Source organism: Chiloscyllium plagiosum, unplaced genomic scaffold (assembly GCF_037043375.1).
Source record: "Chiloscyllium plagiosum isolate Xiang-an unplaced genomic scaffold, Cpla_swu_hap1 HiC_scaffold_25, whole genome shotgun sequence".
In the NCBI taxonomy this organism is placed as follows: domain Eukaryota; kingdom Metazoa; phylum Chordata; class Chondrichthyes; order Orectolobiformes; family Hemiscylliidae; genus Chiloscyllium; species Chiloscyllium plagiosum.
The window spans coordinates 7,619,843-7,680,790 of NW_028270163.1; the positions used below are offsets into that span (position 1 = coordinate 7,619,843).

General features: G+C 43.2%; 1 long non-coding RNA gene across 1 annotated transcript; it reads right to left on the reverse strand.

The window, feature by feature from the left end:
* Nucleotides 1-22,138: 22,138 nt before the first annotated feature.
* LOC148145275 (uncharacterized) lies at nt 22,139-57,712 on the reverse strand. Its single transcript, XR_015761448.1, has 3 exons — nt 57,620-57,712; nt 57,463-57,522; nt 22,139-22,700 (listed from the first exon to the last, which is right to left on the reverse strand). It is a non-coding gene; the product is annotated as an uncharacterized LOC148145275 (long non-coding RNA).
* Between the last annotated feature and the right edge of the window lie 3,236 nt (nt 57,713-60,948).

Here is a 60,948-nt window from a genome sequence, read left to right on the forward strand (position 1 = left end):
ATATGTTTTTACATTGATTTTAGGAGGTGTGTTGATGTTTTTTCATCGATTTGATGGAAGGATTTTGATGTCTCGAAGCTTCTCCTGGTCAGGGTTTACTGCGGTGATGTGTACCTCTTTATTATTTGGAATATTTGATCAACTGGAATACTACTGGCTCCCATAGCTGCTGGTTAATTAAAAAGTTTGCTGTACTTCCTCTGATAGTGGCCCAACCATTACCCTGGATTAGGATATATTTTGGGTGTCTCGCTGCCAGATTCCCACTTTTCATAACCATTGGATATCTCAAAGCACGTTAAAACCGATGAAGATTTATTTTTGAAACATAATCACTGCTGTGACAATAAAGCTAATTCTTATTCAAATTCTAAAATATAGGAGCCACAATTCTACAGCACTGTGGTCATATGCAGACATAGTGGCCCAAAGCTGTTGGTCAGGGCCAGAAAAAGATGTCCACATATCGTCCCAGGACATCTTCAGCTGGGCATCTGGTGCAGGATCCATTGCAACGTAGAAGTGTCCAGCAAACCGCAGAGCCAATATCAGAATGGATCATTGCAGTAATGGCAATAGCTGCCATATTCCAGTCAGAAAAATGTTTAAATGCCCTAGATCCAATGAAGAGTCATTGGATTCGAAACATTACCTCTATTTCTCTCTTCACAGGTGCCCCCTGACCTGCTGAGTTTCTCCAGCATTCTTGTCCAAGCTTTGAACACTTCGACCAGTTTATGTTTAAAAACACTTTATCCAAGCGCTCTTGTGGGTGGGTGAGGTGGACCCAGGGACACGGAATTCGGTTTGAGGTTAAACTCGATTTTATCAACAAAATATTCCTTATTAAAATCACCATTTGAGCATTTCCCAAATTCCCACAATATTTACGCTCCATCTGGCATTATCCGTCTGAGAAAGGATGTTACCCGCAATGACCCAAACGTTTAACTCACTTGGCGGCAGAAAACTACCTCAACCATAAGTTGGTCATGGTTGGCATCCCAAGACATACATCAGCCTTAGTGAACAGAAAGTGTTTATTGTCAGTTGATAGCTGAGTAGTATCTATTATCCAGAAAGCAAGTTCCATAAAGTGGGAATAAAATAAAGAATTAATTGTAAGCAATTGTTTGTGCAAATAGCCTTTAATTAATACATCTAAATACATCTAATTGTACTTAAGTCTGTTAGAAGACTCTTTAATTTCTTCTAGACTGATAATGTACAAAGTTATGGGTTTTGCACTTTCCCGTTTTCAGTTATGTCATTACTGTGTAATTTAATACTTTAATGTTACAGAATAGCCATTAATTAAGCTGCTCTCCTTTGCCTATTGGAAGGTTACTGCAGTTCAACTTTAAAGCCTTGTTAAAATTACACGTTATTATCCATGTGATTTATGAAATGTAAGCATTAATCAATTTGTCAGACAGTTTCCCTGGGAACCACTAATTTGATAGGAAATCTCAAAATGTGACACAGTGCATTTTTGGTGCCCTGTATGATCAGAGTTCAGTATGATCAGTATGATTATGGTGGCTCAGTGGTCAGCACTGCTGCCTCACAGCACTAGGGACCTGGGTCAATTCCAGCCTCAGGCGACTGTGTGTGTAGAGTTTGCATGTTCTCCCAGTATCTGCATGGGTTTCCTCTCACAGTCCAAAGATGTACAGGTTACATGAATTGGTCATGCTAAGTTGCCCATAGTGTTTAGGGATATGCAGATTAGGAGCATATAAATATAGGATAATAGGGTATGGAAATGGGTCTGGGTGGGTTACTCTTCAAAGGGTCAGTGTGGACTTGTTGGGCTGAAGGGCCTATTTCCACACTATAGGGATTCTATGATTCTAGTTGATTTTCATACTACAATGGTATCACTTCTTGCTCAGGATGAAAAATGTGGGCTGAAGCACTATTCTTGAGCTTGAACATGTAATCCAGGCTGACACTCCAGTACAGGATCAAAAGAGTGTTAAACTTTCAGAAATGCTGACTTCTCAGATTAACTGATAAACCATTGGGAAATCTGCCCTCTGAAGTGAATGACAGTGGTAATGTTGCTGGATTAATAGTTCTGAAACAGAGGCTAATGCACTGGGTCATGGGTTCAAATCCTACCACAGCAGCTGGTGCAATTTAAATGCAATGAATAAAACTTCAAAGGAGAACAGGGAAGTTCTGATGGTGATAAAAGTAAAGCTCTGCAGGTGCTGGAAATCTGAAACAAATACAGTGAATGCTGGGTTAAGAGGCAAAATTGGACATTCTAAATTGACCCACAGCCAGAGAAATCAGGCCTGACTGAAAATTGGCCAGATTAAATTAAACAGCAGCTGGAAGCTATTCTCTGCAAAGAACGATGGACATCAATATCAAAGCAGTTACAAAGGTTCAAGGGCAACAGTTAAAACCAGCCTGAAGGCTGTATATTGTAGAAATGTCAATCAGACTTTCTGGCACCTTGACTGCCTGAGAATGTACTTTACACCTCCCGCATGGCAACAGTGAAGGGTGTTGGTGCGACCCCATTGGATGATTTGAACCCAGCTCATGATCCCATTGGCCAAAGGCCACAAACCATTCTCAGATGAGAAGGTTGTCTTAAAGAAGATGTAGCTTATTTCATGGTAGCAATCAGGTAGAAGTTACATCTGCACTTTTACTGAGACTGTGAGGAACTCTGTGCATAGAAGATCTTAAGATTTTCCCCACTCAAACTGGTATCATATCACATTGGGCAGGGCTTAAATGCAGGGTCCAACTTAATGGCAGCACTTTAACAGCTGGAGTTGTCCAGGTGAGCAACCTGCTTTTAACCAAAAAATGAAATCAACTGGTCTTTGATTTCCTTTGCTCTATATGTGTACAGTCTGCACTCAAGTTAATTTTCCACACAGCAACAGTGATGACATTCTCAAAATAATCAGAATGAACATGTGAGGAAGCACTTTGAAATGTCCTCAGCAGGCAATTCTGGTCTTTAACTATCCCAGAAATTAAATACTCTGAGCTGACTATGCAGTGACATGGTTGACTAACTCTTCTGACAAGTTCTCATCACAACAAGCTCTGTTCTAGATGAGATTAAGGGATTTACTTCTGATTTCATTTCCAACACTTCACGCTGCCTTGGGTTGTAAGCCTTAGGGGTAATCTTGAAAGTATGAAAACCTATCATAGCCACCACTGTGTATAGCTGATACATTGAGACTAACACAATCAGAAAATTCAGTCATTAATTAAACTCAAAAAGAACTAATGAAATCACTTTGAGAGAACCCGCAGATGTTGTGATTAGTAACTTGCAAGGGAAAAATATTCACTTTTGTAACCTCTGTTTGGTGTAACTATGATTGATTAAGGACAACAGAACCAACAGCAGCAGCTGCAAAAGAATTTGAAGCTTGGGAGAGTTGATAGGTCGAGAGTGTGATGCTGGAAAAGCACAGCAAGCTAGGCAGCATCTGAGGAGCAAGAGAATTGATGTTTCGGGCATAAGCCCTTCATCAGGAATGAGGCTTGTGGGCCGGGGCTGAGTGATAAAAGGAAGGGAGTGGGGTTTGGGGGGTGGTAGCTCAGAAAACGATTGGTGGATGAAGGTGAGGGAGAAGGTGATAGGTCAGAGGGGGCAGTGATGGACGGGTCCAGAGGGCGGTGCCAAGTTGGAGGCTTGGGACTGGGATAATGTGGGGAGAGGGGAAATGAGGAAGCTGTTGAAATCCACATTTATCCCGTCTGTGGCAGAGTCCCAAAGCGGAACATGAGGCGTTCCTCCTCCAGGCATCAGGTGGTAACAGTTTGGCGGTGAAGGGGGCCCAGGACCAGCATGTCCTTAATGGAGTTGGAGAGGGAGTTGAAGCGTTAACACTTCAAGGACATGCAGGTCCTGGGTCTCCTCCACTGCCAAACTGTTACCAGCTGATGCCTGGAGGAGGAACGCCTCATGTTCCGCTTTGGGACCCTGCCGCCGCACGGGATAAATGTGGATTTCAACAGCTTCCTCATTTCCCCTCCACCACCCACATTATCCCAGCCCCAAGCCTCCAACTCAGAACCACCCTCCAGACCTGTCCATCACCCACACTCCTTCCCCCCCATCCCCTCAACCTATCACCTTTTCCCTCACCTTCATCCACTTATCGCTTTCTAGCTACCTTCCCCCAAACCCCACCCTCCTCCCATTTATCTCTCAGCCCCGACCCACAAGCCTCATTCCTGATGAAGGGCTTATGCCCGAAACGTCGATTCTCCTGCTCCTCGGGTGCTGCCTGACCTGCTGTGCTTTTCCAGCACCACACTCTCAACTGATCTCCAGCATCTGCAGTCCTCACTTTCTCCTAGAGTTAATAGGTGACAACTGAATGTCAAAGATAAAAATTGCCAATTGCAAAATAATAGTTGGAAAAGCAGTGTTTGAGTTAGTTGGTGAGATTATTGTTATGTACGTTGCTGTGACAGCTGACTGAACTGAAAGCTGGCTTGATTCATGCACTGGCATTAACAGTAATAGTCATGACAAGGGCATAGTGAAATATGCCTGACCGGAATAAGGTGAGGTTAAGATGTGAGGAGAAAGTGAGGTCTGCAGATGCTGGAGATCAAAGTTGAAACTTTATTGCTGGAACAGCACAGCAGGTCAGGCAGCATCCAGGGAACAGGAGATTCGACGTTTCGGGCACAGGCCCTGAAGAAGGGCCTGTGCCCGAAACGTCGAATCTCCTGTTCCCTGGATGCTGCCTGACCTGCTGTGCTGTTCCAGTAATAAAGTTTCAACTAAGATGTGAGGACCACACTGCTGGTTAACCAGAAACAACATTCAGAATGAATCAAAACAGGGAAAATGCTTTCAGTTACATAGTGCCTTACACATCCTCAGGATGGTACATAAGTGCTTTGCAATATGAATTGCTCTTTAGGCATAGTCACTGATGTAACATAGGAAACTGGATAGACATGCAGCATATTCCCACCAATAGCAATGCTGTAATAATCAGATAATCTGTTGGCCTGGTTTTGGTTGATAGAAAAATATTGGTCAGGACACTATGGAGACTCCCCTGCTCTTCATCGAGAGAGTGTTGATACCACGCAGTGAGTGCCATGTGGTCAAGGGTCTTCAGTGGAGCATGAATTTCTGATTCGGTTACACCTAGACACTGGGTGACGTTTCCCAACTTGTTATGGTTCTAGATGGCAATACCACAAACTGCTAAGCTCTCAGGTGAAGAGGGATGAATCAGCTCCTTTCTTTATTCACCCATCCCCTTGGATGGTTGCAACAAGGTTAATTCAGAAAGAATTCCTCTCCATTGTGGAATCAATTTAATCAGACTTTTTTTGAATTAAGAAAACATAAGCAAAAAAAGGGAGAAGATAAACTTTGAGGGCAAACTTGTGAAAATAAAAAACAAAACAGACAGCAAGAGCTTCTTTAAATATAGCAAAAGGAAGAGAGAAGCCTAAACGGAACATAGACACTTTGGAGAACAAGACAGGGAAATCATTATGAGAAACCAGGAAATGGTAGAGAAATTAAATAAATACTTCGTGTCAGACTTCATGGTAGAATAGCGGCACAATGGCTCAGTGGTTAGCACTGCTGCCTTACAGCGCCAGGGACCTGGGTTCGATTCCAGCCTCGGGCGACTGTCTGTGTGGAGTTTGCACATTCTCCCCATGTCTGCATCAGTTTCCTTCCACAATTCAAACATGTACTGGTCAGGTGAATTGGCCATGCTAAATTGCCCATTGTGATAGGTGCATTAGTCGGGGTAAATTTACAGTATGGGAATGGGTCTGGGTGGGTTACTCTTTGGAGGGTTGGTGTGGACTTCCTGGGCTGAAGGGTCTGTTTCCACACTGTAGGGAATCTAATACATTAATAGATTCCTAAAATTACCCACTAATCAAGGGCAAAAAAAAGAGGAAATCAATATAAGAATTATCACTACAGAAAAAATACTAGGGAGAGTAATGGAACTAAAGTCTGATCAGTCCTCTGGACCTGATGGGATGCATCCTAGGATATTAAAAGAAATAGCCAAGCAGGGATAGAGAATGCACTGGTAGTAATCTTTCAGGAATCCTTAGAATCTGGAAAAGTCCCAGACAATTGGAAAAGGCAATGTGACATCATTATTCAAAAAGGGAAAGAGACAAAAACAGGTAACTACAGGCCAGTTATTGGGAAAATGTTACAATCTACCACAAAAGATGTAACAGCAGAGCATTTGGAAATACATAAGTTGATCAAGCAGAAACAGCACAGGTTCACAAAGGGGAAAACATGCTTGACAGATTTATTGGAATTCTTGGAGAAAGTAACAAGCAGGATAGATAAAGGGGAAGCACTGGATAGAGTAAAAGAAAATAACAAAAAAACTGCTGGTGCTGGTGCTGGAGATCTGAAACAGAAACAGAAATTGCTGGAGAAACTCAGCAGGTCTGGTAGCATCTGTGGGAAGAAAGCAGAGTTAACATTTCGAGACTGGCGAATTTTTATCAGAATTGCTAGTTGCTCGGAAAAAGTGGTATTTATGCTGAAGCTGAACTGGGGGAGGAGAGGGGGAAGGGGTGAGGTGAGCGGGTGAGGAGAGAGGGAGAGACTTTAAAGGGGCAGGAAAACAGGGAGATTATGGAGAGCAGGCCAGGATAGAAGAAAGGCTGAATAAGTGATAATAAGAGCTAAGAGTGAGACGATAAGGTTAGCTGTGCTGAATGCAACCCATATAATGTGATAATGGGCCTATGAGGAGACAGTAATGTGGTGTACAGGTCATTCTGCTATAACATGACCGCTGTGTTCCTCCACAAACTTGCACTACAGAAAATTGTGCCATGGAAAATCGCTATAGAAAATCGTGCTGTAGAAGATCACTAACAGAAAATCTCTATACCTCATTGATTGGAAAGGTTGCATTTTCCAAACAATGGTCACAATTCATCAATCACGTTAAAGCCAATTCGTGCTAATGAAATGGGCGTTATAGCAGAGTGACCTATATTTGGATTTTCAGGTTTTTAATTGAGTACTGCAAGTTGTGCTACACAATAAGATAAGAGCCCAAGATGTTGGAGATGGTATATTAGCATGGATAGGGGGTTGGCTAAATTACATAAGACACAAAGTTGGGTAAGGGGGTACTTTCAGGATGGCAACCTGTAAGCAGTGAAATGTCACAGGGATTAGTAAAGGGGCCACCATTACTTACAATATATCTTAATGACTTGGATGTGAAAAATGAAGGTTCTATATAGCTAAGTTTGCTATATAGTAAACAACACAAAAGTCGGTGGGAAGGCAAGTGGTGAGGAGAACACAAAGAGTCGGTCGAGAAATAGCAACAGGTTAAGTGAATGAAAAAATTTGGCAAATTGAGTATGATATGGGAAAATGTGAGTTGATGCACTTTGGCAGGAAGAATAGAGGAATAGAATATTATTTAAATGGAGAAAGATTGCAGAAACCTACAGAACAGAGGAATTTAGAGTACTCATGCTCAAATCATAACAAGCTAGCATTCAAGTTTAATCGGTAATAGAGAAGGCAAATGGAGTGTTGGCATTTATTTCAATGGGAATGGAATATAAAAGTAGGGAGGTTTTGATAAAGTGAGACAAGGCACTAGTTAGAATCATAGAATCCCTACAGTATGGAAACAGACCATTTGGCCCAACAAGTCCATACTGACCTTCCGAAGAGTAACCCGCCCAGAATCATTCTCCTATCCTATTTCTCTACATTTACCCCGAGTAATGCACCTAGTCTACACATCCCTGAACACTATGGACAATTTAGCTTGGCCAAATCACCTCATCTGCACATCTTTGGATTGAGGAAGGAAACATACACAGACACAGGGAGAATGTGTAAACTCTACACATTGAACCAGAGGCAACAGTGGTAACTACTGAGCCATCGTGCCACAGACGGCAATTAGACCATAGCTGGAATACAGTGAGCTGTTTTGAGCCCTTTATCTAAGGAAAGATACACTGGCTTTTGGAGGCAGTCCAGAGAAGCTTGGCTCGGCTGATACCAGGTAGGGAGGGGTCGTCTTATGAGGAGAGGTTGAGTACGTTAGGCCTGTACTCATTGCTGTTTAGAATGAGAGAAGACCTTATTTAAGCATACAAGATTCTTAGGGGACTTGACAAGGTGGGTGTGGACAGGTTGTTTCCCCTTGTGGGAGAATCTATGACCAGTCAGCATAACCTCAGAATAAGGGCTGTCCAGTTATGACACAGGGAGTGAGGAGGAGCTGGAGGTTTTGATGTTTTAAAGTGGAAACATCCCCAGATCCATGGGAGTTGTATCCCAAGCCTCTGTGGGAGACAAGGGAGGCAATTTCACAAGCTCTGATCCACATTTTTAATTCCTATCTGGCCTCAGGAGGACTGAAGGACAGCCGTTGCAAATTCACCACTCAAGAATAAATCAGAGATTTACAGACCATCGAGGCTCACATGCATGATAGAGAAGCTACTAGTGAAACTTTTAAAGGACAGAATTAATCTCCACTTGGAGAGGCAAGGGATAGTCAGGCTTTGTCAGAGGTTGTGATTTTACTGAAGTTTTTTGAGGTGGTTGTCAGGTGTGTAGGTAAATGTAGTGTACAATTGAGGTAGTTTGTTTGGATTTCAGCAAAACCTTTGACAATATCCCACATGGGAGACTGATGGAGAAGGTAAGAATGCATGAGATCCAGGGTAACTTGGCAAGATGGATCAAAGATTGACTTACAGGGAGAAGGCAGAGGGTGGTGCTAGAAGGCTGTTTGTGTGACTGGAGCCCAGTGTCTGGTAGCATCCCATAAGGATCAGTGCTGGCTCCCTTATTGTTTGTGATACATGTAAATGTAGATAAGAATGTGGGGTGACGATGGGTAAGTTTGTGAATGGCATGGGGATTGACTGGATGGTTAATAGGGACAAAAAAAAGTTTTTGGTTAAAGAATGTTATAGATGGATTGACCAGATGGCAGATCAGTAGTAGATGGAATTTAACCTTGACAAAGTGTGAGGTGTTTTGGAAGAAGTAACAAGATCAAATGATCATTCAATGAATGGCAGGATATTTGGATGCTCAGCAGAACAGAAGGATCTTGGAGTGTTTGTCCACAGATCTCTGAAGGCAACAGGACAGGTTCATAGGGTGTTAAGAAGGCACAAAGGTCACTTGCCTTTATCAGTTGTGGCATAGGTTATAGAGTAAGGAAGTTACGTTGGAGCTGTATAGAACTTTGGTTCGGCCACAACTGGAGTACTGTGTGTAGTTCTGGTCACCGCACTGTAGGGAGGATGTGATTGCATTGGAAGGGTTGCAGAGGAGATTCACCAGAATACTGCCCGGGAAGGAGCATCTTATTTATAAATAGAGGCTTAATAAGCTCGGAGTATTTTTCTTAGAGCAGAGAGGGTTGATTTATATGTAAAACATTATGAGGGGCATGGACGGGGCACCTAGGAAGAACCTTTAGTCAAAGAGTCAACAACAAGGGGCATAATTTTAAGGTGAAAAGTTTAGGAGGAGATTATTTTCCATGGAAGGTGTGGGAATCTGGAATTCAATGCCTGGGAGAGTTGTAGAGATGGGAAATCTCATAACCTTTAAAAAAATACAGACCTTGAAATGTCATAATAATCAACGCTATGGGCTAAGCACTGTAATGTCAGATTCGGGTTGGTGCTAACTCAATGGTGAAAGGGCCTGCTCTGTGCTGTATGACTCTATGACTTTAAGTGAGAAAGAATTTCTTACCAGAGGATAATGAATCTGAGGGCTGTTGAGGCCGGGTCATTAAAGTATGTTCAAGATATACAGAGTGTTAATCAGTCAGGGGATCAAAGGTTATAGGGAATTATCAGTCAGTCATGATCTCATTGGATGGGGGAGCAGACACAAGGGGCTGAATGGAGTAAGTGAGGCCTGCAGATGCTGGAGATCAGAGTCAAAGAGTGTGGTGCTGGAAAAGCACAGCCGGCCAGGCAACATCCGAGGCGCAGGAGAGTCAATGTTTCGAGCATAAGCCCTTCATCAGGAATGAGGGGGTGGCTTAAGAGGGCTGAGAAATAAATGGGAGGCTGGAGGGAAGGTAGCTGAGAATGCGATAGGTAGATGAAGGTGATAGGTTGGAGAGGAGGCTGGAGTAGATAGTAGGGAAGGAAGATGGACAGATAGGACAGTTCAAGAGGGCGGTACCGAGTTGGAAGGTTTGATCTGGGATAAGGTGGGGGGAGGGGAAAAGAGGAAGCTGGTGAAATCCATATTGATCCCATGTTCTGCTCCCATGAGGACAAATTCCACCATAGAACATCCCAGATGGTTACCTTCCTATCTGGTAGACGTTACCCTACAGCACATCTCGTCCACTTCCCACACCTCCACCCTCGAACCCTACCCCTCCAATCGAAACAAGGACAGAACCCCCCCCCCAGGTCCTCACCTTCCACCCCACCAACCTCCAGATATATCGCATCATCCCCTGCCATTTCTGCCACCTACAAACAGACCCCACCACCAGGGATATATTCCCCACTCCATTCCAATCTACATTCCGGAGAGATCATTCCCTCCATGACTCCCTTGTTAGATGCACATCCCCCACCAACCCACCCTCCACTGCTGATATCTTCCCTTGTCGCCACAAGAAGTGCAAAATCTGCACCCACATCTCCCCCCTCACCTCCGTCCAAGGCCCCGAAGGGTCTTCCACATCTGACAGAGATTTACCTGTACTTCTACACATGTCATCTACTGTGTCCGTTGCCCTTGCTCTGGTCTCCTCTACATTGGGGAGACAGGACACCAACTTGCGGAACATTTCAGAGAACATCTCTGGGTCACATGCACTCAGCAACCCCACTGCCCTGTGGCTCAACAGTATAACCCCCTTCCCTCTCCGCCAAGTGCGTGCAAGTCCTGGGCCTCCTCTACCACCTGACACCTGGAAAAAGAACACCTCATCTTCTGCCTTGGGACCCTCCAACCATGTGGGATCAATGTGGATTTCACCAGTTTCCTCATCTCTCCTTCCTCCACTTTATCTCAGAAACAACCTTCCAACTCATCAGTGCCCCCTTGAACTGTTCTACATGTACATCTTCCTTCCTACCTATCTGTGCCACCATCCTCTCCGACCTATCAGCTTCATCCCCACCTTTATCTACCTATCAAATTCCTAGCTACCTTCGCCCCACACCCCCAGTCCAACACCCCTCCCATTTATCTCTCAGCCCCCTTGGGCCACGCCCTCATTCCTGATGAAGAGCTTATGCTCGAAACGTCGACTCTCCTGCTCCTTGGATGCTGCCTGACCTGCTGTGTTTTTCCTGCACCGCACTCTTTGAGGGGCTTACGTCTGCTCCTACATCTTACAATCCTTTGGTCTTATGGACAACTGAAACGAGATCCATTACAAACAGTAAAAAAGAGTTGAATATATTGAAACAACAGACGCATTAAGACTTACATTCGTTCCCTTATCCTCTGGTAATATTATCTTTTCAATTCCAAGCGTGTCCCTTTAACTTTTTGACAGGGCTTCTATAATTACATTTGATTTCCTGACAATGTGGCAGAGTGTGAATGTTAAACCTTTCCACAGAAGTTAACAGTTTGTGTCAGCGTAAACTCTGGTTAATTGCTTCCATTTTAGACTGTGGTCTCTCTGCACCTCTCTCAAAATGTTTAAGAGCCAGTAACAAATGGCTGAAAAAGCTCAGCAGGTCTGGCAGCATCTGTGCAGAGAAATCAAAGTTAATATTTTGGGTTGAATGAACTGAGATTCCCCTTCTCTACTGTGGAGTACAGTCTCTGTTGTTCGTTCAGGTTTTTGGAGAGTTATCTGATTGGTCTCTCTATTCTGCATTCATCTTCTGAAGAAGAACAGTCCGATCCTGATGTTACTTACATTGATGCTCATTTAAAAGTTTGGATTTGGAAGTAAAGGCTCACTTGATAAAATAGCCTTCAGCTTTCCAATTATTTGGAATCTCTATGTTTGCTGTCAGTCCAAGATCTGTCAGTGGCTCAGATACTGTTGTGAAGGTTTGGATGAAATATCAGTAGAATTCCCTCATTCCCGAGAACCTCATGAATTCTGGTTTTGTTATGGGAACAGGGAACTGTGCTGCTGCTTCTATATTTGCATACTTGCCCTTGAGCCATTATATGTCCTAAATAAGGTCACTTGAGCCTTAGCAAATTTGTTCTTTGCAAGATTGACTTACCAGGTCAGCTGGTTGTATTAGCTGGAAGAGGGTCTCCAGTTGTTCTGTGTGAATTTCCCAGGTGTCAGTGTACACTAGGAGTTTGTCTGGGTGCTCTGTGCAAATAGATAAACTTGCCAGTTTCTGGTTCATCAGCCTTGGAAGAGTGGGAATTTCAGAGTCCAAATGACATGACTCAACTCTGGCATAACCCCTCTAAAGTTATGATGACAGCGATTTATTTTGTGTTGGTAGTTGAGGGAACCTGCCAATACCCTTACCTAACCTATTTCTGTTATCCTCTAGCCACAGTATTGAGTAAGATCCACATTCACATCTTCAGCAAAACCTGATCTGTTCTTCCAGAAACTGCCCCATCAGTGGATCAGGTTTTGTTGAAATCTGTGCATTAGCTTTTCAGATATATTATTAAATAGATGAGCAGACTTATAGTAACAGACATGATTAAGGAGAGGCAATATAGGCTATGCACAAAATTCTGAAATTATTCACTTTGGTATGAAGAACACAATAACAGTTTATTAATTAAATTGAGAGATTGTTGAATGCTATGCTACAGAGGAATCAATGGTAAAGAGAATGTTGTTGTATATTGCAAAATGAATGGAGTATAAACATAGGGATTCTATTAGAAGTAAGTGAAATAACTCCACAGAGGCTGGAATCCCATCACCAAGTCACCCTTTATTTACACATAGAGAGTCCTTGACACTGATCCAGCTCCCTCAGAGCCAGCTCTCAGATTGAACAGAGCCTCTGACATGCCTGTTTATATCTGTCAGCCAGGGCTCTCTGATTAGTCTCCAGGTTAACAGCCCCAATCAGGGAACTCATATTCTATGATGTCCACTTGGCTGACCTCGTTACAATCACTATCGTAGGATTTTGAAGAAGATTCATAACAGACTTGAAATGTTAACTCTATTTCTCTCTGCATAGATGCTAAAGTTCTCTGGCATACTGTGTGTTTGTTAGGGATGCTATGTGACAGTTTTAGAAGGTATTCGTGAGAGTACATCCAGAATACTATGCTTAGTTTCAGCCTCCTTATTTAAGAAAGGACATAATTACATTTCAATCAGTGCATAGAAAATGCAGCCACCCAATTCTGGGGATATGTATCCATTGGTGTAGAGAAGATTGAGAGTGACTTTTATTATGTTATGTTACATTTATAAGATCCTGGGTGATCTTGGCAGAGTGGGTACCAAAATAACTCTGATTGTAGAGCTAGGGAATGCTATTTTAAAATAAGAGGTATCCCATTTAAGAGAGAGCTCAGGAGTATCTTTTTCTACCAGTGGGTGGAATTTTCTTCCCCACAGACAAATGGAGGCAAGCTCATAGAATAGTTTTATGATAAATGCTTGAGTAACCAGCAAGTCAAAGATTATCCACAGTAGTTGTGAATGTGAGTTTGTGAACACAATTGGTTCGACCATAATTATATCGATTGACGGAGCAGGCTTGGGGGACTGAATGGCCTCGTGCTGATTTATTGGATTGTATGTAGGTATACTGTGCTTGCCAGCAAAACCCACACTTTATGAACAAATTAAAATAATACACAAGTAATTTGGTGTTTTTAGTGAAGATTTGCCCTCCACTGGTCATTTGTTTGGGTTTGGATGTGCCCCATTTGGTGGCAATGTAAAATAATCAGGATAGCTGGGAGAAACACAGTGGATGTTAGTATCTTCGAAAACTAGGCTGCATTTTAATGTGGATTTTAAACTGTGTTGTTATTATCCTTGCATTAACTTAGGTTTCTATAATTTATTTATGATTAGAAGCAAATGTTTGTGGGAAGTTGTTCACTGATTAGTGCAACTTATATCCTGCTCTCTGTTGAATAATGAACCAAATACATTTTTCAACAGAGTTAATGAGGAAAGAAATGCAATGAATATTGAGGACATGTCTTGTTGAAGATCTCTTGAGCAAAGAATAATTTAAGTGAAAATGCCACGTTTGATGGGGTAACACTAATGGAGCATCATTTGGCAGTGAGTCAGTGTCCTCTCTCCTTAGGGGTATAAAGTTTGGATTTTGGAATAAATGTCTCCTCTCTATGCAAACAGTGAGCTCTTCAAACTGGTCCATACATTGGAGCAAATCATTACTCGATGTTGGCAGAGATTATGAATTAGCAATGTTCCACTATGGAGAGACCTTTAGACTGATTATTCAACAAATGATTCAGTGCAACTTATATTTAATGGACCATTTTTAATTAAACCCAGGCCCAAATGTACAATAGTTCTGTCATTTGTGAGAATGTCAGAAGGTAGTTTTGTCCGTTGAATCAGTTGAGATTATTGTCCATCAGTGATCTAATTCTGCATATCTGTGCCTCATTTCCCTTAACACTTGCTATCCTGGAGTCAGTATGGCACAGAAAGAGGCAATTCGGCTCATCAAATCCATACTAGCTCTCTAAACCTAGCCTTCCTTCACATTATTTCCATAGCCCCCCAATTTTATTTCTCTTGTGCTTGTTCAAGTTCCTCTTGAGATTATCAGTCATCTTTATTTAAAAATTAACAATTTATCTAGCTTCATGAATCAGAGAATAGGTGCAGCTCGAAAGAGATCATTGAGTCTGTGTCTCAGCTCTCTGCAATTCAGCTATTTCAGCACGGCTCATCAATTCTCTTTCACTTCAGTAGCTAATCCAATTCCATTTGAAAGCCTCAGTTGAATTTGTCTACATTACATTTTCAGGCAATGCATTTGAGGTCCTAACCACACACTGCACATAACTAGAAATTCCTCATTCAATCCCGAACAGGGGACAAAAAGGGTAATCTATGCATGGATGATTTTTATTCATTCACGGGATGAGGTAGTCACTGGCTAAGCCGGCATTAATGCCCATCTCTAATTATTCAGAGGGCAGTTAAGAGTCAACCACATTTCTATGGGTCTGCAGACACGTGTAGGCCAGAACAGGTAAGGATGGCAGTTTCCTTCCCTAAAAGACATTAGTGAATCAGATGGGTTTTTCTGACAATCAACAATGGATTCATGGTCATTACTAGACTCTTAAATTCCAATTTCTTTTGTATTCAATTCAAATTCCATGGCAGGATTCAAACCCAGGTCCTCAGAACATTATCAGGGTCTCTGGATTAACAGTTCAGCACGAGGCCATCACCTCATGCTGAGGAACAACATGAGAACTTTTCAGTGTCTTTACCAACAAAGCAGATGCTGGCCAAACACAGAGAATGCTGGAGAAACCTAGAAAGCCTGGCAGCACCTGTGGGGAGAGAAACAGAGTTAATGTTTCAGGCTTGATATGAGTCTTTTTCAAAAAGAGGGTTCTTAAGACCTTTCAGCCAGAAGGCTTGGGTTCAAATCCCACTTGCTCCACACATCTGTGTGGGTTAATTTAAAGTAAAACAGTGGCGCAGCACTGGTGCTGAACTATAAGCCAGAGATCGATAGATTGATTTACTGGTTGTGGTTCACATATAAAAATAAAAATATAGTGGTTTGGTGATGGGGGAACAAAATACGTTCAGCTGTTTGTGATATGTCTGGATGTAAACAAAAAAAACAGACCCAGAAATGAGTCTGCAGAGCTCTCTGTGCCAGGCTGAGACTAGCCTATTGTATGCCACAAGTAGTGGCTCTCTTTTACTGTTCAACAATTACAAATGCTCCTTTCTCGTCAGGTTTGATGAGTTATTACAAAGGCAGATTGTGTTTAGCTTTTCAGCTTGAGTTTTTTGAAGAATAACGGAAAAGATTGATGCAAGTAATGTGGTTGACGTGTGCTCAGAGACCTCTGAAATATTTAACAAGTGACTCGTAACTGGCTTGTCAGCAATGTTGACGTGCAATGAATAAAAGAGATAGTGGCAGCTGAGATACAAAACTTGCTGAGTGCCAAGACACAGAGAGTAATGGTAAAATGGATTGTTTTTCCAGACAGAGGGAAATTCAACTGTGGGGTTCCTTGGGACTAGTACAAAGATCTCTAATTTTCGCCATTCTTTTGTCATGTGGTTTGATGCAACACTATGAGTTTGGGAAACAGAGCGGTCAAGGAGAAGGCAAAATCAAGAATTATCTTCAAGCTTATGCTTCAAGTCCTCACTGTTTATTTTGCACTCAGACCAAACTCAAATATAGATGTTAAATGGCACACTGACTCAGTGGTTAGCACTGCTGCCTCACAGCACCAGGAACCTGGGTTTGATTCCAGCCTCAGGCAACTGTCTGTTTGGAGTTTGGAGGCGGGGTGGTGAGGTAGGGACAGGTGAACACAGGTAGAGGGTACGGCCTAGTTGGTCGATGGAAGGAATGAATCTGGTTGGTAGCTGGAAGGAAGGGTCAGTGAGAGGAATGGAAGGGAGGGGCTGGGAAGGGAGTCAGGAATGGGAAGGGAGGCTATTTGAAATTGGAGAACTCAATGTTGAGTTCTCTTGGATATAGGCTGCTCCGTTGGAAGGTGAGGTGTTGTTACTCCAATTTGCTGTCTGATTCGCTGTGGCAATGGAGGAGGCCAAGGATGGTCATGTTGGAAAGGGAGTGGGAAGGGAAATTAAAATGGACGGTAACTGGGAGGTCTGGTTGGCCATTGTGGGCCCGGTTGAGATGCTTGGTGAACTGTTCCCTAAGTTTACGTTCAGTCTCCCCGATAAAGAGAAGACCACATTGGGAGCACTAGATACAGTAAACTAGATTGGAAGAGAGGCAGGTGAACCTCTGTCTCAGCTGGAAGGACTATTTGGGGCCCTGGATGGAGGTGAGGGGAGTGGTGTGCTGGCAAGTTTTGCATCTTTTATGGTTGCAGGGGTTCGGGTGGTTGGTGGAGAGTGTGGCATGAACCAATGATTGGTGAAGGGAACGGTTCTTACAGAAGGCAGAGAGGGGTGGGGAGGGGAACATGTTCTTGGTGGTGGGGTCTAGTTGGAGTTGGCGAGTGTTTAAGGATGATGCGTTGGATGCAGAGATTGGTGGGGTGGTAGGTGAGAACAAGGGGACCCTGTCACTATTGCATTTGGAGTGGGGGGGGGGGGAGCAGTTTAGGCCAGTGGAGCAGGGAATGGAAATGGTGCTGCGGAGGGCTGCCTAGAATATGGGGGTGGGGGAAGCACATTGTTCAAAACAGGTGGACATCTGGGATGCTTGGGAGTGGAACATCTCCTCATCTGAGCAGATGCAACGGGGAATGGAGATGGAGGCAATCGGAGAATGGGATGGAGTTCTAGCAGGATACTGGGTGGGAGGTGGTGTAGTCCAGTTGGTTATGGGACTTTGGGCTTATAGTAAATGTCTGTCGGAGACTGGCACCAGAGGTAGAATGGAGAGGTCAAGAGAGGGGAGGGAGTTGTCTGAGATAGACCAAGTGAATTTGAGGGTGGGGTGGAAGTGGTGGGCAAAGTCTATGAACTGCTCCAGTTCAGCCTGGGCGCAGGACGCTGTCATTGATGTAACGGCAGAAGAGTTGGGGCACAGCACCTGTGTAAGTACTGGATTGTACCCACACCCCCCTGGATTGGGAGGAAATGGGAAGAGTTGAAGGAAAGGTTATTAAGGGTGAGGATGAGTTTGGCGAGGCAGAGGAGGTTATTGCTGGAGGGGGACTGGATGGGTCTGTTGGAGAGGAAGAAGTGGAGGGCCTGGAGACCATCCTTTGGGGTATGCTCGTGTAAACGGACTGCACATCCACAGTGAAGGTAAAGCACTGATGGCCGGGAAACTGGGAGTTAATGAAGAAGTGGAGAGCATGCTGAGCAGCTAATCTTTTATAGGTATAGACCCTTTAGGAGGAGTAGCTGCCTGAAATACATGATCAGCAAACAACATTGCTGAGCCCTCCTACTGTACACAGCGGCCACACGCAATATGGGAATAACAGAGCAACTGTAGTAACATGCACAGTCTATATCAGTCATGGGAGGCAGGTAAATCCACCTACCTCAATTTAAATTGGCACAAGCAAGCCAATGACAATACCAAAGATGTGGGGCAAATTTCACTTTAAAATTCACTGGTTGTGAACTACTGGTTGTGTGCTCAGTTTTTCTGTAAGAAGAGCTGTGATGGAAGTTTAACACTGAAATTCAATGGACATCAAGCTGACAATGAAAATGCATTATAATTCCACAGGAGTAGTTTTTGAATCACAGTTCTGACATGTCTGGGTCAAGATCGCACTCTCAACATCGCATCGCTTTGTTGTGTTATTTATACAATACAGCTGGAGCTGAGTGACCAACCAATTCCCCTCGTCTTTGCTCTTGTCTGTCTCATTCTCTCTAACCTTTGAAATCCTACAGTATTGACAGATGTGCAGTGAGCATCTTCTCTAACCGCCTGCGCCCCGTAGATAATGATCTTTCCATCTTTCTTTTGAAGTCTTTACACTGAGTTGTCTGCAATTAGAGCATTCATACGCACTGTGATAAGCTGCCTCCATACAGGAAAAAACTTGCATTTATTTCGCACTCTTCCTCACCTCCTAAACCACTTTGCACACAAATAATGAAGTATACCCCTACAGATACCTTGACTGCACTTTCTCACATATCACTTCCTGAAGGGGTCTATTCTATTTCCCCCCATTTTTTCCATCTGTCACATCTGGATGATGCAACCTTCCTGACTAACTCTTCTGATGTGTTTTGCTTTTTCCTCAGTGCAGGATCTCCCAAACCCCACCATGATTAATGAGGCCCATGACTGGGACCATTTCCCATACTTCTGCTCTCCCCCTCTTCCCCTGACTTCAGAAATCTCTCTTGCTTTGCCCCACCCTCCCCACCCCATCTCTGTATTTAACTATACATCCTTTGATGAGGTCATCCTCTGTCATTTCCATCAGCTCTACTTTGATACAACGACAGTTATTTATCCACACCTCCTCGCGGCATATTTTTATTTTCTTTGCATGTTCCATTCCCACTTCCTTATTTTTTATTCATTGATGGGATGACAGCACTGTTGGCCAGGCTAAAATGTATTCCCCTAATTCCCCAGAGGGCAGTTAAGAGTCAACCACATTGCAGTAAGTCTGCTGTCACATGTACTCCCTAAAGGGCATTAATGAACTAGGTGGGTTTTCCCCCAATGGATTCATGGTCATCATTAGATGATGAATCTAATCAGACTCTTAGTTCCAGATTCTCATTGAATTCAAATCTCATCAGATGGTGCGATTTTAACCCAGGTTCCCGGAATATTAATTAGGTCTCCAGTTTAACAGTCCAGCAATAATACAACAAGACCATTGCCTCTCCATCCTTTTGCTTATCTCCATCCTCATTCGCTATTCGATATCCCAAAGGATCATTCCCTCATCACTATATCCTTTTACTGTGCATTGTACCATTCCCGTACTTAAGGCACCTTTCTGTGCAAGCAGTTGATGCTCCTCTCTCAGCACTGATGACCCCAAAACACTCCTTCAAAGCAAAACAGTGATTCACTTACATCACTTTCAATTTAATATATTTTATCTATTTTTCATAATGTTATTGACTCTGCAATAGTGCAGACGGCCTGAATACCTTTGTTCAGTGTCTAAACCCTGACACTGAGCTTCCTGCTGATTGCCATTACAGGTCTGTACCTTGTTCCTATTGTAAGATCAGGTTTAGACTCAGCTGCACAAACGTTAACTGGCTTTATTGGTCCTGACTGTACATATGGGAGAGACTGAGAGGACATCGCTGGAAAGCTACAGGCTCAGTTCCATGTGACCTAGTTTCACAACAACATATGCATATGCTCAGTAACCACTCTTAGAGTAAAGGTAAAGCAAGTAACGACTCCACATCTCTCACTCTGATCTCACTGATCTTGGTCTGCTCCTGTGTTTCATCAGGCTCAATACCAATGCACAAAACAGCATCTCATTTTTAAACTGTGCAATTTACAGTCAACTTGCATGTTGGGACTGGCACACAGGTGATTACCAATAATACTTAAAGTGACAGGTAATGGCATGGGAGACACTTGTAATCACATGAGGGAGGGAAAAGTCTCATTGGTGAATCCCGCTATCAGGTGCCAATGCAGCAGCTATTGGCTTTAAAAGAGCCCTCTGGATAAGTAGTCAGACCCTACATCCCCATTACAACCTTCTCATTCAGCTCAATTCTATTCATATTTTGTTCAGTTTCTTGTGGCAGTCCTTCAACTGCTACAATTTCTCTCTATCTACTCCTGCTCAATAGTCTCACCCCTCTCCCCACTGTTCATTTACAATCTGCCCTGACCTCCTTACATCCCAATGCCTTCAACTGCAGATGTGTCCGATCTTTAGACAGAGACCAGCCCTGCATTTGAGTGACGCCTTCCAGCAGATTCTCCTCCGGGCTGCCAGGGAACCGCGGGAGGTACTTTTTCCTCACAGATGCTAACAACAGACCTTCCTGCCTGACCAGAGTGGCCTGGACAGTGTTCTCAGAGGAAAGGAGTTAACATAGTCATGGGGAAAATCCTGGGTCCAGTGCAGGTGGTCAGTGAGCTCTCCAGTCCAAATACACAGGGTTAGTGCTGCAGTCCCATATTACTAAATGTTTTTTTATGGGAGTCCATATGTGAGTAGATAGCTCGGTCAGACAGAGTGATCAACATCAGCACTATGTGGCAATGGATGCCAAAGCCTGTGATAGTTTGGCTTTTGTGGATAGAGCTCAGCACTGACGGGTGAGTATATGTGCTGGGAATACATCCAGCCAAGCGGGCTCAGGGTTGCTTTCGTCACTCAATCTGCACATCCTCATGCAGGTAAAGCTGGCCTTGCTGAGGGAAAAGGTAAGGACTGGAGATGGAGTTCTTGTTTGAAGTTGCTCATTACTATAGGGATATAGTAATTGTAGATGACAGGAGAGCAGGATGGCTAAGCAACTGGTTCCAGTAAGGCTGGGCTAGCCGCTCATACTGGTGCTGGCATGTGGGCACAAAGGAGGCACCCCAGGAAATGTGAAGCACTCATAAACTGTACAAATCCTTCACGGGGCTCCTTTTGCTCTTCACTACTTTCGGTCCTCAAAATCCAAGACCCAGGCCTCTGCAAAGATAGGAGACTGAGGACACCCGTGTTGTTGTTAGGGATGATATGAATTATGCAGTGGGTGACTCAATTTAGGGGAACAATAAATCGCGAGTTATAATCTGTTTATTCATGAGCTCATGGGGAGAGACAAGTCTACCTAATGTCACAAGTCACTCCCACAAGATACAGACAGTTGCATGATTATATAGGTTACAATCATTTAACAATTAGCAAACTGTTAATTGCAGTATAATGAGCAGGTTAGGCACTTTGCCCAGTCACTAGCCTCAGTCACGTAGTGTCTGGACAGTGTTGGTTAGGAGTTGATAAGCAAGTAGACAATAGGTTCTTGTAAAAGAAGAGCATTCCCATGTTGGGAAAGAATTCGTTTGTCAGGCATTAGTACAGCTGCAAGGCCACCACCTCACTGAGCCTAGGAAAGTACAAGCTGAGCAAGCAGACATTAATATGAGAACCAAAAATGGTTTTTGGGCTTTTAATGTGTGACAAAATGGCTGCTTTGGGTCTAATAAATCTCCCATAGTCGTGTCATGTTCCATGGCCAGTGTGTCTTTACGAGATACACCCGTGCCATCATCACTAATTCACAGCATGTGAACAGAGAACATAATGGGCTCAGACTCCATCTTACATTGTGGGCGGCACGGTGGCACAGTGGTTAGCACTGCTGCCTCACAGCGCCAGAGACCCGGGTTCAATTCCCGCCTCAGGCGACTGACTGTGTGGAGTTTGCACGTTCTCCCCGTGTCTGCGTGGGTTTCCTCCGGGTGCTCCGGTTTCCTCCCACAGTCCAAAGATGTGCAGGTCAGGTGAATTGGCCAAGTTAAATTGCCCGTAGTGTTAGGAATAGGGGTAAATGTAGGGGTATGGGTGGGTTTGCACTTCGGTGGGGCGGTGTGGACTTGTTGGGCCGAAGGGCCTGTTTCCACACTGTAAAGTAATCTAATCTACTTTAGTGTAACATGATATTTGATCACATGGACAGCCCAAAGGCTGGGCTAACCAGTCATAAGAGTGGAAATTAGTTTCTCATCTTGTCACTTTGAAAGTTTTCTTCTTGATTTTTTTGAATAAATGTGTGGCTTGAAGCTGGCAGATTTAACAGCAGCAGTGCAATTTCTAATTATTACAGTTTTTTTTAATCTGTTTGTAAAAGATCCTACAATTCTACCTGAATTGGGCAAATAACTTGGTCTAAGGTGCTACCTTGTGATAATCAGTGCTTACTGCAGGCAATGTGGTTGGCTGTCCAAAGTCATTGATTTTAATAAAAACCGAAATAACTACAGATGCTACAAATCAGAAACAAAAACAGAAATTCAAACAGAGGATCAGTGGTCGGCACAACATCGTGGGCTGAAGGGCCTGTTCTGTGCTGTACTGTTCTGTGTTCTATGTTCTAAAATCTCAGCAGGACTGGCAGCATCTGGGAAGAGAAATCAAAGTTAATGTTTGGGATCTGGTGACTCTTCCACAGAACTGATTTGGATCTTGAGTTTGCTCAGACAAAAAATGCTAATTTCACAGCATTTCCTGTGCTCTACAAAAATGTTCTACAAAATTGATCATTTCCTTTGAAATCATGAATTTTGTGGTAATTTCGCAGTCTCTGCACACGTGACAAGGCTTCTTTCTGAAGCAGCTGTTGCTTTTATGTCTCTGAATAATGGAGTATCCATTTTCAGACTTTGTCCACTGACAGTTGCAATATGATTTTTCTCAAGCTAGCATTTTGACAGCGACATAGCATAATTTTTTTTCTTTTAAAAAAGCTGTTCTCAGGATGAGGCCATTGCAAATAACATTAGCATTTCTGTCTTTCTTTCTCATTTGCCCTTTGAGAACATGGTGCAGTTCATTAACTAGCTGAGGAAGTCTTCTTGTTAGATTAGATTCCCTACAGTGTGGAAACAGGCCCTTCGGCCCAACACGTCCACACCGACCGTCCAAAGAGTAACTCACCCAGACCCATTTCTCTCTGACTAATGCACCTAACACCACAGGCAATTTAGCATGGCCAATTCACCTGACCTGCACAAATTTGGATTGTGGGAGGAAACCGGAGCACCCGGAGGAAACCTCACGCAGACACGGGGAGAATGTACAAACTCCACACAGACAGTCACCCAATGCTGGAATTGAACCTGGGTCCCTGGCGCTGTGAGGCAGCAGTGCTAACCACTGGGCCACTATGCTGTCATTTTTTTCTAACGGTAAAGAAATTAAGAATTAATAAAGTGACATTATTAAACTAGTTGAATTTCTGAATGATTATTGAACAGTTTCATCATTTTGTATTTGTACCAGCTTTTTAATTTAAAAAGAATCATTTACTGAAGTGGTTTAAAAAAAACTCAGAATGGCATTAATGATTTAGCTTTATAGAATGCTCCACTTTCTTGATTTCCTTAAACAATCTGTTAGCTTCAGTAACACCTTATATACAAGTATATCAAAGATCTCAGCTCTCAGAGATTTGTACTGTCAAGAATTACAACTCCCATTGAAACTGCAAAACCATTAAAATATGTTTTTCTTGATTCCTAAATTGTCCTTGGGTGAAGAGGGGGAGTTGGGGCAAGTTGTATTTTAACACAAATAAGGCATAGCAAAGCTAATATGTCATTGGTGTGTTTGGCTCTGGATTAGACCATTTTGTCAAATACTGTTTGTAAATAAGCTTTACATGCACATTGATCCTAATGTAGCTGTAGGCCAATGGCCAGACTATCATGAGAAATACCTTGAGGAAAGAGTTGTATGCATTATTAAAATTCCTTAAGCTGTCTTGCAAAATATTTGGAGTACCAGAATATTCTTCAGTTCACTTGTAATATTAATAAATTGTAAATTGGTGTTAGTTGCGGAACACAGAAGATGAAAGCATTAACGTGTATATGATGTCCAATTTCATGCTGTATTTTCCCTCCTCTTTTAGTTGGTGTGCAGTGGCTACAGTAAAGAATCACTTGAATAGAGAAAATTACAGCTGAGTGTGCTAAATGCAGAGTCGTTGAGAGAGAATGTTTACTTGGCTGGTGTCACATTAACTCTTGAAAGAGCTTGACTTGATCAAAGAAACTATTAACTGGTACAAGCTGACTGATGTACCCAGTATGCAACACTCATTCCTCTGCGTGGAATTGGAACATATGATAAAGATTCTCCTGAACTCCTACAAATCTTTTGCTTGAAATGTTTAACTGTGGACAATCAGCAAATTCCAACTGATGAACTTCACCAGTGGACCAAACTAATTTGTTGAATCACAAATTTGGTTGCATGGACTTAATGTCACCTTCACTTTATAACTATTTTTGAATATTTCAGACTAGATAATGGGGATCTGTGCGCCCAAGTAAAATACTGAAGCACTTTGCTGCTTGTGAGCAAGAAATGGTGCCTTTCACTGTCACGGCTACAAATTCTGTTATATTAAAGGTGCTAGGTTCACTGCCCACTCAAAGGCACATAGCATTTCCTGGGTAAAGCACCAATGATATTAGCCATGAGACATTAATTGCCATAATTGCACATTACAGAATTATTTTAAGTAGATCTGAATAGAAAAGGATGCAGTTAGTAATAACCCTTTAATTTTTTTAGGTAGAATATGTTTAGAATGAAGATTCATGTTTTGAAAATACTTTTTCTGTAAACACTAATTCTGAACCCAGACTGTACTCTTAAAGCAGGTTTTCTTTTAATTGAAATTTTAGTTCTGTACACAACCATATCACTTTTGTTTTGTGCTCTGTGAACAGAGACTGTTCATTTGTGCTAGTGGCAGTTTATAGGGCAAAAGCATTCAATGGCATTAATAACCACTGCAGATAGACATTTAATCCATGCAGGTGCAAAATATGTGTGGGAAAGATTGCACAAACATTTACCAGTTCACAGGTAGATCATTAAATCAGTTGTGAGATAGGTGAGGCAACGAGAAGTATATTAAAAAGCAAATGTTAGGATGAAGTTATGAATTCAACTAAAGCTTGTGCTATCATATTTATTAGTACATCCAATATTATAAAAGAATATTGACTTCTGAGTCACTTAAGTATTACTGCTGGTACCATTTCAAAGACTTGGCCTGCATAATGAACTGTGGATCTCTCGAAAGTATGATTTCCAGTGTTACTGTGAGCTGTTTCTATTAAAGTAAAATGGAACTAATTAACAAACCAAGTGCTCAGAACTTTTTAAATATAAAGCTGAATAGTCATAATTGAAAAGGTACATGAAAGACGAATTCAAGTATCTCTCTCTGGTGTGTACACCTATATTTTGCTGAAATTCTTCATTGGTAAAGAAGCATGAAGTGACAATGTAACAAAAACTAGAATATGAAGTGGAGGAAATAAAACTAAAACTTACTGAACACAGTGGTTGACTGAATTTTGGATTACATTCTACAACTTCCACGACCGTAAAAGGCTGTAGGATGGTTAGTCAGTTCTGGTGCTGGCATGTGGGCACGAAGGAGGTGCCCCAACAAATGTGAAGCACTTATAGACTGTGCAAATCCTTCTTGCGGCTTCTTTTGCTCTTCACTACTTTAGGTCCTTACAATCCAAGGCCTAGGCCTCTGCAGAGATAGAACACTGAAGACACCAGTATCATGTTATGTTCCATGGTCAGTATACCTTTAAGAGATACTCCCATGCCATCATCACAAATTCATAGGATGTGAAACGAGAAACATAAAGGGTTCAGACTCCATCTTCTCTTAGTGTAACATGATATTTGATTAAAAATCACACAACACCAGGTTATAGTCCAACAGGTTTAATTGGAAGCACTAGCTTTCGGAGCGACGCTCCTTCATCAGGTGATTGTGGAGGGCTCGATCGTAACACAGAGTTTATAGCAAAAATTTGCAGTGTGATGTAACTGAAATTATACATTGAAAAATCGAGCCCTCCACAATCACCTGATGAAGGAGCGTCGCTCCGAAAGCTAGTGTGCTTCCAATTAAACCTGTTGGACTGTAACCTGGTGTTGTGTGGTTTTTAACTTTGTACACCCCAGTCCAACACCGGCACCTCCGAATCATGATATTTGATCACACTGACAGCCCAAAGATTACAAAGCAGGGATTCTTCATTTCATGGGCATCAGGTCAATAGAAGGGAAATTAAAGATAAACAAGGAATTATTGACAGTATATAAATGGAATTACAATGTGAGCTACTTTGAGCTGAGGAATTCTTTGTCTGATCTTCCTTTCCATCAAATTTCTCTCCAGCAAAAGCCGCTTGACTGTTCCTGCTGCCCTCCCTCACCATTGCCATCTGTTGGTGGAGGTCATGGCGAACAACCCAGCTCTCTTGTTCAGTGTCCTCCATCACTGTCACCATTTGCTGTTGGAGGTCCTGTTATACGAGGATCACTTGAAGCATGACATACTGTCAAAAGCACACTGCTCTGGTGTAAACTAGTAGCTTAATAATGGCCAAGACACTTCTCTAGCTATATTAAAGTCAGTTGAAAGAAATACTTGTTGGATTCTTCAATGTCACGTATCTGTGTTTAGTTCCTTATGCTTTGAATGGTAACATAACCATTGCCACCTCAGATCAAGCTCCTTGCTGGAGGCAGACTCACACTCACCATCTCTAGGGTCAATGGTGATTCTAGATCGAGGAGTCACTGTTTAATAATAGAGATGAGAAGTTTTTAATCACAGCCTGGAGTCTTTGAAATTCTCGCCCTTGCAAGGTGCTGAAAAGAGAGGCTTTGAATATTTTTAAGGCAAAGGGAGATGGATTGTTGATAAGCAAGGGGGTGAAAGGTTATTGTGCGGAGGCTGAAATGTGGAATCACTAGGTCAGCTATGATCTTGCTGAATAGTCCAGTAGGCTGGAGGAGTCAAACGGCCCATTGTTGTTAACTCATTAAGTTCATACAATGACAACCCTGTGCCAGAGGATGCACCATCATCTATCTCCGACACAGCTTCCACCAGTACAGTACACCTATAGAGGGCTCCCATTTAGATTTGGGAGCACACATCCCAGTGAATGGTGGGGAACTGTGGCACCCATGACCCCTGACACTGTCTGTCTCATCCTGATGAGGGGACCTTGATTGTAGCCTCAGGAACCCTGTAGCAGAAGGTAAGGGAACATAAGCAGAGATGCCAGACATCTCCAACAATTTTCTGGGCAAACGTCCTGGGTTCTGCCATGTCCCCGGCATGTGGGTGCATGTGGAGAGTTTGGCAATGCCAATGGGGAGAGCCAAGGCCAACATATATTCTGCTGTGGCTGTAGCCATGGGCTCCATACTGTAATGGCTAAAGGAGACAAGACTGAGAACCTCTACGTAGCTGTCCTTTTTCCTCAGGGAGGCAGAGAGGAGTCATTGCCCTCAGAGATGGAGGGAGCACATTCATGCCTGCTCCAGGGCTCAGCTATCTCTCCCTGATGCACATCGTCAAGGAGACATTCCAAGATTACTCTCCACGAGGAGAAATGAATTGCTGTAGATGTGCTTCAAGCCATGCAGTGAAGCTGCAGGATCTGAATTCATGGTCACACCTGGCTGACTGGTATATGTCCAAATAGAAAACACTTCCTTGGGGCCACCTTTACAACTGAGCGTGTGTGAGACAAAGATCCTTATTCCATTGGTTGGGTACTCATCCCCAGCAGGCAATGGGACCTTGGTCACATAGGTATGTCACTCTTGAGCAAATCAGGTGTATATTTGATTGCATCTGGTATCCGTTGTCCACCTCTCTCTGGCCCTGGCATCCAATAAATGCTCATACAAAATAATAACCTCCGCCTGAGGCTAATCCAATTCTTCCTCGCCTAAGGACCAGTGCTCTCCCCCACTTCCAACCTGTTTTGATAGTTCTCCATACAGCAGGAGCAGGCTATTCAGCCTCTGAGCATGCTCTCTCATCGTCTTACATGATGATATGGTACAGAGGAAGCACTACTGTCCACAATACCCTCTGTGCTGCATACTGAAGAATTTTCCAGACTGAGCAGCACAGTGGAAGTACATTTTCTATCGTTTTCTCAATGATGGATCTTGTGGAGGTCTCTGCTGCATACTACCTCCCTACCAGTGCACTGGGAAGGTGCCTCTCTGTGAAGGTATCATTAGCAAGGCCCAGATAGGATAGGCCTTGCCACCCACGATCCAGCTACTGACTTGCCAGCTGCACCAAATGTAATAGCCAACGGGGCTCCCTGGGAATGATCATCGAGCTGCATGGTTCTTCCATTGTGGTCACTGCCCCATTGTATGCTGAAAGATTGGAGGCCCTTGTGATGCACATGTGCAGCTAACTGGTCTTTGTGGGCTCTAAAGGCCACCGGAGGGTGGTACGTGATCCCTCACACTTCAGAGATAGCCCAGAATCCAATGAGCTTGCCTCCTATCTGCCCCCTTTCTGAGGAGAGTTGGATTACTTCATTCACGTGATGGCAGAAGGCAGTACCCACCTCCATTATGCAGCCATTCTATTACAGGGATGACAAATATTGCGTATGTTGCTTGTGGTGCCCAGGGTACAATGATGGTAGAGAAACTAAGCATCACCTTGTGGGCACCGGCAAGGCTTTCCTGGCAAATCCATGTGGCATCACGGTCTGGCTACATATCCCTGTGACTGCTTGCTGGGACAACATCAGCTGTCTGTGGGACTGGCTCTCTGATACTCACAAGTAGTCAGTTTTCATGCTGAAGATGTGCTGCCACATCTCCAACAATACCTTCCCTGGATGCCTACCTCCTGGCCAGCTTCTCCTTTTGGCACTGACCCTGGAGCCTCTTTTGGCAGCTGCTGAAGGCTCTGCTTTCTTGGTTTGCCTTGACTTGTTTCCAACTTTGCAGGAATACCCACTGCATCAAATCCAGAATACATCCGTCAAGTTAACTGTTGGTAGGAGTTTACCAATGGAATGGTATTCCAGTGGTCTAAAGGGTATGGAGAAGTCATGGATTCTGATGTGTCCCAGACATTTGATGCCCATGGCTTCATCCATGGACAGGATGGTTACATCCATGGAGAGACAGGGCGAGCATACAGGCCTATGCTGCATTGCTCGAGCCCAGTGCAACGGAGGCTAGGGGAGAGGATCACAAGGTACGACCATCTTCCTTTGTGCCAGGTATGACTCTAACCAACAAAGATTGTTGCCTCTAATTCCCACCAGCTCCTGTTTATCCAGGATTCCTTGATGCCGCACTTGGCCAAATGCTGTCTTGGTTTCAAGAGCAGTCAGGGGAAGCACAGTAGTGTTGGGACGTGGGTGGTGGACGGGTGTCAGAGCACTCCAAGGCTCACTTTGGTGGATCACAAAGAGGGCAATGCAGTGAGCTTGCAATGTTGACAGACCGCAGGAATAGCCCACTGCAGGAAATGTGTGTCAAATCCCATGCGCCCTTACCTCCTTGACCAGTCTGCCACGAGGGACCTTACCATTAGCCTTACTAAAGTCCGCAGACCACATCAAAGACATCACCCGAATCAACACTCCTGATTATTTCTAAAAGAAAATTCAACTAAACTTGCCAAACGCAACCCTTCCTGAACAAGTCCTTGTTGGCTCTCTCTGATTAATCTGTGTCTCTTCAACTGCAGATACATTCTGTCCCTCAGAATTCATGTTGGTTATAACCGAACACATCCCCTGTTCAAATAGTACACGGACTCGCAGAGATGGACTGACAGTTTGTGAACCACAATGACAGTGCCTCCACGTCAAGACCCCAATGGTAAAAGGGAAAACTCCCACATTGACAATGCTCCCTCCTCACTTCTAGCTGGTGTCTCTGCCACTTCCGGATGGATGGCTGGTGGGGGTGGGAGCAGGGTGGGTGGTCTCACCATGGAATGTCTGGATGGTGGACAAGGCTAGAGATGGTGATGCATCTGCAAGCTATCGGTACATCAACCCTTCTGCACAGAACAGAATACTGTCGAGAAGATTTCCACAAGTCAGCGAGGAATGTGGAATTGGGATTCTCAGTGAAGGGTCTTTGAGGCCATGTCAGAGCAAACAAGCAAAGGAACCAGTAGGGAAAAGTTACTTTCACACAGCGAGTTGTCAGCATTAAAGATGAATGGAAACAAATTGCATAGTATGAGTCAAAAGGAAATACTTGGAAACATTATGAACAAAATCCTGACTCTGTCCAGGGAAACGGGCAAGTGAATGGGACTAATCACGTCTCTCTCTGTCAAAGTGCCAGCATGGTTACAATTGGCCTAATGGCCTCTCTCTGTATAATTCCATAACTTCAAAGATCTTTTCACGGTTAGTTAAAGAAATATTGAGGCTGTCAGTCAATCAAAGATCATTAGAATGCGTCCAGCTGAGAGGTAAATGTTAAAGGGAGGGAACATATTATTAAATTAATAATCAGTGAGAGATGCCAGCTGATGAAGGTTATCCATCCATCAATGATAGACTGATGTGTTTTCTCTCTGCAGACAATTTTATGAAGAGTTTGGAGTCACAATATGCGCCAGCTATCTTTCTGTGCAGAATGAAAATTGCAGGCAATGCTATTATTTCTTGTTTAGAAAAGCAGTACTTTGTTAATAGCAGCAGTATGGAGTGAATGTCATTGTGAATCACAGGTCAGTTAGGTCATGGATGTACAATTCGATACATCCTAAGGTTTGCTGGAAAGAGGGGAACAAATAGATTTGAATGTCCTTTCACTATCCTCACGTTCCTCAAGGAGAAACAACCTGTTGGAAATTAACACTTTCCGGGAAAAATGGTCCCTCGCTGTTCACAAAGCCTTCAATTAAAACAACTAATTTCATATTTAGCCAATAGTAACTACAGAGTTGTACAGTCATACAGCATCTAAAAAGACCGTACGGTCCAACTGATCCATTCAACCAAGGTTCCCAAATTAAACTAGTACCACCTGCCTATGTTTGGCCCATGTTCCTCAAATCCTTTCCTATTCATGTCCCTGTCCAAATGTCTTTTAATGTTGTTACTGTACCTGCATCTACCACTTCCTCTGGCAGTTCATTCTGCATATGAACCACCCTCTGTGAGAAATAATTACCCCTCAGGTCCCTTTAAAACTTTCTCCCATCATCTAAAAGTTATGCCCTGTAGTTTTGAGGGTAGTTGCAATGTTAGGCTAAGGAAAAGACCATGACTATTTACCCTATCTATATCCCTCATGATTTTATAAAACTATATAAGGTCACCCCTAAACCTCCTACGCTCCAGGGAAAAAAGATCGCAGCCTATCCAGCCTCTCCACAAATCTCCAGTCCTGGTATCATCCTTGTAAATCTTTTCTGCACCCTCTCCAATTAAATAATATCCCTCCTTTAGTAGAGTGACCAGAACTGTACACAGTATTCCAAAAGTGGCCTCACCAATGTCCTATACAGCCCCAATATGACACCCCAACTCCAAACCTCAATGTTCTGATCAATGAAGGCAAGCATGCCAAATGCCTTCTTCAACACCTTGTCCACCTGCGATGCCACTTTCAAGGAAACCCGAGGTCTCTCTGTTCGACAACACTCCCCAGGGCCCTACCATTAACTGCAAAAGTCCTGCCCTGATTTGTCTTACCGAAATGCAACACCTCACATTTATCTAAATTAAACTTCATCTGTCACTCCTTGGCCCGATGGCTAAGCTGATCACAACCCTATTGTTCTTCTTCACTATCCATTATACCACCAATTTTGGTGTCATCCCCAAACTTAGTAACCATGCCTCCTATATTCTCATCGAAATTGTATATATATATAAATGACAAACAAGAGAAGTCATATTAACCAGCTCCCTGGACAGGGAACCCATGAGGCCAGGTGGGATGATGTGATTAGACCCCTGTCCATTAACATTTGAATTGTGTAAGATTGGGTGAATGAACTTTCAAACTAGGAAAAAGGTAGGGCAGGCAGTAAAATGACCACTAATCCTGATTCTATCAGTTTCCAGATATTGTCGAAGGTCAAACTGCTCACATACATATTTCAGGACATGTCATTGGTGATTCCTTGGTGTTGGAGCCTATTGAGGCCATCAGTCAATCAAAGGGCTTCCTGGCTAACACATAAATTGAAACTGACAATGAGTTGAAGCACTGAGAAAGTGGATGGCACCAGTCTTGGAAGGTGGTCACATAAATGCAGTGAGGGCGTATTTGTGCTGTGAAGCCTGAGCAATGGAGATCAGAGACAGGAGAATACAGGCCAGAGGATAATAGCACCATCCCTTGCTTCTTCTGCCATTCAACAAGAGTATGACTTCAGCCTGCTCTTACACATACACAATCACTTTAAATATCTCTGTTTACAGTGGTCACCCACTTCTATTGGATGAAGAATGACAACCATCAACTAATTGCATTAATGTCAATGTCAAAGTTGTAAGTTGTAATATCTTAACCAGAAAACTCAACATTTACTTATTATTTTGCATCTAATTAATTAACACATTGAATGTCAGAAATATATAAGTAATTAACAACCCTCATTCAATTATCTTTTGTGTATCTAAACCCTTCTAATCCTCTCTAAGTGGTGTGGGGCTGGTTTGCACTGGATGTGACTGTATTGGGTAAAGCTGTAGTTTAGAGTCGAGCTGGAGACACTGAACTACCCGTTCCTATGCAGAAAGAATAATTCCTGTTGTAGTAGAATTCCTATTATAGCACCACTCTCTTAATCAGCCAGTCACACACACAGGAGCAGGATCATGTTCATACAAAAACACTCATTCTACACAGTGGAAACTGGTTTAACAAATTCTATTGAGACATTTATATGTAGCAAAAAGGCAAAACATACTAATAAATACCTCCAGAATAAGCCAAGAATGAACTTCACTGTATAGTTTGGAGTTTAGAAGGATGAGAGGTGATCAAATTGAAATGTATAAGATCTTGGTAGGGCTTGATTGATTGAATGTCAAGAAAGAATTCTGCCTTTGTTGGAGGAGACTAGGACAGGGGTGTGTCTTTTCTCATCAGCTTGTTCCTGATGGATTTCCATCAGGTTAGTCCATGGTTCTGGGCAAATTACTGCAATAGTCTGTCACTGCCTTCTGCAGGATGGCTGACCAGGAGACTCTCCTGCACTTATCACTTGCCATTGGCTTATCAGAAGGACCTGCACACAATCAATTTGTTTGGCTAGATTACAAATGCATCTTCCATGACCAACAACTCCCTGGGTTGGATTCAAACCCAGAATGATTTTTAGCCCAGAGGTAGAACCAATTGCACAACCTGAACCCTTCACACCAGAGAAAACAATTTAAAAGAATCAAGATTTCCGTTCCAGGCAGAGGTGAGGTGAAACTTTCTTTCAGAGGGTCATTTGGGACTGGAAAACAGTGGAGGCTGTTTGCTTTATCCTGAGCAGCCAATTCTGCTCCCTGCACACAGAGACACTGGTCTGGAGTATCTCTGGCTGTTGGTATCTGCATGGGCACTGTCCCTGAGGCTGCTTGCTCCTTATCTCTTACTAAGGCCCCTCAATTCCTTCTGCGCTGTAACACTCCTTTTATTTACATCTTTACATGGTAGGCTATCAAATACAACTCTCTCGTGCAGTGTCTAAGACCTCTCTCTTCACAAACTCACCCCACACTGCTGTTACTGATATCAAAGCAATAAGTTACACCACCATGATTTCCACAAATCTCATTATACCACAGCTGGATGACTGATCTTATCCCAGGCAGAGTGAGATAGGCTTTTGAGAAGCAGGGGAGTCAAGGGCAGCAAAAAAGAAAATGGAGTTGAGACCACAAATAGATCAACCATTGATTGGTAGAGCAGGTTCAAAGGACCACATGGCTTACGCCAGCTCCTAAATCCCATTTCCTATGAACTTGTGTCTATATATCGTCAGGACATCCCAAGGTGCATTCCAACCAATGAAATGCTTTTCAAAGTGCATTCACTGCAATAATGTTGAGGGTATATGGCCCAACCAGAGGAAGCTCCCACAAATAGCAGTATGACCAAATAATCTGTTTTTAATAATGCTTGTCAAGGAATAAATTGTTGGCCAGGATAGAGGGCGATCTCGCTGCTCTTCTTCAGGATGGTACCATGAGCTCACTTATGCCTTTCAGAGAGAGAGAGAGAGAGCAGATATGGTCTCAGTTGCAGAAAGTCAGCCTTTCAAACAGTGCAGCACTCCCTCAGTACTGCAGTACTGAAGTAATAATATAAATATGTAATAAACATATTCTATTCAACAAGGCCAAGTCTATCTTCTGCCTGAGACATCATGAGGGTATCCTTCCCCACTGGGTTTCAGTAATGTAGGCTAGATGGTTATTCAGTGTTGCCAGAAGATTTATATTGTGTTTGTATGTTCAGCTTGTTTAAACATCAGCTGGTGTACTCTGGCTCCTTCTCAGAAAAGATCATTATTTCAAATCTCAAGTGTCAGGCAGCAGAAGTTTCCAAAAAAGCAAAAGAGTTGTTTGTCTTTCTATTGTAATGTCTGGTCTGTTAAATTAATAAACCTGGTTGCCAGGAAACATGAAGCTTGGCTCAATCTCCATGGGCAAAACACGTGTATGTAATTTGCTTCTAAAATATGTACTTTCTTATGTTGTAAATAGAATCTTTACTTTGTGTTTCATGAGAATATAATTGGGAATTAAATTTTAAAGTGTCCTAAATGCTAGTCATATGAAGAATTAGTTCTGGATTTGTAAAATGGGGTCTTTTTCAGGTTTCCCAGAGATCGGTGTATGGGTTTGTTCAGGAATTATGATGTGCAGTCAGATGACAGTGCTCCTGTTCTGAATGACACCAACTCAAGACTTTGCAAAGAGCTTTGGAGAGCAATTCATTGAAGGCATTGAAATTTCTTCCCAATTTCCTGTGAAAGATAATTAACCCCTAATGGACTTTGTTGATGCATGTGCATTTAGATACATCATGCCCATAATATTTGCTGAATTATTTGTGTTTCATCTTCCTTTGTGTTCCCTGGTTCTACTATGTTGGATACAATGAAGTTGGTGTGTGTTTGTCATAGAGTTCCTTTTAGAGTCTGAGAAATGCCAATCATAGACTTATACACTTAATGGTCATGCCCTGGGAGTGTTGCTGAACAAAGAGACTTGGAGTGCAGGTTGATAGCTCCTTGAAAGTGGAGTTGCAGGTAGATAGGGTAGTGAAGAAGGCGTTCGGTATGCTTTCCTTTATTGGTCAGAGTATTGAGTACAGGAGTTGGGAGGTCATGTTGTGGCTGTACAGGACATTGGTTAGGCCACTGTTGGAATATTGCGTGCAATTCTGGTCTCCTTCCTATCGGAAAGATGTTGCAAAACCACAAGATACCAGGCTAATGTTTAATTAAGAACAGTCAGCATGGTTTTGTTCAGGGCGATCATATCTTTCCAACTTGATCGAATTATTCAAAGAGGTGTGTAGATGAGGGCAATGTTTTTGGTGTGGCTTACTTGGACTTCAGTGAGGCTTTTGATAGCATCCCACATGGGTGACTGATAGCAAAGGTTAAAGGCATGGGATCCTAGGAAATTTGGTAAATGGGATCCACAATTGGCTGTGTGGCAGGAAGCAGAAGATGATGGTTGAGGGATGTTTTTCCAATGGAGGTCTGAGTGTAGTGGGGTCCCACATGGGTCAGTGCTGGGGCCCTTGCTGTTTGTGATTTATATAAATAATTTAAACTTGAATATAGGAGGGTTGAGATCAGCAAATTCACAAACTATACAAAGATTGGGTGGGGTGGTAAATAGAGTGGAGATTAACTTTAGATTACAGGAAGATATAGTCAGGTTGATCAGTGGCGAATGGAAATTCTATCTCGATAAATGTGAGGTGATGCACTCAGGAAGGACAAACAAATCAAGATAATGAATGGTAGGCTCTGGGAAGATCAGAGGCTTCTTGGTCTCCTTGGTGCAGATGTACACCGGTTCCTTAAGGCATCAAGAGCAAGTGGATAAAGTAGTCAAGACGGCATATGGGATGCTTGCCTTTATTAGTCAAGCCATAGAGTTTGAAGCAGGAGGTTATGCTAGAACAACACAAAACGTTGATTAGGCCACAGCTAGGGTGTTGTGTGCAGTTCTGGAATCCATATTATAGGAGGGATGTGATGGAAATGGAGAGGTGCAGAGGAAATTTAACAGGAAGCGGCCTTGGGCTGGAGAGTTCCAGTTGAAGAGAGATTGGACAAGCTGGAGTAGTTTTCCTGAAAGCAGAGGAGACTGAGAGAGGGTCATGATTAAGATTTATAAAATTATGAGGGTTATAGATAAGATAGACTGGAAAAAAATGTTTCTGTGATGGAGAGATTAATGGACCATTAAGGATTTAAGGGAAAATGCAAAAAGTTTACAGGAGATGAGAGAAAAAATGTTTTCATCCAGAGGGTGATGGGAATCTGGAACTCTCTGTCTGTAAGGGTGGGAGAAGCAGAAACCCTCATAACATTGAAGGAGGATTGAGATGTGCCCTTGTGATATCAAGGTATACAAGGCTAAGGGCCAAATGTTGGGAAAATGGGATAAGGATAGCTTGGTAAAATCTTCTTGACTGACGCAGACTCAATATGCTGAATGGCTTTTTTTATGTGCTGTGGATCTCAATGACTCTATGACTATGACCTTTGTTCCAGGAAGGTGGGTTCAAAACTACTTCAGTTTGACACTTGAATTTAATTTAAAAAAAAAGGAATAGAAAGCCAGGTAACCAATGCTGATTGTAGTAAAACCCCATTTGGTTTAGTAATGTCTTTTGGCAATCTTTTGGAAATCTGTATTCGTTACTCAGTCTGACCTACATTTGACCCACCACCATGCCATCTGAGCAACCAAACATGGGTGATAAATGCCTAGCCAGCAACATTCCTGCCACATGAGTGAATTTAAATATAAAAACATATACAAAATGCTCTGTGCATATAGACTTGAATTATGGAAAATCTCACTTGTATGATCAATTTGAAAGCTTTGCAGTCTGGAGAACATTTTAGGACAGTTAATTCTGGATGGATATTTTCCTCACGTATTGATGCCATAACCCCTGCTTCTGTCCGCCCCATCTCCGTTATATTTATTTTTTTTCAGCCTTCAATTTTTTTTAATTTCAGGTTGTCTCAATTCCTGGAGGGTTGGCAACCCAAGCTGAGCTGGTAGCCTTTTTCTAAATGCTAATGGCAATTAGAACTACATAGACTGCATTTAAAAGAACCGAAACCAGCATATCCCATTCTAAGAGATGAAAGACTTAACCTAAATTTGTTTAATATGTCATTACAGCTCCATGACACTGTAACCCTTTTGCTATAATTTCTGTGTCTTATGATCTTACACTCCACAACCACCTGATGAAGGAGCAACACTCTGAAAGCCAGTGCTTCCAAATAAATCTGTTGGACTATAACCTGGTTCTGTGTGATTTTTAATGACACAGACTGCAGATGAGAAAACCTTTTAAATGTGAAATACCATTTACACTTGTTCTGGCCCAGCTGTTGGATGGTGTCCTTGCTGGAAGAGGAGACAGTCCCAGGTTTGGGAGGTGGAGTAGCTCCACCTGGTGGCAAAAGGACTAAAGGACAAAAGAAGAATTACTGGTTTAGAAACTGACATTTCCACGATGTTATGTAAAATGTAGTGTGAGGCTGATAAAGTGTGATTGAGTTATTATAGACACATACAGCATGGAAACTTACTCTTCACCCAATCAAATCCCAACAATGTGTAACCTTTTAACATATTGCACACACAGACCATAAAACTATTTGATACACAACATTACAGCGCAGTACAGACCCTTCAGCCCTCGATGTTGCATCGACCTGTGGAACCAATCTGAAGCCCATCTAACCTACACTATTCCATTCTCATCCATATGCCTATCCAATGACCATTTGAATGCCCTTAAAGTTGGTGAGTCTACTACTGTTGCAGGCAGGGCATTCCACGGCCCCTACTACTCTCTGAGTAAAGAAACTACCTCTGACGTCTGTCCTATATCAATCATCCCTCAATTTAAAGCTATGTCTCCTCGTGCTAGCCATCACCATCCGAGGAAAAGGCTCTCACTGTCCACCCAATCTAATCCTTTGATTATCTTAATTAAGTCACCTCTCAACCTTCTCTCTAATGAAAACAGCCTCAAGTCCCTCAGCCCTTCCTCATAAGACCTTCCCTCCATACCAGGCAACATCCTAGTAAATCTTCACTGAGTCTTTCCAAAGCTTCCACATCCTTCCCATAATGCAGTGACCAGAACTGTACGCAATATTCCAAATGTAGCTGCACCAAAGTTTTGTACAGCAGCATTATCTCATTGTTCCAAAACTCAATCCCTCTACCAATAAAAGCGAACACACATATGCATTCTTAACAACCTTATCAACCTCTGCAGCAACTTAAAAGGATCAGTCTACCTGGACACTGAAATCACTCTGCTCATCTACACTACCAAGAATCTTACCATTAGCCCAGTACTCTGTATTCCTGTTACTCCTTACAAAGTTACTCACCTCACACTTGTCCGTATTAAACTCCATTTGCCACCTCTCAGCCCAGCTCTGCAGCTTATCTGTGTTTCTCTGTAACCTACAACATCCTTCATCACTATCCACAACCCTACTGACCTTAGTGACATCTGCAAATTTACTAACCCATCCTTCTATGCCCTCATCCAGATCATTTATAAAAATGACAAACAACAGTGGAACCAAAAAGATCCTTGTGATACCCCACTCGTAATTGAACTCCAGGATGAATATTTTCTATCACCCACCACTCTCTGTCTTCTTTTAGCTTGCTAATTTTTTATCCAAACTGCTAAATCACCCTCAATCCCATGCCTCTGTATTTTGTGCAATAGCCTATGGTGGAGAACCTTATCAAATGCCTTACTGAAATCCATATATACCACATCAACTGCTTTACCCTCATCCACCTGTTTGGTCACCTTCTCAAAGAACTCAATAAGTTTTTGTGAGGCACGACCTACCCTTCCCAAAACCATGTTGACTATCCCTAATCAACTTACTCGTTTCTAATGATTATAAATCCTATCACTTATAACCTTTTCTAACATTTTGTCCACAACCAAAGTAAGGTTCACAGGTCTATAATTTTCAGGGTTGTCTCTACTCCCCTTCTTGAACAAGGGAACAACATTTGCTATCCTCCAGTCTTCTGGCACTATTCCTGTAGACAATGCCGACATAAATATCTAAGCCATATAGAAGCAGATTTTGGCCATTCGGCCCCTCGAGTCTTCTCCACCACTCATCATGGTTGGTATGTTTCTCAACACCATTCTCCTGTCTTGTCCCTGTAAGCCTTGATTCCCTTAGTAATCAAAAACCTACCTCTGTCTTAAAGATGCTCAATGACTTGGCCTCCACTGCTTTCTGTGGCAATGAGTCCCACAGACTGATCACCTTCTTATTTAATAGCTGCCTATGTGGCACCTTGTCAAAGACCTTTTGGAAATCCAAATAGATCACATTCACTGGCTTTCCTTTGTCTCACTTTCTCATTATCTCCTCAAAAAGTCTAAGAGATTTGTCAGGCATGACCTCCATTTAAAAAGCCATGCTGAGTCAGCCCTATTTTACCATGCACTGCCAAGTACTCTGGATTCTTATCCTTCATAATTGCTTCTAAAATATTACCAGTATTCATGGTCAAGCTAAACCAGCTTACAGTTTCCTGTCTTCTGCCTCCCTTCCTTATTAAACAGGGGTATTGCATTTGCCAATATCCAGTTCCTAGGGACTCTTTTTAACTCCAGTGATTCCTGAAAGATTACCACCAATGTCTCCACAATCTCCTTGGCTATCTCCTTCAGAACCCTAGGGTGGAGTCCATCTGGTCTGGGTGATTTATCCACCTTCAGATCTTTCAGGTTCTCCAGCACCTTCTTAGTGATGGCCTCTATACTCACCTCTGCCCCCTGACTCTCTTGAACTTTTGGAATGCTGCTGGTATCTTCCACTGTGAAAACTAATGCAAAGTACCTGTTCAATTTTTTTACCATTTCTTTGTTCCCCATTATTACTTCTCCAGCCCCATTTTCCAGCATTCCAATATGCATTCTTGCCTCTCTCTTACCTTTTTTGTGTCTAAAAATAATTATTGCAATCTTCTTTTAAATTACAAGCTAGCTTACCCTCACATTCCATCCTCCCACCCTCTTATTGCTTTTTCAGTTTTCTGCTGGTTATAAAGGCTTCCTAATCCTCTGGCCTCTCACTGATCTTCACTACATTTGTATACTTTTGCTTTTATGCTGTTGCTGACTTTCCTTGTTAGACCAAAGTGTTACCTTTAAAATTTTGCAATTTGACTATGGGTTGATAAGTCTGTATTTGACTGGATCAAGTCATCAGAGGAAAATGCTGTACCCTGTATCACAAAGGGTACCTTTGTAAAAGATGCAGCGGCTATCACAGGAAATGCTCCACTCTAACATATATCTTTGAGGATAGATCTTTTTTGGTGGAATCTGATTTTTCAGTAACTCACCTGAAACCTGAACTCAGAGATTGCTGTCTGCCAGTATCTAGCATCTTCTGTTCCTGGCTTGCAACATCTGGGCATTTATTTCTATGCTTGTTGGAACAGCAAAAGCTCAAGGTGACAAAGGGATAAAGGAGGGTATCAGCACAGAGGAGCTGAGGCAGGGATGGAACTGGCTCAATGTGTAGGTTTCAATGTTAGGGTGAAAATTGAAACATAGAGTTCTAAGCCCCCAAGGCCTGAACTCTAAACTCTAGAATTTCCACTCTAAATCTCTCAGATTTACACATTTATTCTACATAAGACTGACCTCTTTGACCAGACCTTTGAAATGCTCTACCAGTATCTTTCTATCTCTATCCATGACAAACTTACTCCAAAGTGCACCTGTCAATTAGAGTCTCAGAGTTATAGAGATGGAAAGAGAGCCTTTGGTCCAAATAGTCCATGCCAACCAGATATCCCAACTCAATCTAGTCCTGCTTGCCAGCACCCGGCCCATATCCCTCTAAACCCTTCCTATTCATATACCCATCCAGATACCTTTTAAATGTTGTAATTGTACCAGCCTCCACTACTTCCTCTGGCAGCTCACTCCATACATGTACCACCTTTTGCGTGAAAACATTGCCCCTTAGGTCTCTTTATATCTTTCCCCTCTCACTCTAAACCTATGCCCTCTAGTTCTGGACTCCCAATCCCAGGGAAAAGACCTTGTCTATTTACCCTATCCACACTCCTCATGATTTCATAAACCTCTATAAGGCCACCCTTCAGCCTCCGACGCTCCAGGGAAAACAGCCCCAGCCTTTTCAACCTCTTTTGATAGCTCAAAACATCCAAACCTGGCAACATCCTTGTAAATCTTTTCTGAACCCTTTCAAGTTTCACAACACCTTTCCGATAGGAAGGAGACCAGAATTGCACGCAATATTCCAAAAGAGACCTAATCAACATCCTGTTCAACCACAACATGACCTCCCAACTCCTGTACTCAATTCTCTGACCAATAAAGGAAAGCATACCAAATGCCTTCTTCACTATCCTATCTACCTGCAACTCCACTTTCAAGGAGCTATGAACCTGCATTCTAAGTTCTCTTTGTTCAGCAACATTTCCTAGGACCTGACCATTAAGTGTATAAGTCCTGATAAGATTTGCTTTCCCAAAATGCAGCACCTCGCATTTATCTGAATTAAACTCCATCTGCCACTCCTCAACCCATTGGCCCATCTAATCAAGATCCCATTGTAATCTGAGGTAACCTTCTTCACTGTCCACCACACCTCCAATTTTGATGTCACCTGAAAACTTACTAACTATACCTTTTAAGCTCACATCCAAATCATTTATATAAATGATGAAAAGTAGAGGACCCAGCACCGATCCTTATGGCACTCCACTGGTCACAGGCCTCCAGTCTTAAAAACAACCCTCCACCACCACCCTCTGTCTTCTACCTTCGAACCAGTTCTGTATCTAACCTTGAGATCTAACCTTGCTAACCAGTCTTCTTTGGGGAACCTTGTCGAACGCCTTACTGAAGTCCATATAGATCACGTACACCACTCTTCCCTCATCAATCCTTTTTGTTACTTCTTCAAAAAACTCAATCAAGTTGTGAGACATGATTTCCCACACAGAAAACCGTGTTGGCTATCCCTAATCAATCCTTGCCTTTCCAAATATATGTACATCCTGTCCCTCATGATTCACTCCCACCATTGAGGTCAGGCTCACTGATCTATAGTTCCCTGGCTTATCCTTACCACCTTCCTTAAATAGCAGCACCACATTAGCCAACCTCCAGTCTTCTGGCACTTCACTTGTGACTATTGATGATACAAATATCTCAGTAAGGGGCCCAGCAATCACTTCTTTAGCTTCCCACAGAGTTCTAGGGTATACCTGATCATGTCCTGGGGATTTATCCACCTTCATGTGTTTCAAGACATCCAGCACTTCCTCCTCTATAATATGGACATTTTTCAAGATGTCACCATCTATTTCCCTACATTCTGTATCTCCCATATCCTTTTCCTCAGTAAACATTGATGCAAAATACTCGTTTAGTATTTCCCCTATCACAAAGGCCACCTTGCTGATCTTTGAGGGGCCCTATTCTCTCCCTAGTTACCCTTTTGTCCTTAATGTATTTGTGAAAACCGTTTGGATTCTCCTTAATTCTATTTGCCAAAGCTATCTCATGTCCCCTTTTTGCCCTCCTGATTTCTCTCTTAAGTATACACCTACTGTCTTTATACTCTTCTAAGGATTCACACTATCTTTACTGTCAATCCCTGACATATGCTTCCTTCTTTTTCTTGACCAAACCCTCAATTTCTTGAGTCATCCAGCATTCCATACACCTACCAGCCTTTTCTTTCACCCTGACAGGAATATACTGTCACTGGACTCATTATTATCTCATTTCTGAAGGCTTCCCATTTTCTAGCCATCCCTTTACCTGCGAACATCTGCCCCCAATCAACTTTTGAAAGTTCTTGCCTAATACCATCAAAATTAATCTTCCTCCAATTTAGAACTTCAGCTGTTAGATCTAGTCTATTCTTTTCCATCACTATTTTAAATCTAATGGAATTATAGTCGCTGGTCCCAAAGTGCTCCCCCACTGACACCTCAGTCACCTGCCCTGCCTTATTTCCCAAGAGTAGGTCAAGTTTTGCACTGTCTCTAGTAGGGAAATGCACATACTGAATCAGAAAATTGTCTTGTACACACTTAACAAATTCCTCTCCATCTAAACCCTTAACACTATGGCAGTCCCAGTCTATGTTTGGAAAGTTAAAATCCCCTACCCTAACCACCCTATTATTCTTACAGATAACTGAGACCTCCTTACAAGTTTGTTTCTCAATTTCCTGCTGACTATTAGGGGGGGGGCTATAACACAATCCCAATAAAGGTGATAATCACTTTCTTATTTCTCAGTTCCACCCAAATAACTTCCCTGGATGTATTTCCAGGAATATGCTCCCTAAAAAAATTGCCTTAAGTATTTTGTTAGATTAAATATGCTATTTAAATGCGAGTTATTCTTGTTGTCTGATATGTCAGAGCCTGTCGCCTATTTTCACAAATTAAATATTTTCCTCCTGCTCCTTTCACTCACCCCTGACCAATCCGTTCCTTTTACAGAATCATGGGACAGTACAGTTCTGCTGGTTTGTACTGCCCCCTGCTGACACCCACATATATTACTGCCTGGAACACCAGGTACCTACTTCACTGAGTGATACAATGATTTACATTTGTACGTACTTAATGCCAGCTCTTAAACCATTTTGAGTAGACTGGATTATTTTGAAGTGCTATGGCTCAGTGCTTGCAAGTAATCTTGCATCCACTTTGCACAAAAGTTGCCACAAGCAGCATGAAATGAGTCTTAAACTGATGGGCTTAGTTAAAGAGGAATTATTGTTGTGGTAATTCTCCAAATCTTTACTGAATAATGCCAGGGGAAGTTTAGCATTCATATGTCAGCAATTCTACCTGTCCCCGGTGTTGCGAATCCCTTCACCGTCAGGACCGACCACCTGAAGGTGCTGGGTATTTGGTTCGGAGGGGCTGGGGTGTGCGCCAAGTCTTGGGAGGAGCGTATCAGCAAAGTGAGGCAGAAACTGGGCAGATGGACTCTACGGTCGCTCTCTATCGCGGGAAAAAACCTGGTCATCAGGTGTGAGGCACTGTCATTGCTGTTATACGTGGCACAAGTCTGGCCTATTCCCAGAACCTGTGCCGCTACAGTCACTCGGGCCATCTTCCAGTTTATATGGAGGTCAAAGATGGACCAGGTCCGAAGGGACTCGCTGTACAAAGATCTGGGCAACGGGGGAAAAAATACACCCAATGCCACCCTCACCCTGATGGCCACCTTTGTGTGTGGCTGCATCAAGCTGTGCGTGGATCCCCGGTACACAAACGCCAAGTGTCACTACATACTGAGGTTCTACCTGTCCCCGGTGTTGGGAAGGATGGGCCTGGCCTCGCTGCCGCGGAATGCTCTGAGTAGTTGGACCGTTCCGTATCACCTGTCCTTGGAGGAGAAGTTTATGAAGAAAAACACCTTTGACCACAAGTCCATCAGGAAGTGGTCAGCACGTAGTGTCCTTGAGACCCTTCGGGAAAAGGAGAGGGCGGATCCTATCGAGCGGTTCCCTGAGCAGACTGTCAAAGCCATTTGGCAGAATGCCTCATCGCCAGAACTTTCCAACAAGCACCAAGACATGGCTTGGCTGGTGGTGAGAAGGGCTCTGCCTGTGAGATCCTTTATGCACGCCCGGACTCTCAGCTGCACCGCACGTTGCCCTCGAAGCGGCTGCGGGGCGGACGAGACTGTCTCACACCTCCTTCTGGAATGTGCCTACGCAGAAGAAGTCTGGAGAGGAATGCAGTGGTGTTTCTTGAGGTTCGTCCCGAGCAGCTCCGTGACGCGGGACTCCGTGCTCTACGGCCTGTTCCCCGGGACGCACACCGAGACGAACATCAACTGTGCCTGGAGGATCATCAACTCGGTGAAGGATGCTCTCTGGGCAGTCCGAAACCTGTTGATCTTCCAGCTGAAGAAGTTGACCCCGACTGAGTGTTGCAGACTGGCACATTCCAAGGTCCAGGACTACGTGTTGAGGGATGCCCTGAAGTTTGGGGCAGCTGCCGCCAAGGCGCGATGGGGAAAGACCACCGTGTAATGTCTGCCTGCCTAAGCACAGGGGTCCGATGCAGTAAGGGGTCTCAGCTGACCCCCCTAGTTAAATATGTGGATAGTAATCGTACAGACCTCTATATGTGAACGATTACTCTGTCTCTGTATGCAAAGAAATGGAATGTTTACATATGTATGACATGACCAATTGTACAGATCATCAAAATATTTTATGAATAAAGTATATTTTTGAAAGTTAAAAAAATCTTTGTGGATGGTACTATTGACAGCGCCACACTCCTTCAGTAGTTATATCACAGATCAAAACTTTTACTGTTGAGATTTTAACAATGATCACCTTGATATTTTTATGAACGCCTTTTCATTCCCACTAAATTTTTAGTTAGAGTTCCTACAGTGTGGAAATAGGCCATTTGGCCCAACAAGTCCACACCAACCCTCCCAGACCCATTCCCCTATGTTTACCCCTAACAAATGCACCTAACCTTGACACCACTGAAGACTGTGAGGCTGAGGGAGGGGAGTCAGCCCACTGAAGACTGTGGGCAGTTTAGCATGGCCAATTCACTTAACCTGCACAGCTTTGGATTGTGCAAGGAAACCAGAGCACACTCTCACAGAGAATGTGCAAACTCTTTATATAGCCAGTCGTCCAAGGCCTGGAATTAAATCTGGGTCCCTACTGCTGTGAGGCAGCAGTGCTAACCACTGAGCCACTACACCTGGTAATGCAATGACATACTAATTTCCCATCTGTATTTGTGTCGATTTGATTTTTACGTTTCTTTCTTTAAATGGATAAGAAAAATAGGCTGGGAAACAAATAACAAATTAATCTATTTTTATGTATAAATTAAGGGCTAAGTATTGCCCAAGACTCTGGAAAAAAAATAATTGCTCCTCCTGAAGTTAATGAAGTCCACCTGAGCAAATCGATGACATCATTGAAACATCATTAGAACTGGAGGAGTTCCCTGAATGCTGGACTCCCCAGTCTAACTCTGGGTTACCAATTCCAATTAGATGCTTACGTTTCTGGTGGGAGACTATCATTTCCTTTATTCTCTCTCAGGATATGGGTGTTGCAGATAGGACCACCTTTTATTGCCCATCCCTAATTGGCCTTGATTAGCTCACTTGCCCAACACAGAGTCAAGCACATTGCTGTGAAGTTGGAGTTACATATAGAGTGGACCAGATTGAAAATGGAGCAGGCCAGACCCTCTCAAAACATTTCAAGAAAGTAGCCCAGACCCTAACTTTGCTAGTTATTTTAAGCAGGTGTAACGCGGATATTCCAGGAGTGATGCAGCTGGTTAAACCACTTTCATTGTGCAAGCGTTTTTTTTTAAACTTGAAAGCTTTTTTCCTGTTAGCTATAACCAAATTGGCCCTAAAAGTCTTCAGCTTAGACTTTTCAGAGTCTGCATCTTTTATGACCTCTCTGAAAAAACCAAGAACAACATAACCTTATTAAAGGAGCAGCGTCATCACAAGATTCCCTCCCTTAAAGAGCATCATGGATTTTTAATGCCAATTGGTGATCATTTTATGACTGCCATTTCTGAGGCTAGCTTTTATAATGCAGATTGATTATTCAAATTCCTCCAGTTGCTGTGGTGAGTGTTGAGCCTGTGTCCCCTTAAGATTGGCTGAAAGTTTAGAATATTGACCCAATGACTTCCACCAATACTTCTATCTATGTGAACACACAGTGTTCTAACACAGAAATAAAGGTTTTCTCTGAATCATTGTTCCTAACTGACACTGACATGAAGGCAAATGTACGCACATGAGATTTGTCGACAGCATTAAAACAGAGAGTATCGTAAAAATGCATTGTGTCGAGAAGATTGAGAAGTCCTTGGGTATATTTCATATATGGCAAAATTAAACTCAAATGCAAATTTAAAATTCAACATAAAAACATCAAGAAATCTCATCTCTGTGACTGGTATCCTGCAACCCTTTGATTGAAAGAACTTTATACTTTAGCTATAACCTTAATGCTTATCAATTTCAACTCTCATGTTTTCTCTGAATTGTAAAAATGTTCTTTAATCTCCTAATGTGTTGCTTTATGTTTTCATATGATATGGTTGTTACTGACTGGGCCAGTATTTGTCATACATCCCTAATTGCCCTTGAGAATGCAGTGGTGAGCCACCACCTTTAACCACTGAAGTGTGTGTGGTGTACGGACGCTAAATGTTGTTAGGGAGGGAATTCAATGATTTTGACCCAGTGACAGTGAAGGAACAGATATATTTCCAAATCACATGGAGGGGAACTTGCAGTTGATGGTGTTGCCATGTAACTGCTGCCCTTGACCTTCTAGATGATAGTGGTTGTGGGTTTAGAAGATGCTGTCTGAAGGAGTCTTAATGAATTTCTTGGTGCATCTTGTAGATGGTCTATATCTCTGCTAATAAATATCAGTGGAGACTCCAGTCTCCAGCCTGTCTCGATCCCCTACAATTTGCCTATTCAATTAACAAGTCCTTGGTGGATGCCATTTCCCTAGTCCTGCACTCATCCCTGGAACATCTGGACAACAAGGGCATCTGTATCAGACTCCTGCTCATTTACTACAGCTCCATCTTCAACACCATTATCCCCTCCAGACTGATCTCAAAACACCGAGACCTAGGTCTTGGCTTTGCCCTCTGCAACTGGATCCTCAGCTTTCTGACTGACAGATCCGCAATCAGTGAAGATAGACAACTGCTTCTCTACAATAACACTCAACATTGGAGGCCCCAAGAATGCACCCTCAGCCCCCAACTGTACACCCTGTACATCCGTGACTGTGTAGCCAAATTCTGAATGAACTCCATCTATAAGTTCGCTGACAACACCACCAAAGTGGGACAGATGTCAAACAATGATGAGTCAAAATGCAGAAGGGAGATATAGAGCTTGTTGACATGGTGCATGGTCTTTCTCAATGCTAGCAAAACCAAAGAACTGATCATTGATTTCAGAAAGAAAGGAGGAGAACATGCCCCTATCTATATCAATGGAACTGAGGTTAAGAGGGTGGAGAGAGTCAAGTGCCTCAGAGTGACAATAACCAACAACTTGTCCTGTACTTTCCATCTAGATGCAATGGTCAAGAAGGCACAAAAATGCCTCTTCTTCCTCAGGCAGCTCAGAAAATGTAGCATGCCTATAAGAACTCTCATCAATCTCTACAGATGCACCACTGAAAGCATACTGTCCGACCTGGTATGGCAACTGCTCTGCCCAAGACCATAAGAAATTACAAAAGGTGGTGGGCATAGCCCAGACCATCACAGAAGCCAACCTCCCATCCATGGGCCCTTTTTACATGGCTTGCTACCCCGGAAAGGCTGCCAACATCATCATTGTGCCCCGGGAATGAATTCCTACAACCTCTTTTGTCAGGCAGAAGATACAGAAGACTGAGCACACGCACCAGCAGATTCAGGAAATGCTTCTTCCTGGCTGTAATTAAACTGATGAATGGACTCTCTAGCTTCAATAAGCAATGTAACCTGTCTGCCTCTGTCTCAGTCTATTTGATCTGTACTTCCTTGCTTACTATGATCTGCCTGTGCTGCTCATAAACAAAGCTTGTCACTGTACTTTGGTATACATGACAATCAATCAATCAATCAATCAATCAATCAATCAATCAATCAATCAATCAGATGTGAGTGAAAGTTGGGTGCCAATCATGCAAGCTGCTTTGTCATTTGACTGAGATGATGTACTACACTGTAATCCCCCGATTACATATAATGTTCAATAATATTTTCTGTCTGTTAACCTGTACGTTTATTTTTCTCACTTCCATTCTGTTCTGATTCCAAGAAAATGTTTGCCACTTACTTCACAATAATGAAGGAAAGCTGAAAAATTCTCAGGTTTGTCCTTCCGATACATCCTGACTACCCTGTATTATGCTTCCATGTTTTTTTTTGGGATGTTTTGTTTTAGTTGTCCCATAGTAATCTTCCTGCTGAGCATGATAGATCCTCCTTCCCTAATATAGTGACAGGGGATCGAGCTTGGCTTTGTGCCTGTCCCCAGCCCCTGAGATCACTGCCTGTACTGGGTGAAGGGCCACACCCATTCACTGTCCTTTCTCCATCTCTTCTGAATGTAAGGGGTAACTTTTTTCCTCATTTGTTGCCCCTGCTGTTGACTTTTTGCAGACATTTTTCAAGCACACTATCCCGTTTAGTTGTGAACTCTGATATGTGGGTGCCATCTCAGTCTCAATAAATGACTCAAATCCTGGAACAGGACCCGTTTCCCCCAGCCTGGTGACTCACAGATGAGAACGTTATCAATCAAGCCAAGTCAAGCTAACGTTTTTCCTGCCTGTTCCACCAGGGATTTCTGTGCACAATGGTCTAACCTGATGGCAAACATAGTCTAAAAAACCAAAGGCTTTCTCCAGTCCCTATGTTCCACTCAGAATGTTCAGCAGAGCAGAGCAACAGTCACCAAAGATAGCCGACTGCAGAGTTACCTGGACAGATATAATAATTGGAACAAATCGTAGGAAGTCCTGACTTGGCTCGAGCTGTATATACAGATCTGGGTAGTGAATAATAAGGGAGATATTTAAGCAATGGAAAGCAATGGAAAGGACCTGTCTCCTTGAGACACTGCTCATAGTTAAGAGCAACAGTGAACAAAGTTGATCTCTCCAACCTGGAATGGAATGACATTGTCTGATAAAAGATTTCATAAGGGTGGCACAGTGGCTCGGTGATTAGTACTGCTCCCTCACAGCACCGGGGACCCAGGTTTGATTCCACCCTCAGGCTGCATGGAGTTTACACATTCTCCCTGTGTCTGTGTGGGTTTCCTCTGAGTGCTCTGGTTTCCTCGCACAATCCAAAGATGTGCAGGTTAGGTGAACTGGCCATGCTAAATGGCCCATAATGTTCAGGGAGACGTAGGTTGGGTGCATTAGTCAGGGGTAAATGTAGAATAATAGGGTAGGGGAATGGGTCTTGCTGGGTTACTCTTGGAGGGTTGGTGTGGACTTGTTGGGCCAAATGGCCCATTTCCAAGCTGTAGGGTGGGCAAGGTGTATCATGGAAGACATAGTTCTGGAATATTAGTTTTGATTAAACCATGACAGCAGAGCAAGGGCTCATAGGTTTAAACCAGCAAATTGAAGATTGATATCAGAACGTTGTTCTTTACAAACATTTAGGGACCTACATCAGTGAGGAAGTAGAGATGAGTACTTTAAAATATTTATGAACCAATTGAATGGACTTTCCACCTGAATGTGACACAGAGTCAGTGCCTAATAGATGTCACACATGAAGCACTTGCTGACTTTGGGCCAATGTTTGTAAAGTTCTCTACCGCAGGTTTTTCCTTTGGGACCATTGTGGATTATTGATGGAGATTAGATACGATGATAAATCAAAAATCCTTGCAAACTACCAGTTCACCCCCAAGCTCCGTTTCCTCTCCAAAATCCTTAAAAATATGTAATTGCCTTCCAAAGTTGCGACTAGCTTTCTCAGAACTTTTCCTGACAACTTTGAATTCCTTCTTCCTAGCCCTGTCACAGTCATGAATCAGCTTTTATCAGGATCATCCAATAACATCCCTGATGACAGTGTAAAGATAAAATATCCTTCCTCTCCCTTCTTGACCTTTCTGGGGACCTTTCCCATGCTTGGCCACAGCGTGCTCCTCTTTATCATCGTCACATGGTGGGGTAACACTCAGCTGGCTCCATGCTTGTCCATCTGATTCATAACGAGAGGATCACTTGTGAATGGCTCCTGTTTCTACTCCCCCTCAACACCTTCTGGTGTCCCACAAATATCTATCCCTGTTCCCCTTATTTCTCATCCATATGCTTCTTCTTACGGACATGGAGGCTGATGACACCCAGCTCAACTTCACCAACTCCTCTGTTGTTGCTAAATGATCAACATTGGACTTGAGAGGAGATGGTGTTAATGGTGTTGTCATTTGACTAGTAATCAGAGGCTCAGGGTGCAAATCCAACAAGGAAAGTTAATGGAATTCAAATTCAATTGATAAATATGGAATTTCTACAGTGCAGCTTGTAGATGCTACACTCTGCTGTTACTGAGCGTCAGAGCTGGAGGGAGTAAATGTTTGTGGATGTGGATATGATGCCAATCAAGTGGTTGCTTTGTCCTGGATGGCGTTTGAGTTTCTCAAGTGTTGTTGGAACGGCATTCGTGCAACCAAGTGGGGAGAATTCCATCACACTCCTGACTTGGGCCTTCTCAATGGTGGATTCCTCACATCCGGCCTGCTCTTGTTGCCACAGTACTTTCACTCTCCACAAAGCAGCCATTTAATTGACACCCTTTCATCACATTTAACATTCACTCACTCTATCACTGGCACTCAGTAGCAACATGTGTACTTCTGAAAGATGCACAGCAGTAACTTACCACGGCGCCTTCAACAGAATCTTCCAAACCTGCAACCTCTCCCATTTGGAAGGAGAAGGGAAGCAGATTCATGGGAACACCATTTCCTGTAAGTTCCCCTCCAAGCCACTCACCATCCTGACTTGAAAATATAACACTGCTCCTTCACTGTCACTGCGTTGAAATCCTGGAACTTTTTCCCTGACAGCACTGTTCGTGTAACCAGACACCTTGTCTGCAGTGTTTCTACTATACTTCAACACACCATAATCTCTACTACAAAAAAAACTGTTCACGCCAATTAATTATTGAGAAGACTAAAGACCTTGTCTTCTTTGCCCTTGTGGTCAGGTGGCCAGCAGCAGAAACTTCCTACAGGACTGGTTAAAAGCTACAATCAAGCATGCTGGGAATTTTGGTCAAGCTAATTTAAACTCTGACCTCAGCTAAAAATGGAGTCAGGACATGTTGGGACTTGTCCTGTAAGCTGTGATCTGCAGTTTCTTGTGTTGGTCCAACAAAGGAGATGTCATGATGGTCTGCTAGACATACTGGCACCATATTATCTTATATGGCACATCAACTTGGTGTTAATATTTGGGAGTTGCTTACGAGTAAAACTCCATTGGCTAGGACCAAACAGTGTGATCAGGGTTTGGTCAATTCATTGGCTGAGTACCAGAGACGTTTCTGGAGGTTAGCACATTTTGTGGGAAAAGTTAGCAGAATAAAGGATTTTGCAGAAGTGAACCTTCCAGGTCAACATTTGAGAAGCGACATGTCCTGAAGTCATCTTCAGAGATGACAAAGAACCAAGAGGCAAGACCCACACCAAGACCAAACGTTGGCCACGTTACCTGAATCAGGATAGTATTTGTTTCGAGCCAAATTTATTGAGTTTTAGTTAAGATTAAATGTGAATTAAATTGAAATAAGGTAAAATGAGGTTAAATTAAGTGAATTAAAAGTTGAAGTTAAGTTAGGTGAAGTAGAAAGTAAACGTTACAATGAATGTATGTTTTATATTGAGTATTGGTACCTAAAGAAGGGTCTGTTTCAGTAATGTCAGAGTCAACTTCCTTCTTTTGCTTGTCACAGATGGGAAGAACGCTTGGGTAAAATGTTTGAGTATTCCTTTCAGACAAAGTGCACATCAAGCTCCATTTCCTGGCTACCAATTCTATCCTTCTCCCTGTCAACTATCTGAGTCAGCACTGGGTTGTTAACGAGGAGAAAGTGAGGTCTGCAGATGCTGGAGATCAAAGTTGAAACTTTATTGCTGGAACAGCACAGCAGGTCAGGCAGCATCCAGGGAACAGGAGAAGAAGGGCCTGTGCCCGAAACGTCGAATCTCCTGTTCCCTGGATGCTGCCTGACCTGCTGTGCTGTTCCAGCAATAAAGTTTCAACTGGGTTGTTAACGACCTTGATAACATAATTGACAATGAATTGAGCTTGTGACCACATTCTGTGACATCACTAAAACACCCTGATTCCATCTTTGTAACATTACCCAACTTAGTCTCTGCCTGAGCTCATTTGCTGATGAAAGCCCCACCCATGTCATTGTCAGTTGCTATAGTTACTGCTGACCTCCCACATTCTACTCTGTACAAACATGGGGTCATTCAGACTCTCTTGCCCAAGTTCTGACTTGTGCCAAGCCCACACCACACTCATGCTCACCGACCCTACGTTAACATCTGGTCAGCAATATCTCAACATTGAAATTCTAATTTTTGTTTTCCAAGCCATCCCAAACCTTGTCCTTTCCAATTTCTGTGCTTTCATTTACTACCACAGTCCTCCTAGCTATCTGTTCTCATGGAAAATGTGCTTCATGATAATCTACAATTTTAATTGCTCCAACATTGGTCAACCTTCTAACAGATTCCAAGGTTCTCAGCTCTGTCCCTACTCCTCTCCATCTTTCTACCTCTCTTCTTTCCTAGAAATGAATCCTTAAAATCCATCTCTTTGACTAAGCTTCTGGTCAGGCTGTTAATCATCCTATGTGGTTCAGTGATTAATTTTGCTTTATAACAAGCACATTGTCCCTCAGGGTAATGTCCTGGGCCCAGCCATCTTCAGCTGCTTCATCAATGACCTTCCCTCCAGAAGCTCAGATGTTGGGAAGCTCACTGATGCTCGCACAGTGTTCACCACCATTCATGACTCCTCAAATACTAAAGCTGTCCATAATCAAATGTACCAACATCTGGAAAATACCCAGGCTGGGCTGAAAAGTGGGAAGTAACATTCAAGCCATAGGAATGCCTGGTAATGAGTATTTTCAATAAAGAAAAATCTAACCTCTGCCCCTTGACATTCAACTGTGTTACTGTCACTGAGGTCCCCACTATCAACATCCTAGGGCTTGCCATTGACCAGAAACTCAACTGGATTTGCCATAGAAATATAATGACTACAAGGGAAGGTCAGAGATTAGAAATACTGCAGTGAATAACTCACCTCCTGACTCACTGAATGCTGTCCACCATCTACAAGGCACAAGTCAGGAGTGTGATGGAACAGTCCCCACTTGCCTTGATGGGTGCAGCCCCAACAACTCAAGAAGGTTAACACCTTCCAGGACAAAGCAGCCAGCTTGATTAGCACCACATTCACAAGCATCCACTCCCTCCACTGAGGAAATTCACCAAAGATCTTTAGATGGCACCTTCTAAACCCATGATTACTTTCATCTGGAAGAACAAGGGCATCAGATACATGCAAACACCACGATCTGTAGTTCACCTCTGAGCCATTCACCATTCTGACTTAGAAATATATCGCCATTCCTTCAATGTCTCTGGGTCATAGTTCTGGAACTCCCTCCCTGTTGGCATTGCAGGTCTATCTACATCACATGGACTGCAGTGGTTCAAGAAGGTAGCTCACCAAGAAGGCAAATAGGGATGGGCAATAAAAGTCAATTAAAAAATTATGATGTTTTATTATGTTAAAGGTGTTATATAAATGCAGAGTGCTAATGTTGTTGTTTACTAGTCAATAACTACAGCACGGTGGCTCAGTGGTTAGCACTGCTGCTTCACAGCGCCAGAGACCCGGGTTCAATTCCAGCCTCGGGCAACTGTCTGTGTGGAGTTTGCACATTCTCCCCTTGTCTGCGTGGGTTTCCTCCGGGTGCTCCAGTTTCCTCCCACAGTCCAAAGATGTGCAGGTTAGGTAACTTGGCCATGCTAAATTGCCCATGGTGTTAGGTGTAGGGGAATGGGTCTGGGTGGGTTGCTCTTCGGAGGGTCAGTGTGGACTTGTTGGGCCGAAGGGCCTGTTTCCACACTGTAGGGAATCTAAATCCAATTATATCATGCAACTACCAAGAACAGATACGCTGAATAAGATTGACCATAATCTTTACCATCTAACAACTCCTGTGTTTCCATGGTGAGCTGGGATAAGCCAGATGGCCTCATGTGTCTTTGATTACATTTTGAAATCCAGGTCTTCTGAGGCTGGTACAGTCCAAACTGAACTCGGGGAAAGTTTTGACCTGAGTGTGGCTTCTTGATCAGGGGGTGGCACAGTGGTTAGCACTGTTGCTTCACAGCCAGACTCCTGGACTCAATTCCACCCTCAGGTGACTGTGTGGAGTTTTCACATTCTCCCCGTGTCTGTGTGGGTTTCCTTCGGGAGCTCCGGTTTCCTCCCACAATCCAAAGATGTGCAGGTTAGGTGGATTGGTCATGGGATAGGGTGGGCTACTGTTCAGGTCAGTGCAGACTGATGGGCTGAATGGCCCCCATCCGCACTGTAGGGATTCTATATCTGAGGAGGTAACTTTCTAGTGCTTTCATCCCTAGACTATTAAGCCAGAGAGCAGGAGAATCGACGTTTTGGGCATGAGCCCTTCTTCAGGCTCATGCCCAAAACGTCGATTCTCCTGCTCCTTGGATGCTGCCTGACCTGCTGTGCTTTTCCAGCAACACATTTTGAGCTCTGATCTCCAGCATCTGCAGTCCTCACTTTTTTCCCTATTAGGCCAGAGACCCAGGTAATGTTCAGGTGGACCAATTTCTCTACATAGGGGAGACCAAATGTAAACTCAGGGCATGTTTCGCCAGGCATCTCAAATGGGCCACCTGCAGGGGCCAACCTGACCTCCCAGTCACCGCCCATTTTAATTGCCCTTCCCGTTCCCTCTCCGACACGACCATCCTCAGACTCCTCCATTGCCAAAGTGAATCACAACGCAAATTGGAGGAACAACCTCAGCCTACAGCCCAGAGCACTCAACATTGAGTTCTCCAATTTCAAATAGCCTCTCTTCCCATCCCCCTACTCCCTTTCCAGCCCCTCCCCTTTCCTTTCATTCCTGTGACCAATCCTTCCTTCCAGCTACCAACCGGATTCATTCCTCCCGCCGACCAACCAGGCTGTACCTGGTGTGTTCACCTATCCCTACCTCACCTCTCTCCCAACCAGTACCCTCCACCACTCTCCCCCTTTATCTGCAGCTCCCCTTACACCGACCCCAGTCCTGAAGAAGGATTACACCTGAAACATTGACTTCTCCACCTCCTGATGCTGCCTGCCTTGCTATGTTCTTTCACCATCCTGCTTCCCTACCTTGGATTCCAGCATCTGCAGTTTATTTGTGACATACTGGGTCACAAATGGCATACTGGCCCAATGCTCCAGCAAAGTAGCCCCATTCTGATATAGCAGAACAAAGACCTCTCTTCATTGATGTATGAAACATTCGCCAACCAATCACAGCAGAGGTTCAGTAAGATATAGACTTCCTCAGCACTGGCTCAAGAACCTGCCCTTCCCCAAACTCAGAATTGCCCACTGATTTAACTTCTATGTGAATGCGTTTACTACATTCAATAAATTTCTGAATTTAAGTCACTGATCTTTCCCAGGTAACTAGCCTTGGACGAATTGTTTTGTTCAGAGCTGTAAGCACACATTGAATTAGATCTACATTCTTCAATTTCAAAATGGGATGGAATGAATACAAAATACGTAGTAAAAGAAAAATGTATCAAGAACATTAAGGGGGAGATTCTTGAGGGCACTGTGATGGAGCAGGACAAGAAGCCACAATCCTCTATGTTGTTGTGGTAAAGTCTCTGGGTTAATAATGCAGTGACCCAGGTTAAAGCTGTGGGAATGTGAGTTCAAATTCCATCAGGGTGTTTGTGTCTAAATTCATAGGTCATAGGATCCCTGCAGTGTGGAGAACAGGCCATTTGGCCCATTGAGTCCATACCAAGCATCCCACCCTGATCCAACCCCCTACCATGGGCTTGAATTTAGGAGAATGAGGGGGGACCTCTTCGAAACAGATAAAATCCTGATTGGACTGGACAGGCTGGATTCGGAAAGAATGTTCCCAATGTTGGGGAAGTCCAGAACTAGGGGAAACTAGCTTTAATTGTTCTGGATCAGTGGTGCTGGAAGAGCAGAGCAGTTCAGGCAGCATCCAACGAGCAGCACTGTGCTCTTCCAGCATCAATGATCCAGAATCTGGTTTCCAGCATCTGCAGTCATTGTTTTTACCTAGTTTTAGTTGTTGTCAAAACCCATCCGACTCACTGCTGTCCTTAAGGAGGAAATCTGCATATCTTACCCACTCTGGCCTACATATGGCTCTGGTCCCACAGCAAAGTGATTGAATCTTGACTCTCCTCTGAAATGAACCAGAAAATCACTTAGTTCAAAGGAAGTTAAGGATGGAATACAGAAACAAAGAAAATAGTTGCAAGAGTAGGTTATTTGACCCAGACCTGGAACCCTGAGTACAAGCCTAGTCGATCCAGCCTTTCTTCATTTGTCAGTCAGTCCTGCCATCCCGGGAATCGGTCTGGTGAACCTTCACTGGACTCCTTCAAGAGCAAGAATGTCCTTCCTCAGACTGGCAGACCAAAACTGCACACAGTACTCAAGGTGTGGCCTCAGCAAGGCCCTGTATAATTGCAGCAAGATTATCCTACTTCTACACTCAGATCCTCAGACATCCCTATTCCTTTACTCAGATCCTTTGAGTGTCAAAGGCTGTCCTTGCCAGGAACACTCACTGCACACAAAAGCATTAGAGGAAAAGCTGCTCAGCAATAGTTTCCACAGAATAATTGGCAATTAATAAAGTACCACAAATATTCCCAGATTGCATGTTACTTTGTGACTGTGAGTCAGTCCCTTTTTCTGTGGTTTTTGTGGGAAAATTCCCTTATTTTTGTGAAACAGTGAATCCTCTGACTTACTGCAAGCCAAACCATAGGAGACTAGTTGTTCATACAATAATTTCCTGCATAATGCCACATTGACTGGACATGTTTTGGCTCGGGCCATTACAGATTATATTGATGGAAACTCGACATCATAGTTCTCCAAAACATTAGAATAATGCTTTAACCTCCCAGAGTTACCCAAATCACTGGAATCCTGTTCACTCTTCCACAGATAAATGAAATTCAACTATTCAAGACAATATTTAATGGAATCGCTGAAACAGAATAGTGCAACATGCTCATTATTCTTTTATTAACATGCTAAAACAACTCGTGTTTCATCAAAATAAGTGACTGTCATTTGTATGTTCACTTAATAGGAGGCAAAATGGCTGCTTTAGTATTAAATCTTATCATCCTGAGTAGTCAATTGTCCCACCTTTGAAGGGATTAAATGAAGACACATGTTCAATTGGTAGATACCTAGTTTCAGTCAAAAAGAGCTTTGAATATTCCATTGCCAACAGAAAAACAGACAGACTGTCTGGATATGCAGATACCTAATTAACGGAGGATCTACATTCTGTACATATACAGGTGTTAACAGCACCTTTCGGGTCTGTATAGATCATAAAATCATAGAATATCTACAGGGTAGATATAGGCATTCAGTCCATTAGGTCCACACTGACCCTCCAAAGAGCATCCCACCCAGATCAACTCCGTAAGCCTGTATTGCCCAGGCTAATCCACTTAGCCTGCACAATATTGGGCAATTTAATATGGCCAGTTAACCAAACCTAAACATCTTTGGATTGCAGGAGGCAACCAGTGCACCAGGAAGAAACCCACGCAGATACGCGAGAATGTGCAAACTACACACAGACAGTGGTCTAAGGGTGAAACTGAACCCTGGCGCTTGAGGCAGCAGTGCTAACCACTGAGCCCCCGTGCTGACCTTGGATCTGGAATATATGGCTGGTGTGGAGGTAAGAGTTTATTGAATATGCAGATAAGCTTCTGAGATAAGCTGTGATGTAACCGTGACCTCATTAGTCATTTAGAATCATAGAGTCATAGAGATGTACAGCATGGAAACAGACCCTTCGGTCCAACCTGTCCATGCCGACCAGATATCCCAACCCAATCTAGTCCCACCTGCCAGCACCCAGCCCATACCCCTCCAAACCCTTCCTATTCATATAACCATCCAAATGCTTCTTAAATGTTGCAATTGTACCAGCCTCCACCACATCTTCTGGCAGCTCATTCCATACATGTATCACCCTCTGTGTGAAAAAGTTGCCCCTTAGGTCCCTTTTATATCTTTCCCCTCTCACTCTAAACCTATGCCCTCTAGTTCTGGATTCCCCAACCCTAGGGAAAAGACTTTGTCTATTTACCCTATCCATGCCCCTCATAATTTTGTAAACCTCTATAAGGTCACCCCTCACCCTCCGACGACGCTCCAGGGAAAACAGCCCCAGCCTGTTCAGCCTCTCCCTGTAGCTCAAATCCTCCAACCCTGGCAACATCCTTGTAAATCTTTTCTGAACCCTTTCAAGTTTCACAACATCTTTCCGATAGGAAGGAGACCAGAATTGCACACAATATTCCAACAGTGGCCTAACCAATGTCCTGTACAGCCGCAACATGATCTCCCAACTCCTGTACTCAATACTCTGACCAGTAAAGGAATGCATACCAAACGCCTTCTTCACTATCCTATCTACCTGTGACTCCACTTTCAAGGAGCTATGAACCTGCACTCCAAGGTCTCTTTGTTCAGCAACACTCCCTCGGACCTTTCCATTAAGTGTATAAGTCCTGCTAAGATTTGCTTTCCCAAAGTGCAGCACCTCGTATTTATCTGAATTAAACTCCATCTGCCACTTCTCAGCCCATTGGCCCATCTGGTCCAGATCCTGTTGTAATCTGAGGTAACCCTCTTCGCTGTCCACTACACCTCCAATTTTGATGTCATCTGCAAACTTACTAACCGTACCTCTTATGCTGGCATCCAAATCATTTATGTAAATGACAAAAAGTAGAGGACACAGCACCGATCCTCGTGGCACTCCACTGGTCACAGGCCTCCAGTCTGAAAAACAACCCGCCACCACCACCTTTGAGTCTTCTATCTTTGAGCCAGTTCTGGATCCAAATGGCTAGTTCTCCCTTTATTCCATGAGATCTAACCTTGCTAATCAGCCACCCATGGGGAACCTTGTCGAACACCTTACTGAAATCCATATAGATCACATCTACTGCTCTGCCCTCATCAATCTTCTTTGTTACTTCTTCAAAAAACTCAATCAAGTTTGTGAGACATGATTTCCCATGCACAAAGCCATGTTGACTATCCCAAATCAGTCCTTGCCTTTCCAAATACATGTACATCCTGTCTCTCAGGATTCCCTCCAACAACTTGCCCACCACTGAGGTCAGGCTCACCGGTCTATAGGTCCCTGGCTTGTCTTTACCGCCCTTCCTAAACAGTGACACCACGTTTGCCAACCTCCCGTCTTCCGGCACCTCACCTGTGACTATGGATGATACAAATATCTCAGCAAGAGGCCCAGCAATCACTTCTCTAGCTTCCCACAGAGTTCTCGGGTACACCTGATCAGGTCCTGGGGATTTATTCACTTTTAACCGTTTCAAGACATTTGTTGGGACTCTGCTAGGAGGTTGGAACCAGTACAGCTCAGAGCATGCTGCTCTGTAGCGCTAACAATCTAGAAGACTGTCCTGACATTTTTATGAAGTTTTAAAGAACCCATTTGAGAACAGCAGGCACCCTCATCAATATGAATTAGAACAGCAGACCCTCAATATCATTGATATTGGGATAAGTATCGAGATCCTGTAGCATCTATATTTTG